The sequence below is a fragment of the Nothobranchius furzeri genome, chromosome 15 (genome assembly GCF_043380555.1).
Source record: "Nothobranchius furzeri strain GRZ-AD chromosome 15, NfurGRZ-RIMD1, whole genome shotgun sequence".
In the NCBI taxonomy this organism is placed as follows: Eukaryota; Metazoa; Chordata; class Actinopteri; order Cyprinodontiformes; family Nothobranchiidae; genus Nothobranchius; species Nothobranchius furzeri.
In genome coordinates, this window is record NC_091755.1 from 13,558,938 (window position 1) to 13,628,867 (window position 69,930).

The window sequence follows — 69,930 nt, forward strand, 5'->3', positions numbered from 1 at the left end:
GGGTCTGTCTGAGCGCCTCCAGGAGAGAAGCCCAAGCAAGACGCGCCCCGAGGAGCGTCTTGCCTCATGTCAACAATGGGTCTGACTGAGGGCCTCCAGGAAAGAGGCCCAAGCAAGACGCGCCCCGAGGAGCGTCAGGCCACATGTCACTACTCAGTCTGACTGAGCGCCTCCAGGAGAGAGGCCCAAGCAGGACGCGCCCCGAGGAGCGTCTTGCCACATGTCAGCACTGGGTCTGACTGAGCGCCTCCAGGAGAGAGGCCCCAGCAAGACGCCCCCCGAGGAGCGTCTTGCCTTATGTCAGCACTCGGTCTGACTGAGCGCCTCCAGGAGAGAGGCCCAAGCAAGACGCGCCCCGAGGAGCGTCTTGCGACATGTCAACAATGGGTCTGACTGAGGGCCTCCAGGAGAGAAGCCCAAGCAAGACGCGCCCCGAGGAGCGTCTTGACACATGTCAACACTGGGTCTGACAGAGGGCCTCCAGGAGAGAGGCCCAAGCAAGACGCGCCCCGAGGAGTGTCTTGCCACATGTCACCACTTGGTCTGACTGAGCGCCTCAAGGAGAGAGGCCCAAGCAACACGCGCCCCGAGGAGCGTCAGGCCACATGTCACTACTCAGTCTGACTGAGCGCCTCCAGGAGAGAGGCCCAAGCAAATCGCGCCCCGAGGAGCGTCTTGCCACATTTCAACAATGGGTCTTACTGAGGGCCTCCAGGAGAGAAGCCCAAGCAAGACGCGCCCCGAGGAGCTTCTTGCCACATGTCAGCACTCGGTCTGACTGAGCGCCTCCAGGAGAGAGGCCAAAGCAAGACGCGCCCCGAGGAGCGTCTTGACACATGTCAACACTGGGTCTGACAGAGGGCCTCCATGAGAGAGGCCCAAGCAAGACGCGCCCCGAGGATTGTCTTGCCACATGTCAACACTGGGTCTGACAGAGGGCCTCCAGGAGAGAGGCCCAAGCAAGACGCGCCCCGAGGAGTGTCTTGCCACATGTCACCACTTGGTCTGACTGAGCGCCTCCAGGAGAGAGGCCCAAGCAACACGCGCCCCGTGGAGCGTCAGGCCACATGTCACTACTCAGTCTGACTGAGCTTCTCCAGGAGAGAGGCCCAAGCAAGACACGCCCCGAGGAGCGTCTTGCCACGTGTCAACAATGGTTCTTACTGAGGGCCTCCGGGAGAGAAGCCCAAGCAAGACGCGCCCCGAGGAGCTTCTTGCCACATGCCAGCACTCGGTCTGACTGAGCGCCTCCAGGAGAGAGGCCAAAGCAAGACGCCCCCCGAGGAGCGTCTTGACACATGTCAACACTGGGTTTGACAGAGGGCCTCCATGAGAGAGGCCCAAGCAAGACGCGCCCCGAGGAGTTTCTTGCCAAATGTCAACACTGGGTCTGACTGAGCGCCTCAGGGAGAGAGGTCCAAGCAAGACGCGCCCCGAGGAGCGTCTTGCCACATGTCACTACTCGGTCTGACTGAGTGCCTCAGGGAGAGAGGTCCAAGCAAGACGCGCCCCGAGGAGCGTCTTGCCACATGTCACTACTCGGTCTGTTTGAGCGCCTCCAGGAGAGAGGCCCAAGCAAGACGTGCCCCGAGGAGCGTCTTGCCACATGTCAACACTGGGTCTGACTGAGCGCCTCCAGGAGAGAGGCCCAAGCAAGACACGCCCCGAGGAGCGTCTTGACACATGTCAACACTGGGTCTGACTGAGGGCCTCCATTAGAGAAGCCCAAGCAAGACGCGCCCCGAGGAGAGTCTTGCCACATGTCAACACTCTGTCTGACAGAGGGCATCCAGGAGAGAGGCCTAAGCAATACGCGCCCCGAGGAGCGTCTTGCCACATGTCACCACTGGGTCTGACTGAGCGCCTCCAGGAGAGAGACCCAACCAAGACGCGCCCTGAGGAGCGTCTTGCCACATGCCAACACTGGGTCTGACAGAGGGCCTCCAGGAGAGAGGCCCAAGCAAGATGCGCCCCGAGGAGTGTCTTGCCACATGTCACCACTGTGTCTGACTGAGCGCCTCCAGGAGAGAGGCCCAAGCAAGACGCGCCCCGAGGACCGTCTTGCCACATGTCAGCACTCGGTCTGACTGAGCGCCTCCAGGAGAGAGGCCCAAGCAAGACGCGCCCCGAGGAGCGTCTTGCCACATGTCTACACTGGGTCTGACTGAGCGCCTCCAGGAGAGAGGCCCAAGCAAGACGCGCCCCGAGGAGCGTCTTGCCACATGTGAACACTGGGTCTGACTGAGCGCCTCCAGGAGAGAGGCCCAAGCAAGACGCGCCCGGAGGAGCGTCTTGCCACATGTCAGCACTCGGTCTGACTGAGCGCATCCAGGAGAGAGGCCCAAGCAAGACGCGCCCCGAGGAGCGTCTTGCCACATGTCACCTCTGGTTCTGACTGAGCGCCTCCAGGAGAGAGGCCCAAGCAAGACGCGCCCCGAGGAGCGTCTTGCCTCATGTCAACAATGGGTCTGACTGAGGGCCTCCAGGAGAGAGGCCCAAGCAAGACGCGCCCCGAGGAGCGTCAGGCCACATGTAACTACTCAGTCTGACTGAGCGCCTCCAGGAGAGAGGCCCAAGCAGGAAGCGCCCCGAGGAGCGTCTTGCCACATGTCAGCACTGGGTCTGACTGAGCGCCTCCAGGAGAGAGGCCCCAGCAAGACGCGCCCCGAGGAGCGTCTTGCCTTATGTCAGCACTCGGTCTGACTGAGCGCCTCCAGGAGAGAGGCCCAAGCAAGATGCGCCCCGAGGAGCGTCAGGCCACATGTCAACAATGGGTCTGACTGAGGGCCTCCAGGAGAGAGGCCCAAGCAAGACGCGCCCTGAGGGGCGTCTTGCCACGTGTCAACAATGGTTCTTACTGAGGGCCTCCGGGAGAGAAGCCCAAGCAAGACGCGCCCCGAGGAGCTTCTTGCCACATGTCAGCACTCGGTCTGACTGAGCGCCTCCAGGAGAGAGGCCAAAGCAAGACGCCCCCTGAGGAGCGTCTTGACACATGTCAACACTGGGTTTGACAGAGGGCCTCCATGAGAGAGGCCCAAGCAAGACGCGCCCCGAGGAGTGTCTTGCCAAATGTCAACACTGGGTCTGACTGAGCGCCTCAGGGAGAGAGGTCCAAGCAAGACGTGCCCCAAGGAGCGTCTTGCCACATGTCACTACTCGGTCTGTTTGAGCGCCTCCAGGAGAGAGGCCCAAGCAAGACGTGCCCCGAGGAGTGTCTTGCCACATGTCAACAATGGGTCTGACTGAGGGCCTTCAGGAGAGAAGCCCAAGCAAGACGCGCCCCAGGAGCGTCTTGCCACATGTCAACACTGGGTCTGACTGAGCGCCTCCAGGAGAGAGGCCCAAGCAAGACACGCCCCGAGGAGCGTCTTGACACATGTCAACACTGGGTCTGACAGAGGGCATCCAGGAGAGAGGCCCAAGCAATACGCGCCCCGAGGAGCGTCTTGCCACATGTCACCACTGGGTCTGACTGAGCGCCTCCAGGAGAGAGACCCAACCAAGACGCGCCCTGAGGAGCGTCTTGCCACATGCCAACACTGGGTCTGACAGAGGGCCTCCAGGAGAGAGGCCCAAGCAAGATGCGCCCCGAGGAGTGTCTTGCCACATGACACCACTGGGTCTGACTGAGCGCCTCCAGGAGAGAGGCCCAAGCAAGACGCGCCCCGAGGAGCGTCTTGCCACATGTCAGCACTCGGTCTGCATGAGCGCCTCCAGGAGAGAGACCCAACCAAGACGCGCCCTGAGGAGCGTCTTGCCACATGCCAACACTGGGTCTGACAGAGGGCCTCCAGGAGAGAGGCCCAAGCAAGATGCGCCCCGAGGAGTGTCTTGCCACATGACACCACTGGGTCTGACTGAGCGCCTCCAGGAGAGAGGCCCAAGCAAGACGCGCCCCGAGGAGCGTCTTGCCACATGTCAGCACTCGGTCTGCATGAGCGCCTCCAGGAGAGAGGCCCAAGCAAGACGCGCCCCGAGGAGCGTCTTGCCACATGTCTACACTGGGTCTGACTGAGCGCCTCCAGGAGAGAGGCCCAAGCAAGACGCGCCCCGAGGAGCGTCTTGCCACATGTGAACACTGGGTCTGACTGAGCGCCTCCAGGAGAGAGGCCCAAGCAAGACGCGCCCGGAGGAGCGTCTTGCCACATGTCAGCACTCGGTCTGACTGAGCGCCTCCATGAGAGAGGCCCAAGCAAGACGCACCCCGAGTAGCGTCTTGACACATGTCTCCTCTGGGTCTGACTGAGCGCCTCCAGGAGAGAGGCCCAAGCAAGACGTGCCCCGAGGAGCATCTTGCCACATGTCAACACTGGGTCTGACTGAGTGCCTCCATGAGAGAAGCCCCAGCAAGACGCGCCCCGAGGAGCGTATTGCCACATGTCAACACTGGGTCTGACTGAGCACCTCCAGGAGAGAGGCCCAAGCAAGACGCGCCCCGAGAAGCGTCTTGCCACATGTCAACACTGGGTCTGACTGAGCGCCTCCAGGAGAGAGGCCCGAGGAGCGTCTTGCCACATGTCACCTCTGGGTCTGACTGAGCGCCTCCAGGAGAGAGGCGCAAGCAAGAAACGCCCGAGGAGCGTCTTGAAACATGTCAACACAGGGTCTGACTGAGCGCCTCCAGGAGAGAGGCCCAAGCAAGAAGCGCCCCGAGGAGCGTCTTGCCACATGTCAACACTGGGTCTAATTGAGCGCCTCCAGGAGAGAGGCCCAAGCAAGACGCGCCCCGAGGAGCGTCTTGCCACATGTCACTACTCGGTCTGACTGAGCGCCTCCAGGAGAGAGGTCCAAGCAACACGCGCCCCGAGGAGCGTTTTGCCACATGTCAACACTGGGTCTGACTGAGTGCCTCCATGAGAGAAGCCCCAGCAAGACGCGCCCCGAGGAGCGTCTTGCCACATGTCACCTCTGGTTCTGACTGAGCGCCTCCAGGAGAGAGGCCCAAGCAAGACGCGCCCCGAGGAGCATCTTGTCACATGTCAACACTAGGTCTGTCTGAGCACCTCCAGGAGAGAAGCCCAAGCAAGACGCGCCCCGAGGAGCGTCTTGCCTCATGTCAACAATGGGTCTGACTGAGGGCCTCCAGGAGAGAGGCCCAAGCAAGACGCGCCCCGAGGAGCGTCAGGCCACATGTAACTACTCAGTCTGACTGAGCGCCTCCAGGAGAGAGGCCCAAGCAGGAAGCGCCCCGAGGAGCGTCTTGCCACATGTCAGCACTGGGTCTGACTGAGCGCCTCCAGGAGAGAGGCCCCAGCAAGACGCGCCCCGAGGAGCGTCTTGCCTTATGTCAGCACTCGGTCTGACTGAGCGCCTCCAGGAGAGAGGCCCAAGCAAGATGCGCCCCGAGGAGCGTCAGGCCACATGTCAACAATGGGTCTGACTGAGGGCCTCCAGGAGAGAGGCCCAAGCAAGACGCGCCCTGAGGGGCGTCTTGCCACGTGTCAACAATGGTTCTTACTGAGGGCCTCCGGGAGAGAAGCCCAAGCAAGACGCGCCCGGAGGAGCGTCTTGCCACATGTCAGCACTCGGTCTGACTGAGCGCTTCCATGAGAGAGGCCCAAGCAAGACGCATCCCGAGTAGCGTCTTGACACATGTCTCCTCTGGGTCTGACTGAGCGCCTCCAGGAGAGAGGCCCAAGCAAGACGTGCCCCGAGGAGCATCTTGCCACATGTCAACACTGGGTCTGACTGAGTGCCTCCATGAGAGAAGCCCCAGCAAGACGCGCCCCGAGGAGCGTATTGCCACATGTCAACACTGGGTCTGACTGAGCACCTCCAGGAGAGAGGCCCAAGCAAGACGCGCCCCGAGAAGCGTCTTGCCACATGTCAACACTGGGTCTGACTGAGCGCCTCCAGGAGAGAGGCCCGAGGAGCGTCTTGCCACATGTCAACACTGGGTCTGACTGAGTGCCTCCATGAGAGAAGCCCCAGCAAGACGCGCCCCGAGGAGCGTCTTGCCACATGTGAACACTGGGTCTGACTGAGCGCCTCCAGGAGAGAGGTCCAAGCAACACGCGCCCCGAGGAGCGTTTTGCCACATGTCAACACTGGGTCTGACTGAGTGCCTCCATGAGAGAAGCCCCAGCAAGACGCGCCCCGAGGAGCGTCTTGCCACATGTGAACACTGGGTCTGACTGAGCGCCTCCAGGAGAGAGGCCCAAGCAAGACGCGCCCGGAGGAGCGTCTTGCCACATGTCAGCACTCGGTCTGACTGAGCGCCTCCAGGAGAGAGACCCAACCAAGACGCGCCCTGAGGAGCGTCTTGCCACATGCCAACACTGGGTCTGACAGAGGGCCTCCAGGAGAGAGGCCCAAGCAAGATGCGCCCCGAGGAGTGTCTTGCCACATGACACCACTGGGTCTGACTGAGCGCCTCCAGGAGAGAGGCCCAAGCAAGACGCGCCCCGAGGAGCGTCTTGCCACATGTCAGCACTCGGTCTGCATGAGCGCCTCCAGGAGAGAGGCCCAAGCAAGACGCGCCCCGAGGAGCGTCTTGCCACATGTCTACACTGGGTCTGACTGAGCGCCTCCAGGAGAGAGGCCCAAGCAAGACGCGCCCCGAGGAGCGTCTTGCCACATGTGAACACTGGGTCTGACTGAGCGCCTCCAGGAGAGAGGCCCAAGCAAGACGCGCCCGGAGGAGCGTCTTGCCACATGTCAGCACTCGGTCTGACTGAGCGCCTCCATGAGAGAGGCCCAAGCAAGACGCACCCCGAGTAGCGTCTTGACACATGTCTCCTCTGGGTCTGACTGAGCGCCTCCAGGAGAGAGGCCCAAGCAAGACGTGCCCCGAGGAGCATCTTGCCACATGTCAACACTGGGTCTGACTGAGTGCCTCCATGAGAGAAGCCCCAGCAAGACGCGCCCCGAGGAGCGTATTGCCACATGTCAACACTGGGTCTGACTGAGCACCTCCAGGAGAGAGGCCCAAGCAAGACGCGCCCCGAGAAGCGTCTTGCCACATGTCAACACTGGGTCTGACTGAGCGCCTCCAGGAGAGAGGCCCGAGGAGCGTCTTGCCACATGTCACCTCTGGGTCTGACTGAGCGCCTCCAGGAGAGAGGCGCAAGCAAGAAACGCCCGAGGAGCGTCTTGAAACATGTCAACACAGGGTCTGACTGAGCGCCTCCAGGAGAGAGGCCCAAGCAAGAAGCGCCCCGAGGAGCGTCTTGCCACATGTCAACACTGGGTCTAATTGAGCGCCTCCAGGAGAGAGGCCCAAGCAAGACGCGCCCCGAGGAGCGTCTTGCCACATGTCACTACTCGGTCTGACTGAGCGCCTCCAGGAGAGAGGTCCAAGCAACACGCGCCCCGAGGAGCGTTTTGCCACATGTCAACACTGGGTCTGACTGAGTGCCTCCATGAGAGAAGCCCCAGCAAGACGCGCCCCGAGGAGCGTCTTGCCACATGTCACCTCTGGTTCTGACTGAGCGCCTCCAGGAGAGAGGCCCAAGCAAGACGCGCCCCGAGGAGCATCTTGTCACATGTCAACACTAGGTCTGTCTGAGCACCTCCAGGAGAGAAGCCCAAGCAAGACGCGCCCCGAGGAGCGTCTTGCCTCATGTCAACAATGGGTCTGACTGAGGGCCTCCAGGAGAGAGGCCCAAGCAAGACGCGCCCCGAGGAGCGTCAGGCCACATGTAACTACTCAGTCTGACTGAGCGCCTCCAGGAGAGAGGCCCAAGCAGGAAGCGCCCCGAGGAGCGTCTTGCCACATGTCAGCACTGGGTCTGACTGAGCGCCTCCAGGAGAGAGGCCCCAGCAAGACGCGCCCCGAGGAGCGTCTTGCCTTATGTCAGCACTCGGTCTGACTGAGCGCCTCCAGGAGAGAGGCCCAAGCAAGATGCGCCCCGAGGAGCGTCAGGCCACATGTCAACAATGGGTCTGACTGAGGGCCTCCAGGAGAGAGGCCCAAGCAAGACGCGCCCTGAGGGGCGTCTTGCCACGTGTCAACAATGGTTCTTACTGAGGGCCTCCGGGAGAGAAGCCCAAGCAAGACGCGCCCCGAGGAGCTTCTTGCCACATGTCAGCACTCGGTCTGACTGAGCGCCTCCAGGAGAGAGGCCAAAGCAAGACGCCCCCTGAGGAGCGTCTTGACACATGTCAACACTGGGTTTGACAGAGGGCCTCCATGAGAGAGGCCCAAGCAAGACGCGCCCCGAGGAGTGTCTTGCCAAATGTCAACACTGGGTCTGACTGAGCGCCTCAGGGAGAGAGGTCCAAGCAAGACGTGCCCCAAGGAGCGTCTTGCCACATGTCACTACTCGGTCTGTTTGAGCGCCTCCAGGAGAGAGGCCCAAGCAAGACGTGCCCCGAGGAGTGTCTTGCCACATGTCAACAATGGGTCTGACTGAGGGCCTTCAGGAGAGAAGCCCAAGCAAGACGCGCCCCGAGGAGCGTCTTGCCACATGTCAACACTGGGTCTGACTGAGCCCCTCCAGGAGAGAGGCCCAAGCAAGACACGCCCCGAGGAGCGTCTTGACACATGTCAACACTGGGTCTGACAGAGGGCATCCAGGAGAGAGGCCCAAGCAATACGCGCCCCGAGGAGCGTCTTGCCACATGTCACCACTGGGTCTGACTGAGCGCCTCCAGGAGAGAGACCCAACCAAGACGCGCCCTGAGGAGCGTCTTGCCACATGCCAACACTGGGTCTGACAGAGGGCCTCCAGGAGAGAGGCCCAAGCAAGATGCGCCCCGAGGAGTGTCTTGCCACATGACACCACTGGGTCTGACTGAGCGCCTCCAGGAGAGAGGCCCAAGCAAGACGCGCCCCGAGGAGCGTCTTGCCACATGTCAGCACTCGGTCTGCATGAGCGCCTCCAGGAGAGAGACCCAACCAAGACGCGCCCTGAGGAGCGTCTTGCCACATGCCAACACTGGGTCTGACAGAGGGCCTCCAGGAGAGAGGCCCAAGCAAGATGCGCCCCGAGGAGTGTCTTGCCACATGACACCACTGGGTCTGACTGAGCGCCTCCAGGAGAGAGGCCCAAGCAAGACGCGCCCCGAGGAGCGTCTTGCCACATGTCAGCACTCGGTCTGCATGAGCGCCTCCAGGAGAGAGGCCCAAGCAAGACGCGCCCCGAGGAGCGTCTTGCCACATGTCTACACTGGGTCTGACTGAGCGCCTCCAGGAGAGAGGCCCAAGCAAGACGCGCCCCGAGGAGCGTCTTGCCACATGTGAACACTGGGTCTGACTGAGCGCCTCCAGGAGAGAGGCCCAAGCAAGACGCGCCCGGAGGAGCGTCTTGCCACATGTCAGCACTCGGTCTGACTGAGCGCCTCCATGAGAGAGGCCCAAGCAAGACGCACCCCGAGTAGCGTCTTGACACATGTCTCCTCTGGGTCTGACTGAGCGCCTCCAGGAGAGAGGCCCAAGCAAGACGTGCCCCGAGGAGCATCTTGCCACATGTCAACACTGGGTCTGACTGAGTGCCTCCATGAGAGAAGCCCCAGCAAGACGCGCCCCGAGGAGCGTATTGCCACATGTCAACACTGGGTCTGACTGAGCACCTCCAGGAGAGAGGCCCAAGCAAGACGCGCCCCGAGAAGCGTCTTGCCACATGTCAACACTGGGTCTGACTGAGCGCCTCCAGGAGAGAGGCCCGAGGAGCGTCTTGCCACATGTCACCTCTGGGTCTGACTGAGCGCCTCCAGGAGAGAGGCGCAAGCAAGAAACGCCCGAGGAGCGTCTTGAAACATGTCAACACAGGGTCTGACTGAGCGCCTCCAGGAGAGAGGCCCAAGCAAGAAGCGCCCCGAGGAGCGTCTTGCCACATGTCAACACTGGGTCTAATTGAGCGCCTCCAGGAGAGAGGCCCAAGCAAGACGCGCCCCGAGGAGCGTCTTGCCACATGTCACTACTCGGTCTGACTGAGCGCCTCCAGGAGAGAGGTCCAAGCAACACGCGCCCCGAGGAGCGTTTTGCCACATGTCAACACTGGGTCTGACTGAGTGCCTCCATGAGAGAAGCCCCAGCAAGACGCGCCCCGAGGAGCGTCTTGCCACATGTGAACACTGGGTCTGACTGAGCGCCTCCAGGAGAGAGGCCCAAGCAAGACGCGCCCGGAGGAGCGTCTTGCCACATGTCAGCACTCGGTCTGACTGAGCGCCTCCAGGAGAGAGGCCCAAGCAAGACGCGCCCCGAGGAGCGTCTTGTCACATGTCAACACTGGGTCTGTCTGAGCGCCTCCAGGAGAGAAGCCCAAGCAAGACGCGCCCCGAGGAGCGTCTTGCCTCATGTCAACAATGGGTCTGACTGAGGGCCTCCAGGAGAGAGGCCCAAGCAAGACGCGCCCCGAGGAGCGTCAGGCCACATGTCACTACTCAGTCTGACTGAGCGCCTCCAGGAGAGAGGCCCAAGCAGGACGCGCCCCGAGGAGCGTCTTGCCACATGTCAGCACTAGGGTCTGACTGAGCGCCTCCAGGAGAGAGGCCCCAGCAAAACGCGCCCCGAGGAGCGTCTTGCCTTATGTCAGCACTCGGTCTGACTGAGCGCCTCCAGGAGAGAGGCCCAAGCAAGACGCGCCCCGAGGAGCGTCTTGCCACATGTCAACAATGGGTCTGACTGAGGGCCTCCAGGAGAGAAGCCCAAGCAAGACGCGCCCCGAGGAGCGTCTTGACACATGTCAACACTGGGTCTGACAGAGGGCCTCCAGGAGAGAGGCCCAAGCAAGACGCGCCCCGAGGAGTGTCTTGCCACATGTCACCACTTGGTCTGACTGAGTGCCTCAAGGAGAGAGGCCCAAGCAACACGCGCCCCGAGGAGCGTCAGGCCACATGTCACTACTCAGTCTGACTGAGCGCCTCCAGGAGAGAGGCCCAAGCAAATCGCGCCCCGAGGAGCGTCTTGCCACATGTCAACAATGGGTCTTACTGAGGGCCTCCAGGAGAGAAGCCCAAGCAAGACGCGCCCCGAGGAGCTTCTTGCCACATGTCAGCACTCGGTCTGACTGAGCGCCTCCAGGAGAGAGGCCAAAGCAAGACGCGCCCCGAGGAGCGTCTTGACACATGTCAACACTGGGTCTGACAGAGGGCCTCCATGAGAGAGGCCCAAGCAAGACGCGCCCCGAGGAGTGTCTTGCCACATGTCAACACTGGGTCTGACAGAGGGCCTCCAGGAGAGAGGCCCAAGCAAGACGCGCCCCGAGGAGTGTCTTGCCACATGTCACCACTTGGTCTGACTGAGCGCCTCCAGGAGAGAGGCCCAAGCAACACGCGCCCCGAGGAGCGTCAGGCCACATGTCACTACTCAGTCTGACTGAGCGCCTCCAGTAGAGAGGCCCAAGCAAGACGCGCCCCGAGGAGCGTCTTGCCACGTGTCAACAATGGTTTTTACTGAGGGCCTCCGGGAGAGAAGCCCAAGCAAGACGCGCCCAGAGGAGCTTCTTGCCACATGTCAGCACTCGGTCTGACTGAGCGCCTCCAGGAGAGAGGCCAAAGCAAGATGCCCCCCGAGGAGCGTCTTGACACATGTCAACACTGGGTTTGACAGAGGGCCTCCATGAGAGAGGCCCAAGCAAGACGCGCCCCGAGGAGTGTCTTGCCACATGTCACCACTGGGTCTGACTGAGCGCCTCCAGGAGAGAGGCCCAAGCAAGACGCGCCCCGAGGAGCGTCTTGCCACATGTCTACACTGGGTCTGACTGAGCGCCTCCAGGAGAGAGGCCCAAGCAAGACGCGCCCCGAGGAGCGTCTTGCCACATGTGAACACTGGGTCTGACTGAGCGCCTCCTGGAGAGAGGCCCCAGCAAGACGCGCCCGGAGGAGTGTCTTGCCACATGTCAGCACTCGGTCTGACTGAGTGCCTCCAGGAGAGAGGCCCAAGCAAGACGTGCCCCGAGGAGCATCTTGCCACATGTCAACACTGGGTCTGACTGAGTGCCTCCATGAGAGAAGCCCCAGCAAGACGCGCCCCGATGAGCGTCTTGCCACATGTCAACACTGGGTCTGACTGAGCACCTCCAGGAGAGAGGTCCAAGCAAGACGCGCCCCGAGGAACGTCTTGCCACATGTCAACACTGGGTCTGACTGAGCGCCTCCAGGAGAGAGGCCCGAGGAGCGTCTTGCCACATGTCACCTCTGGGTCTGACTGAGCGCCTCCAGGAGAGAGGCGCAAGCAACAAACGCCCGAGGAGCGTCTTGACACATGTCAACACTGGGTCTGACTGAGCGCCTCCAGGAGAGAGGCCCAAGCAAGAAGCGCCCCGAGGAGCGTCTTGCCACATGTCAACAATGGGTCTGACTGAGGGCCTCCAGGAGAGAGGCCCAACCAAGACGCGCCCTGAGGAGCGTCTTGCCACATGCCAACACTGGGTCTGACAGAGGGCCTCCAGGAGAGAGGCCCAAGCAAGATGCGCCCCGAGGAGCGTCTTGCCACATGTCAGCACTCGGTCTGCATGAGCGCCTCCAGGAGAGAGGCCCAAGCAAGACGCGCCCCGAGGAGCGTCTTGCCACATGTCTACACTGGGTCTGACTGAGCGCCTCCAGGAGAGAGGCCCAAGCAAGACGCGCCCCGAGGAGCGTCTTGCCACATGTGAACACTGGGTCTGACTGAGCGCCTCCAGGAGAGAGGCCCAAGCAAGACGCGCCCGGAGGAGCGTCTTGCCACATGTCAGCACTCGGTCTGACTGAGCGCTTCCATGAGAGAGGCCCAAGCAAGACGCACCCCGAGTAGCGTCTTGACACATGTCTCCTCTGGGTCTGACTGAGCGCCTCCAGGAGAGAGGCCCAAGCAAGACGTGCCCCGAGGAGCATCTTGCCACATGTCAACACTGGGTCTGACTGAGTGCCTCCATGAGAGAAGCCCCAGCAAGACGCGCCCCGAGGAGCGTATTGCCACATGTCAACACTGGGTCTGACTGAGCACCTCCAGGAGAGAGGCCCAAGCAAGACGCGCCCCGAGAAGCGTCTTGCCACATGTCAACACTGGGTCTGACTGAGCGCCTCCAGGAGAGAGGCCCGAGGAGCGTCTTGCCACATGTCAACACTGGGTCTGACTGAGTGCCTCCATGAGAGAAGCCCCAGCAAGACGCGCCCCGAGGAGCGTCTTGCCACATGTGAACACTGGGTCTGACTGAGCGCCTCCAGGAGAGAGGTCCAAGCAACACGCGCCCCGAGGAGCGTTTTGCCACATGTCAACACTGGGTCTGACTGAGTGCCTCCATGAGAGAAGCCCCAGCAAGACGCGCCCCGAGGAGCGTCTTGCCACATGTGAACACTGGGTCTGACTGAGCGCCTCCAGGAGAGAGGCCCAAGCAAGACGCGCCCGGAGGAGCGTCTTGCCACATGTCAGCACTCGGTCTGACTGAGCGCCTCCAGGAGAGAGGCCCAAGCAAGACGCGCCCCGAGGAGCGTCTTGCCACATGTCACCTCTGGTTCTGACTGAGCGCCTCCGGGAGAGAGGCCCAAGCAAGACGCTCCCCGAGGAGCGTCTTGTCACATGTCAACACTGGGTCTGTCTGAGCGCCTCCAGGAGAGAAGCCCAAGCAAGACGCGCCCCGAGGAGCGTCTTGCCTCATGTCAACAATGGGTCTGACTGAGGGCCTCCAGGAGAGAGGCCCAAGCAAGACGCGCCCCGAGGAGCGTCAGGCCACATGTCACTACTCAGTCTGACTGAGCGCCTCCAGGAGAGAGGCCCAAGCAGGACGCGCCCCGAGGAGCGTCTTGCCACATGTCAGCACTAGGGTCTGACTGAGCGCCTCCAGGAGAGAGGCCCCAGCAAAACGCGCCCCGAGGAGCGTCTTGCCTTATGTCAGCACTCGGTCTGACTGAGCGCCTCCAGGAGAGAGGCCCAAGCAAGACGCGCCCCGAGGAGCGTCTTGCCACATGTCAACAATGGGTCTGACTGAGGGCCTCCAGGAGAGAAGCCCAAGCAAGACGCGCCCCGAGGAGCGTCTTGACACATGTCAACACTGGGTCTGACAGAGGGCCTCCAGGAGAGAGGCCCAAGCAAGACGCGCCCCGAGGAGTGTCTTGCCACATGTCACCACTTGGTCTGACTGAGTGCCTCAAGGAGAGAGGCCCAAGCAACACGCGCCCCGAGGAGCGTCAGGCCACATGTCACTACTCAGTCTGACTGAGCGCCTCCAGGAGAGAGGCCCAAGCAAATCGCGCCCCGAGGAGCGTCTTGCCACATGTCAACAATGGGTCTTACTGAGGGCCTCCAGGAGAGAAGCCCAAGCAAGACGCGCCCCGAGGAGCTTCTTGCCACATGTCAGCACTCGGTCTGACTGAGCGCCTCCAGGAGAGAGGCCAAAGCAAGACGCGCCCCGAGGAGCGTCTTGACACATGTCAACACTGGGTCTGACAGAGGGCCTCCATGAGAGAGGCCCAAGCAAGACGCGCCCCGAGGAGTGTCTTGCCACATGTCAACACTGGGTCTGACAGAGGGCCTCCAGGAGAGAGGCCCAAGCAAGACGCGCCCCGAGGAGTGTCTTGCCACATGTCACCACTTGGTCTGACTGAGCGCCTCCAGGAGAGAGGCCCAAGCAACACGCGCCCCGAGGAGCGTCAGGCCACATGTCACTACTCAGTCTGACTGAGCGCCTCCAGTAGAGAGGCCCAAGCAAGACGCGCCCCGAGGAGCGTCTTGCCACGTGTCAACAATGGTTCTTACTGAGGGCCTCCGGGAGAGAAGCCCAAGCAAGACGCGCCCCGAGGAGCTTCTTGCCACATGTCAGCACTCGGTCTGACTGAGCGCCTCCAGGAGAGAGGCCAAAGCAAGATGCCCCCCGAGGAGCGTCTTGACACATGTCAACACTGGGTTTGACAGAGGGCCTCCATGAGAGAGGCCCAAGCAAGACGCGCCCCGAGGAGTGTCTTGCCACATGTCACCACTGGGTCTGACTGAGCGCCTCCAGGAGAGAGGCCCAAGCAAGACGCGCCCCGAGGAGCGTCTTGCCACATGTCAGCACTCGGTCTGACTGAGCGCCTCCAGGAGAGAGGCCCAAGCAAGACGTGCCCCGAGGAGCGTCTTGCCACATGTCTACACTGGGTCTGACTGAGCGCCTCCAGGAGAGAGGCCCAAGCAAGACGCGCCCCGAGGAGCGTCTTGCCACATGTGAACACTGGGTCTGACTGAGCGCCTCCTGGAGAGAGGCCCCAGCAAGACGCGCCCGGAGGAGTGTCTTGCCACATGTCAGCACTCGGTCTGACTGAGTGCCTCCAGGAGAGAGGCCCAAGCAAGACGTGCCCCGAGGAGCATCTTGCCACATGTCAACACTGGGTCTGACTGAGTGCCTCCATGAGAGAAGCCCCAGCAAGACGCGCCCCGATGAGCGTCTTGCCACATGTCAACACTGGGTCTGACTGAGCACCTCCAGGAGAGAGGTCCAAGCAAGACGCGCCCCGAGGAACGTCTTGCCACATGTCAACACTGGGTCTGACTGAGCGCCTCCAGGAGAGAGGCCCGAGGAGCGTCTTGCCACATGTCACCTCTGGGTCTGACTGAGCGCCTCCAGGAGAGAGGCGCAAGCAACAAACGCCCGAGGAGCGTCTTGACACATGTCAACACTGGGTCTGACTGAGCGCCTCCAGGAGAGAGGCCCAAGCAAGAAGCGCCCCGAGGAGCGTCTTGCCACATGTCAACAATGGGTCTGACTGAGGGCCTCCAGGAGAGAAGCCCAAGCAAGACGCGCCCCGAGGAGCGTCTTGCCACATGTCAACACTGGGTCTAATTGAGCGCCTCCAGGAGAGAAGCCCAAGCAAGACGCGCCCCGAGGAGCGTCTTGCCACATGTCACTACTCGGTCTGACTGAGCGCCTCCAGGAGAGAGGTCCAAGCAACACGCGCCCCGAGGAGCGTCTTGCCACATGTCAACACTGGGTCTGACTAAGTGCCTCCAGGAGAGAGGCCCAAGCAAGACGTGCCCCGAGGAGCGTCTTGCCACATGTCAACAATGGGTCTGACTGAGGGCCTCCAGGAGAGAAGCCCAAGCAAGAAGCTCCCCGAGGAGCGTCTTGCCACATGTCAACACTGGGTCTGACTGAGCGCCTCCAGGAGAGAGGCCCAAGCAAGACACGCCCCGAGGAGCGTCTTGACACATGTCAACACTGGGTCTGACTGAGGGCCTCCATGAGAGATGCCCAAGCAAGACGCGCCCCGAGGAGCGTCTTGCCACATGTCACTACTCGGTCTGACTGAGCGCCTCCAGGAGAGAGGCCCAAGCAAGACGTGCCCCGAGGAGCGTCTTGCCACATGTCAACAATGGGTCTTACTGAGGGCCTCCAGGAGAGAAGCCCAAGCAAGACGCGCCCCGAGGAGCTTCTTGCCACATGTCAGCACTCGGTCTGACTGAGCGCCTCCAGGAGAGAGGCCAAAGCAAGACGCGCCCCGAGGAGCGTCTTGACACATGTCAACACTGGGTCTGACAGAGGGCCTCCATGAGAGAGGCCCAAGCAAGACGCGCCCCGAGGAGTGTCTTGCCACATGTCAACACTGGGTCTGACAGAGGGCCTCCAGGAGAGAGGCCCAAGCAAGACGCGCCCCGAGGAGTGTCTTGCCACATGTCACCACTTGGTCTGACTGAGCGCCTCCAGGAGAGAGGCCCAAGCAACACGCGCCCCGAGGAGCGTCAGGCCACATGTCACTACTCAGTCTGACTGAGCGCCTCCAGTAGAGAGGCCCAAGCAAGACGCGCCCCGAGGAGCGTCTTGCCACGTGTCAACAATGGTTCTTACTGAGGGCCTCCGGGAGAGAAGCCCAAGCAAGACGCGCCCCGAGGAGCTTCTTGCCACATGTCAGCACTCGGTCTGACTGAGCGCCTCCAGGAGAGAGGCCAAAGCAAGATGCCCCCCGAGGAGCGTCTTGACACATGTCAACACTGGGTTTGACAGAGGGCCTCCATGAGAGAGGCCCAAGCAAGACGCGCCCCGAGGAGTGTCTTGCCACATGTCACCACTGGGTCTGACTGAGCGCCTCCAGGAGAGAGGCCCAAGCAAGACGCGCCCCGAGGAGCGTCTTGCCACATGTCAGCACTCGGTCTGACTGAGCGCCTCCAGGAGAGAGGCCCAAGCAAGACGTGCCCCGAGGAGCGTCTTGCCACATGTCTACACTGGGTCTGACTGAGCGCCTCCAGGAGAGAGGCCCAAGCAAGACGCGCCCCGAGGAGCGTCTTGCCACATGTGAACACTGGGTCTGACTGAGCGCCTCCTGGAGAGAGGCCCCAGCAAGACGCGCCCGGAGGAGTGTCTTGCCACATGTCAGCACTCGGTCTGACTGAGTGCCTCCAGGAGAGAGGCCCAAGCAAGACGTGCCCCGAGGAGCATCTTGCCACATGTCAACACTGGGTCTGACTGAGTGCCTCCATGAGAGAAGCCCCAGCAAGACGCGCCCCGATGAGCGTCTTGCCACATGTCAACACTGGGTCTGACTGAGCACCTCCAGGAGAGAGGTCCAAGCAAGACGCGCCCCGAGGAACGTCTTGCCACATGTCAACACTGGGTCTGACTGAGCGCCTCCAGGAGAGAGGCCCGAGGAGCGTCTTGCCACATGTCACCTCTGGGTCTGACTGAGCGCCTCCAGGAGAGAGGCGCAAGCAACAAACGCCCGAGGAGCGTCTTGACACATGTCAACACTGGGTCTGACTGAGCGCCTCCAGGAGAGAGGCCCAAGCAAGAAGCGCCCCGAGGAGCGTCTTGCCACATGTCAACAATGGGTCTGACTGAGGGCCTCCAGGAGAGAAGCCCAAGCAAGACGCGCCCCGAGGAGCGTCTTGCCACATGTCAACACTGGGTCTAATTGAGCGCCTCCAGGAGAGAAGCCCAAGCAAGACGCGCACCCGAGGAGCGTCTTGCCACATGTCACTACTCGGTCTGACTGAGCGCCTCCAGGAGAGAGGTCCAAGCAACACGCGCCCCGAGGAGCGTCTTGCCACATGTCAACACTGGGTCTGACTAAGTGCCTCCAGGAGAGAGGCCCAAGCAAGACGTGCCCCGAGGAGCGTCTTGCCACATGTCAACAATGGGTCTGACTGAGGGCCTCCAGGAGAGAAGCCCAAGCAAGAAGCTCCCCGAGGAGCGTCTTGCCACATGTCAACACTGGGTCTGACTGAGCGCCTCCAGGAGAGAGGCCCAAGCAAGACACGCCCCGAGGAGCGTCTTGACACATGTCAACACTGGGTCTGACTGAGGGCCTCCATGAGAGATGCCCAAGCAAGACGCGCCCCGAGGAGCGTCTTGCCACATGTCACTACTCGGTCTGACTGAGCGCCTCCAGGAGAGAGGCCCAAGCAAGACGTGCCCCGAGGAGCGTCTTGCCACATGTCAACAATGGGTCTGACTGAGGGCCTCCAGGAGAGAAGCCCAAGCAAGAAGCTCCCCGAGGAGCGTCTTGCCACATGTCAACACTGGGTCTGACTGAGCGCTTCCAGGAGAGAGGCCCAAGCAAGACACGCCCCGAGGAGCGTCTTGACACATGTCAACACTGGGTCTGACTGAGGGCCTCCATGAGAGATGCCCAAGCAAGACGCGCCCCGAGGAGAGTCTTGCCACATGTCAACACTGGGTCTGACAGAGGGCATCCAGGAGAGAGGCCCAAGCAATAAGCGCCCCGAGGAGCGTCTTGCCACATGTGAACAATGGGTCTGACTGAGGGCCTCCAGGAGAGAAGCCACAGCAAGACGCTCCCCGAGGAGCTTCTTTCCACATGTCAACAATGGGTCGTACTGAGGGCCTCCATGAGAGAAGCCCAAGCAAGACGCGCCCCGAGGAGTGTCTTGCCACATGTCAACACTGTGTCTGACTGAGCGCCTCCAGGAGAGAGGCCCAAGCAAGACGCGCCCAGAGGAGCGTCTTGCCACGTGTCACCACTGGGTCTGATTGAGCACCTCCAGGAGAGAGGCCCCAGCAAGACGCGCCCCGAGGAGCGTCTTGCCTTATGTCAGCACTCGGTCTGACTGAGCGCCTCCAGGAGAGAGGCCCAAGCAAGACGCGCCCTGAGGACCGTCTTGCCACATGTCACTACTCGGTCTAACTGAGCGCCTCCAGGAGAGAGGTCCAAGCAAGACGCGCCCCGAGGAGCGTCTTGCCAAATGTCACTACTCGGTCTGACTGAGCGCCTCCAGGAGGGAGGTCCAAGCAAGACGCACCCCGAGGAGCGTCTTGCCACATGTCACTACTCGGTCTGACTGAGCGCCTCGAGGAGAGAGGCCCAAGCAAGACGTGCCCCGAGGAGCGTCTTGCCACATGTCAACAATGGGTCTGACTGAGGGCCTCCAGGAGAGAAGCCCAAGCAAGACGCGCCCAGAGGAGCGTCTTGCCACATGTCAACACTGGGTCTGACTGAGCGCCTCCAGGAGAGAGTCCCAAGCAAGACACGCCCAGAGGAGCGTCTTGACACATGTCAACACTGGGTCGGACTGAGGGCCTCCATGAGAGAAGCCCAAGCAAGATGCGCCCCGAGGAGAGTCTTGCCACATGTCAACACTCGGTCTGACATAGGGCATTCAGGAGAGAGGCCCAAGCAATACGCGCCCCGAGGAGCGTCTTGCCACATGTCACCACTGGGTCTGAATGAGCGCCTCCAGGAGAGAGGCCCAAGCAAGACGCGCCCCGAGGAGCGTCTTGCCACATGTCAGCACTGGGTCTGACTGAGCGCCTCCAGGAGACAGACCCCAGCACGACGCGCCCCGAGGAGCGTCTTGCCTTATGTCAGCACTCGGTCTGACTGAGCGCCTCCAGGAGAGAGGCCCAAGCAAGACGCGCCCCGAGGAGCGTCTTGCCACATGTCAACAATGGGTCTGACTGAGGGCCTCCAGGAGAGAGGCCCAAGCAAGATGCGCCCGGAGGAGCGTCTTGCCACATGTCAACACTGGGTCTGACAGAGGGCCTCCAGGAGAGAGGCCCAAGCAAGACGCGCCCCGAGGAGCGTCTTGCCACATGTCACCTCTGGTTCTGACTGAGCGCCTCCAGGAGAGAGGCCCAAGCAAGACGCGCCCCGAGGAGCATCTTGTCACATGTCAACACTGGGTCTGTCTGAGCGCCTCCAGGAGAGAAGCCCAAGCAAGACGCGCCCCGAGGAGCGTCTTGCCACATGTCAACAATGGGTCTGACTGAGCGCCTCCAGGAGAGAGGCCCAAGCAAGACACGCCCCGAGGAGCGTCTTGACACATGTCAACACTGGGTCTGACTGAGGGCCTCCATGAGAGAGGCCCAAGCAAGACGTGCCCCGAGGAGCGTCTTGCCACATGTCAACAATGGGTCTGACTGAGGGCCTCCAGGAGAGAAGCCCAAGCAAGAAGCTCCCCGAGGAGCGTCTTGCCACATGTCAACACTGGGTCTGACTGAGCGCTTCCAGGAGAGAGGCCCAAGCAAGACACGCCCCGAGGAGCGTCTTGACACATGTCAACACTGGGTCTGACTGAGGGCCTCCATGAGAGATGCCCAAGCAAGACGCGCCCCGAGGAGAGTCTTGCCACATGTCAACACTGGGTCTGACAGAGGGCATCCAGGAGAGAGGCCCAAGCAATAAGCGCCCCGAGGAGCGTCTTGCCACATGTGAACAATGGGTCTGACTGAGGGCCTCCAGGAGAGAAGCCAAAGCAAGACGCTCCCCGAGGAGCTTCTTTCCACATGTCAACAATGGGTCTTACTGAGGGCCTCCATGAGAGAAGCCCAAGCAAGACGCGCCCCGAGGAGTGTCTTGCCACATGTCAACACTGTGTCTGACTGAGCGCCTCCAGGAGAGAGGCCCAAGCAAGACGCGCCCAGAGGAGCGTCTTGCCACGTGTCACCACTGGGTCTGATTGAGCACCTCCAGGAGAGAGGCCCCAGCAAGACGCGCCCCGAGGAGCGTCTTGCCTTATGTCAGCACTCGGTCTGACTGAGCGCCTCCAGGAGAGAGGCCCAAGCAAGACGCGCCCTGAGGACCGTCTTGCCACATGTCACTACTCGGTCTAACTGAGCGCCTCCAGGAGAGAGGTCCAAGCAAGACGCGCCCCGAGGAGCGTCTTGCCAAATGTCACTACTCGGTCTGACTGAGCGCCTCCAGGAGGGAGGTCCAAGCAAGACGCACCCCGAGGAGCGTCTTGCCACATGTCACTACTCGGTCTGACTGAGCGCCTCGAGGAGAGAGGCCCAAGCAAGACGTGCCCCGAGGAGCGTCTTGCCACATGTCAACAATGGGTCTGACTGAGGGCCTCCAGGAGAGAAGCCCAAGCAAGACGCGCCCAGAGGAGCGTCTTGCCACATGTCAACACTGGGTCTGACTGAGCGCCTCCAGGAGAGAGTCCCAAGCAAGACACGCCCAGAGGAGCGTCTTGACACATGTCAACACTGGGTCGGACTGAGGGCCTCCATGAGAGAAGCCCAAGCAAGATGCGCCCCGAGGAGAGTCTTGCCACATGTCAACACTCGGTCTGACATAGGGCATTCAGGAGAGAGGCCCAAGCAATACGCGCCCCGAGGAGCGTCTTGCCACATGTCACCACTGGGTCTGAATGAGCGCCTCCAGGAGAGAGGCCCAAGCAAGACGCGCCCCAAGGAGCGTCTTGCCACATGTCAGCACTGGGTCCGACTGAGCGCCTCCAGGAGACAGACCCCAGCACGACGCGCCCCGAGGAGCGTCTTGCCTTATGTCAGCACTCGGTCTGACTGAGCGCCTCCAGGAGAGAGGCCCAAGCAAGACGCGCCCCGAGGAGCGTCTTGCCACATGTCAACACTGGGTCTGACAGAGGGCCTCCAGGAGAGAGGCCCAAGCAAGACGCGCCCCGAGGAGCGTCTTGCCACATGTCACCTCTGGTTCTGACTGAGCGCCTCCAGGAGAGAGGCCCAAGCAAGACGCGCCCCGAGGAGCATCTTGTCACATGTCAACACTGGGTCTGTCTGAGCGCCTCCAGGAGAGAAGCCCAAGCAAGACGCGCCCCGAGGAGCGTCTTGCCACATGTCAACAATGGGTCTGACTGAGGGCCTCCAGGAGAGAAGCCCAAGCAAGACGCGCCCCGAGGAGCGTCTTGACACATGTCAACACTGGGTCTGACAGAGGGCCTCCAGGAGAGAGGCCCAAGCAAGACTCGCCCCGAGGAGTGTCTTGCCACATGTCACCACTGGGTCTGACTGAGCGCCTCCAGGAGAGAGGCCCAAGCAAGACGCGCCCCGAGGAGCGTCAGGCCACATGTCACTACTCAGTCTGACTGAGCGCCTCCAGGAGAGAGGCCCAAGCAAGACGCGCCCCGAGGAGCATCTTGCCACATGTCAGCACTGGGTCTGACTGAGCGCCTCCAGGAGAGAGTCCCCAGCAAGACGCGCCCTGAGGAGCTTCTTGCCTTATGTCAGCACTCGGTCTGACTGAGCGCCTCCAGGAGAGAGGCCCAAGCAAGACGCGCCCCGAGGAGCGTCTTGCCACATGTCAACAATGGGTCTGACTGAGGGCCTCCAGGTGAGAAGCCCAAGCAACACGCGGCCCAAGGAGCGTCTTGCCACATGTCAACAATGGGTCTGACTGAGGGCCTCCAGGAGAGAGGCCAAAGCAAGACGCCCCCCGAGGAGCGTCTTGACACATGTCAACACTGGGTTTGACAGAGGGCCTCCATGAGAGAGGCCCAAGCAAGACGCGCCCCGAGGAGTGTCTTGCCAAATGTAAACACTGGGTCTGACTGAGCGCCTCAGGGAGAGAGGTCCAAGCAAGACGCGCCCCGAGGAGCGTCTTGCCACATGTCACTACTCGGTCTGACTGAGTGCCTCAGGGAGAGAGGTCCAAGCAAGACGCGCCCCGAGGAGCGTCTTGCCACATGTCACTACTCGGTCTGTTTGAGCGCCTCCAGGAGAGAGGCCCAAGCAAGACGTGCCCCGAGGAGCGTCTTGCCACATGTCAACAATGGGTCTGACTGAGGGCCTCCAGGAGAGAAGCCCAAGCAAGACGCACCCCGAGGAGCGTCTTGCCACATGTCAACACTGGGTCTGACTGAGCGCCTCCAGGAGAGAGGCCCAAGCAAGACACGCCCCGAGGAGCGTCTTGACACATGTCAACACTGGGTCTGACTGAGGGCCTCCATGAGAGAAGCCCAAGCAAGACGCGCCCCGAGGAGAGTCTTGCCACATGTCAACACTCTGTCTGACAGAGGGCATCCAGGAGGGAGGCCCAAGCAATACGCGCCCCGAGGAGCGTCTTGCCACATGTCACCACTGGGTCTGACTGAGCGCCTCCAGGAGAGAGACCCAACCAAGACGCGCCCCGAGGAGCGTCTTGACACATGTCAACACTGGGTCTGACAGAGGGCCTCCATGAGAGAGGCCCAAGCAAGACGCGCCCCGAGGAGTGTCTTGCCACATGTCAACACTGGGTCTGACAGAGGGCCTCCAGGAGAGAGGCCCAAGCAAGACGCGCCCCGAGGAGTGTCTTGCCACATGTCACCACTTGGTCTGACTGAGCGCCTCCAGGAGAGAGGCCCAAGCAACACGCGCCCCGAGGAGCGTCAGGCCACATGTCACTACTCAGTCTGACTGAGCGCCTCCAGTAGAGAGGCCCAAGCAAGACGCGCCCCGAGGAGCGTCTTGCCACGTGTCAACAATGGTTCTTACTGAGGGCCTCCGGGAGAGAAGCCCAAGCAAGACGCGCCCCGAGGAGCTTCTTGCCACATGTCAGCACTCGGTCTGACTGAGCGCCTCCAGGAGAGAGGCCAAAGCAAGATGCCCCCCGAGGAGCGTCTTGACACATGTCAACACTGGGTTTGACAGAGGGCCTCCATGAGAGAGGCCCAAGCAAGACGCGCCCCGAGGAGTGTCTTGCCACATGTCACCACTGGGTCTGACTGAGCGCCTCCAGGAGAGAGGCCCAAGCAAGACGCGCCCCGAGGAGCGTCTTGCCACATGTCAGCACTCGGTCTGACTGAGCGCCTCCAGGAGAGAGGCCCAAGCAAGACGTGCCCCGAGGAGCGTCTTGCCACATGTCTACACTGGGTCTGACTGAGCGCCTCCAGGAGAGAGGCCCAAGCAAGACGCGCCCCGAGGAGCGTCTTGCCACATGTGAACACTGGGTCTGACTGAGCGCCTCCTGGAGAGAGGCCCCAGCAAGACGCGCCCGGAGGAGTGTCTTGCCACATGTCAGCACTCGGTCTGACTGAGTGCCTCCAGGAGAGAGGCCCAAGCAAGACGTGCCCCGAGGAGCATCTTGCCACATGTCAACACTGGGTCTGACTGAGTGCCTCCATGAGAGAAGCCCCAGCAAGACGCGCCCCGATGAGCGTCTTGCCACATGTCAACACTGGGTCTGACTGAGCACCTCCAGGAGAGAGGTCCAAGCAAGACGCGCCCCGATGAACGTCTTGCCACATGTCAACACTGGGTCTGACTGAGCGCCTCCAGGAGAGAGGCCCGAGGAGCGTCTTGCCACATGTCACCTCTGGGTCTGACTGAGCGCCTCCAGGAGAGAGGCGCAAGCAACAAACGCCCGAGGAGCGTCTTGACACATGTCAACACTGGGTCTGACTGAGCGCCTCCAGGAGAGAGGCCCAAGCAAGAAGCGCCCCGAGGAGCGTCTTGCCACATGTCAACAATGGGTCTGACTGAGGGCCTCCAGGAGAGAAGCCCAAGCAAGACGCGCCCCGAGGAGCGTCTTGCCACATGTCAACACTGGGTCTAATTGAGCGCCTCCAGGAGAGAAGCCCAAGCAAGACGCGCCCCGAGGAGCGTCTTGCCACATGTCACTACTCGGTCTGACTGAGCGCCTCCAGGAGAGAGGTCCAAGCAACACACGCCCCGAGGAGCGTCTTGCCACATGTCAACACTGGGTCTGACTAAGTGCCTCCAGGAGAGAGGCCCAAGCAAGACGTGCCCCGAGGAGCGTCTTGCCACATGTCAACAATGGGTCTGACTGAGGGCCTCCAGGAGAGAAGCCCAAGCAAGAAGCTCCCCGAGGAGCGTCTTGCCACATGTCAACACTGGGTCTGACTGAGCGCCTCCAGGAGAGAGGCCCAAGCAAGACACGCCCCGAGGAGCGTCTTGACACATGTCAACACTGGGTATGACTGAGGGCCTCCATGAGAGATGCCCAAGCAAGACGCGCCCCGAGGAGCGTCTTGCCACATGTCACTACTCGGTCTGACTGAGCGCCTCCAGGAGAGAGGCCCAAGCAAGACGTGCCCCGAGGAGCGTCTTGCCACATGTCAACAATGGGTCTGACTGAGGGCCTCCAGGAGAGAAGCCCAAGCAAGAAGCTCCCCGAGGAGCGTCTTGCCACATGTCAACACTGGGTCTGACTGAGCTCTTCCAGGAGAGAGGCCCAAGCAAGACACGCCCCGAGGAGCGTCTTGACACATGTCAACACTGGGTCTGACTGAGGGCCTCCATGAGAGATGCCCAAGCAAGACGCGCCCCGAGGAGAGTCTTGCCACATGTCAACACTGGGTCTGACAGAGGGCATCCAGGAGAGAGGCCCAAGCAATAAGCGCCCCGAGGAGCGTCTTGCCACATGTGAACAATGGGTCTGACTGAGGGCCTCCAGGAGAGAAGCCAAAGCAAGACGCTCCCCGAGGAGCTTCTTTCCACATGTCAACAATGGGTCTTACTGAGGGCCTCCATGAGAGAAGCCCAAGCAAGACGCGCCCCGAGGAGTGTCTTGCCACATGTCAACACTGTGTCTGACTGAGCGCCTCCAGGAGAGAGGCCCAAGCAAGACGCGCCCAGAGGAGCGTCTTGCCACGTGTCACCACTGGGTCTGATTGAGCACCTCCAGGAGAGAGGCCCCAGCAAGACGCGCCCCGAGGAGCGTCTTGCCTTATGTCAGCACTCGGTCTGACTGAGCGCCTCCAGGAGAGAGGCCCAAGCAAGACGCGCCCTGAGGACCGTCTTGCCACATGTCACTACTCGGTCTAACTGAGCGCCTCCAGGAGAGAGTTCCAAGCAAGACGCGCCCCGAGGAGCGTCTTGCCAAATGTCACTACTCGGTCTGACTGAGCGCCTCCAGGAGGGAGGTCCAAGCAAGACGCACCCCGAGGAGCGTCTTGCCACATGTCACTACTCGGTCTGACTGAGCGCCTCGAGGAGAGAGGCCCAAGCAAGACGTGCCCCGAGGAGCGTCTTGCCACATGTCAACAATGGGTCTGACTGAGGGCCTCCAGGAGAGAAGCCCAAGCAAGACGCGCCCAGAGGAGCGTCTTGCCACATGTCAACACTGGGTCTGACTGAGCGCCTCCAGGAGAGAGTCCCAAGCAAGACACGCCCAGAGGAGCGTCTTGACACATGTCAACACTGGGTCGGACTGAGGGCCTCCATGAGAGAAGCCCAAGCAAGATGCGCCCCGAGGAGAGTCTTGCCACATGTCAACACTCGGTCTGACATAGGGCATTCAGGAGAGAGGCCCAAGCAATACGCGCCCCGAGGAGCGTCTTGCCACATGTCACCACTGGGTCTGAATGAGCGCCTCCAGGAGAGAGGCCCAAGCAAGACGCGCCCCGAGGAGCGTCTTGCCACATGTCAGCACTGGGTCTGACTGAGCGCCTCCAGGAGACAGACCCCAGCACGACGCGCCCCGAGGAGCGTCTTGCCTTATGTCAGCACTCGGTCTGACTGAGCGCCTCCAGGAGAGAGGCCCAAGCAAGACGCGCCCCGAGGAGCGTCTTGCCACATGTCAACAATGGGTCTGACTGAGGGCCTCCAGGAGAGAGGCCCAAGCAAGATGCGCCCGGAGGAGCGTCTTGCCACATGTCAACACTGGGTCTGACAGAGGGCCTCCAGGAGAGAGGCCCAAGCAAGACGCGCCCCGAGGAGCGTCTTGCCACATGTCACCTCTGGTTCTGACTGAGCGCCTCCAGGAGAGAGGCCCAAGCAAGACGCGCCCCGAGGAGCATCTTGTCACATGTCAACACTGGGTCTGTCTGAGCGCCTCCAGGAGAGAAGCCCAAGCAAGACGCGCCCCGAGGAGCGTCTTGCCACATGTCAACAATGGGTCTGACTGAGCGCCTCCAGGAGAGAGGCCCAAGCAAGACACGCCCCGAGGAGCGTCTTGACACATGTCAACACTGGGTCTGACTGAGGGCCTCCATGAGAGAGGCCCAAGCAAGACGTGCCCCGAGGAGCGTCTTGCCACATGTCAACAATGGGTCTGACTGAGGGCCTCCAGGAGAGAAGCCCAAGCAAGAAGCTCCCCGAGGAGCGTCTTGCCACATGTCAACACTGGGTCTGACTGAGCGCTTCCAGGAGAGAGGCCCAAGCAAGACACGCCCCGAGGAGCGTCTTGACACATGTCAACACTGGGTCTGACTGAGCGCCTCCAGGAGAGAGTCCCCAGCAAGACGCGCCCCGAGGAGCTTCTTGCCTTATGTCAGCACTCGGTCTGACTGAGCGCCTCCAGGAGAGAGGCCCAAGCAAGACGCGCCCCGAGGAGCGTCTTGCCACATGTCAACAATGGGTCTGACTGAGGGCCTCCAGGTGAGAAGCCCAAGCAACACGCGGCCCAAGGAGCGTCTTGCCACATGTCAACAATGGGTCTGACTGAGGGCCTCCAGGAGAGAGGCCAAAGCAAGACGCCCACCGAGGAGCGTCTTGACACATGTCAACACTGGGTTTGACAGAGGGCCTCCATGAGAGAGGCCCAAGCAAGACGCGCCCCGAGGAGTGTCTTGCCAAATGTAAACACTGGGTCTGACTGAGCGCCTCAGGGAGAGAGGTCCAAGCAAGACGCGCCCCGAGGAGCGTCTTGCCACATGTCACTACTCGGTCTGACTGAGTGCCTCAGGGAGAGAGGTCCAAGCAAGACGCGCCCCGAGGAGCGTCTTGCCACATGTCACTACTCGGTCTGTTTGAGCGCCTCCAGGAGAGAGGCCCAAGCAAGACGTGCCCCGAGGAGCGTCTTGCCACATGTCAACAATGGGTCTGACTGAGGGCCTCCAGGAGAGAAGCCCAAGCAAGACGCACCCCGAGGAGCGTCTTGACACATGTCAACACTGGGTCTGACTGAGGGCCTCCATGAGAGAAGCCCAAGCAAGACGCGCCCCGAGGAGAGTCTTGCCACATGTCAACACTCTGTCTGACAGAGGGCATCCAGGAGAGAGGCCCAAGCAATACGCGCCCCGAGGAGCGTCTTGCCACATGTCACCACTGGGTCTGACTGAGCGCCTCCAGGAGAGAGGCCCAAGCAAGATGCGCCCCGAGGAGTGTCTTGCCACATGTCACCACTGGGTCTGACTGAGCGCCTCCAGGAGAGAGGCCCAAGCAAGACGCGCCCCGAGGAGCGTCTTGCCACATGTCAGCACTCGGTCTGACTGAGCGCCACCAGGAGAGAGGCCCAAGCAAGACGCACCCCGAGGAGCGTCTTGACACATGTCTCCTCTTGGTCTGACTGAGCGCCTCCAGGAGAGAGGCCCAAGCAAGACGTGCCCCGAGGAGCATCTTGCCACATGTCAAAACTGGGTCTGACTGAGTGCCTCCATGAGAGAAGCCCCAGCAAGACGCGCCCCGATGAGCGTCTTGCCACATGTCAACACTGGGTCTGACTGAGCACCTCCAGGAGAGAGGTCCAAGCAGCACGCGCCCCGAGGAACGTCTTGCCACATGTCAACACTGGGTCTGACTGAGCGCCTCCAGGAGAGAGGCCCGAGGAGCGTCTTGCCACATGTCACCTCTGGGTCTGACTGAGCGCCTCCAGGAGAGAGGCGCAAGCAACAAACGCCCGAGGAGCGTCTTGACACATGACAACACTGGGTCTGACTGAGCGCCTCCAGGAGAGAGGCCCAAGCAAGAAGCGCCCCGAGGAGCGTCTTGCCACATGTCAACAATGGGTCTGACTGAGGGCCTCCAGGAGAGAAGCCCAAGCAAGACGCGCCCCGAGGAGCGTCTTGCCACATGTCAACACTGGGTCTAATTGAGCGCCTCCAGGAGAGAGGCCCAAGCAAGACGAGCCCCGAGGAGCGTCTTGCCACATGTCACTACTCGGTCTGACTGAGCGCCTCCAGGAGAGAGGTCCAAGCAACACGCGCCCCGAGGAGCGTCTTGCCACATGTCAACACTGGGTCTGACTGAGTGCCTCCATGAGAGAAGCCCCAGCAAGACGCGCCCCGAGGAGCGTCTTGCCACATGTCACTACTCGGTCTGACTGAGCGCCTCCAGGAGAGAGGCCCAAGCAAGACGTGCCCCGAGGAGCGTCTTGCCACTTGTCAACAATGGGTCTGACTGAGGGCCTCCAGGAGAGAAGCCCAAGCAAGAAGCTCCCCGAGGAGCGTCTTGCCACATGTCAACACTGGGTCTGACTGAGCGCCTCCAGGAGAGAGGCCCAAGCAAGACACGCCCCGAGGAGCGTCTTGACACATGTCAACACTGGGTCTGACTGAGGGCCTCCATGAGAGATGCCCAAGCAAGACGCGCCCCGAGGAGAGTCTTGCCACATGTCAACACTGGGTCTGACAGAGGGCATCCAGGAGAGAGGCCCAAGCAATAAGCACCCCGAGGAGCATCTTGCCACATGTGAACAATGGGTCTGACTGAGGGCCTCCAGGAGAGAAGCCAAAGCAAGACGCTCCCCGAGGAGCTTCTTTCCACATGTCAACAATGGGTCTTACTGAGGGCCTCCATGAGAGAAGCCCAAGCAAGACGCGCCCCGACGAGTGTCTTGCCACATGTCAACACTGTGTCTGACTGAGCGCCTCCAGGAGAGAGGCCCAAGCAAGACGCGCCCCGAGGAGCGTCTTGCCACGTGTCAACACTGGGTCTGACTTAGCGCCTCCAGGAGAGAGGCCCAAGCAAGATGCGCCCCGAGGAGCGTCTTGCCACGTGTCACCACTGGGTCTGATTGAGCACCTCCAGGAGAGAGGCCCCAGCAAGACGCGCCCCGAGGAGCGTCTTGCCTTATGTCAGCACTCGGTCTGACTGAGCGCCTCCAGGAGAGAGGCCCAAGCAAGACGCGCCCCGAGGAGCGTCTTGCCACATGTCAACAATGGGTCTGACTGAGGGCCTCCAGGAGAGAGCCCCAAGCAAGATGCGCCGGGAGGAGCGTCTTGCCACATGTCAACACTGGGTCTGACAGAGCGCCTCCAGGAGAGAGGCCCAAGCAAGAAGCGCCCTGAGGAGCGTCTTGCCACATGTCACTACTCGGTCTAACTGAGCGCCTCCAGGAGAGGTCCAAGCAAGACGAGCCCCGAGGAGCGTCTTGCCAAATGTCACTACTCGGTCTGACTGAGCGCCTCTAGGAGGGAGGTCCAAGCAAGACGCGCCCCGAGGAGTGTCTTGCCACATGTCACTACTCGGTCTGACTGAGCACCTCCAGGAGAGAGGCCCAAGCAAGACGTGCCCCGAGGAGCGTCTTGCCACATGTCAACAATGGGTCTGACTGAGGGCCTCCAGGAGAGAAGCCCAAGCAAGACACGCCCAGAGGAGCGTCTTGCCACATGTCAACACTGGGTCTGACTGAGCGCCTCCAGGAGAGAGGCCCAAGCAAGACACGCCCCGAGGAGCGTCTTGACACATGTCAACACTGGGTCGGACTGAGGGCCTCCATGAGAGAAGCCCAAGCAAGATGCGCCCCGAGGAGAGTCTTGCCACATGTCAACACTCGGTCTGACATAGGGCATTCAGGAGAGAGGCCCAAGCAATACGCGCCCCGAGGAGCGTCTTGCCACATGTCACCACTGAGTCTGAATGAGCGCCTCCAGGAGAGAGGCCCAAGCAAGACGCGCCCCGAGGAGCGTCTTGCCACATGTCAGCTCTGGGTCTGACTGAGCGCCTCCAGGAGAGAGGCCCCAGCACGACGCGCCCCGAGGAGCGTCATGCCTTATGTCAGCACTCGGTCTGACTGAGCGCCTCCAGGAGAGAGGCCCAAGCAAGACGCGCCCCGAGGAGCGTCTTGCCACATGTCAACAATGGGTCTGACTGAGGGCCTCCAGGAGAGAAGCCCAAGCAAGACGCGCCCCGAGGAGCGTCTTGCCACATGTCAACACTGGGTCTAATTGAGCGCCTCCAGGAGAGAGGCCCAAGCAAGACGCACCCCGAGGAGCGTCTTGCCACATGTCACTACTCGGTCTGACTGAGCGCCTCCAGGAGAGAGGTCCAAGCAACACGCGCCCCGAGGAGCGTCTTGCCACATGTCAACACTGGGTCTGACTGAGTGCCTCCATGAGAGAAGCCCCAGCAAGACGCGCCCCGAGGAGAGTCTTGCCACATGTCACTACTCGGTCTGACTGAGCGCCTCCAGGAGAGAGGCCCAAGCAAGACGTGCCCCGAGGTGCGTCTTGCCACTTGTCAACAATGGGTCTGACTGAGGGCCTCCAGGAGAGAAGCCCAAGCAAGAAGCTCCCCGAGGAGCGTCTTGCCACATGTCAACACTGGGTCTGACTGAGCGCCTCCAGGAGAGAGGCCCAAGCAAGACACGCCCCGAGGAGCGTCTTGACACATGTCAACACTGGGTCTGACTGAGGGCCTCCATGAGAGATGCCCAAGCAAGACGCGCCCCGAGGAGAGTCTTGCCACATGTCAACACTGGGTCTGACAGAGGGCATCCAGGAGAGAGGCCCAAGCAATAAGCACCCCGAGAAGCATCTTGCCACATGTGAACAATGGGTCTGACTGAGGGCCTCCAGGAGAGAAGCCAAAGCAAGACGCTCCCCGAGGAGCTTCTTTCCACATGTCAACAATGGGTCTTACTGAGGGCCTCCATGAGAGAAGCCCAAGCAAGACGCGCCCCGAGGAGCGTCTTGCCACGTGTCAACACTGGGTCTGACTTAGCGCCTCCAGGAGAGAGGCCCAAGCAAGATGCGCCCCGAGGAGCGTCTTGCCACGTGTCACCACTGGGTCTGACTGAGCTCCTCCAGGAGAGAGGCCCAAGCAAGACGCGCCCAGAGGAGCGTCTTGCCACGTGTCACCACTGGGTCTGATTGAGCACCTCCAGGAGAGAGGCCCCAGCAAGACGCGCCCCGAGGAGCGTCTTGCCTTATGTCAGCACTCGGTCTGACTGAGCACCTCCAGGAGAGAGGCCCAAGCAAGAAGCGCCCTGAGGAGCGTCTTGCCACATGTCACTACTCGGTCTAACTGAGCGTCTCCAGGAGAGAGGTCCAAGCAAGACGAGCCCCGAGGAGCGTCTTGCCAAATGTCACTACTCGGTCTGACTGAGCGCCTCTAGGAGGGAGGTCCAAGCAAGACGCGCCCCGAGGAGTGTCTTGCCACATGTCACTACTCGGTCTGACTGAGCACCTCCAGGAGAGAGGCCCAAGCAAGACGTGCCCCGAGGAGCGTCTTGCCACATGTCAACAATGGGTCTGACTGAGGGCCTCCAGGAGAGAAGCCCAAGCAAGACACGCCCAGAGGAGCGTCTTGCCACATGTCAACACTGGGTCTGACTGAGCGCCTCCAGGAGAGAGGCCCAAGCAAGACACGCCCCGAGGAGCGTCTTGACACATGTCAACACTGGGTCGGACTGAGGGCCTCCATGAGAGAAGCCCAAGCAAGATGCGCCCCGAGGAGAGTCTTGCCACATGTCAACACTCGGTCTGACATAGGGCATTCAGGAGAGAGGCCCAAGCAATACGCGCCCCGAGGAGCGTCTTGCCACATGTCACCACTGGGTCTGAATGAGCGCCTCCAGGAGAGAGGCCCAAGCAAGACGCGCCCCGAGGAGCGTCTTGCCACATGTCAGCTCTGGGTCTGACTGAGCGCCTCCAGGAGAGAGGCCCCAGCACGACGCGCCCCGAGGAGCGTCTTGCCTTATGTCAGCACTCGGTCTGACTGAGCGCCTCCAGGAGAGAGGCCCAAGCAAGACGCGCCCCGAGGAGCGTCTTGCCACATGTCAACACTGTGTCTGACAGAGGGCCTTCAGGAGAGAGGCCCAAGCAAGACGCGCCCGGAGGAGCGTCTTGCCACATGTCACCTCTGGTTCTGACTGAGCGCCTCTAGGAGAGAGGCCCAAGCAAGACGCGCCCCGAGGAGCATCTTGTCACATGTCAACACTGGGTCTGTCTGAGCGCCTCCAGGAGAGAAGCCCAAGCAAGACGCGCCCCGAGGAACGTCTTGCCACATGTCAACAATGGGTCTGACTGAGCGCCTCCAGGAGAGAGTCCCCAGCAAGACGCGCCCCGAGGAGCTTCTTGCCTTATGTCAGCACTCGGTCAGACTGAGCGCCTCCAGGAGAGAGGCCCAAGCAAGACGCGCCCCGAGGAGCGTCTTGCCACATGTCAACAATGGGTCTGACTGAGGGCCTCCAGGAGAGAAGCCCAAGCAACACGCGGCCCGAGGAGCGTCTTGCCACATGTCAGCACTCGGTCTGACTGAGCGCCTCCAGGAGAGAGGCCCAAGCAAGACGCGCCCCGAGGAGCGTCTTGCCACATGTCAACAATGGGTCTGACTGAGGGCCTCCAGGAGAGAAGCCCAAGCAAGACGCGCCCCGAGGAGCGTCTTGACACATGTCAACACTGGGTCTGACAGAGGGCCTCCAGGAGAGAGGCCCAAGCAAGACGCGCCCCGAGGAGTGTCTTGCCACATGTCACCACTGGGTCTGACTGAGCGCCTCCAGGAGAGAGGCCCAAGCAAGACGCGCCCCGAGGAGCATCTTGCCACATGTCAGCACTGGGTCTGACTGAGCGCCTCCAGGAGAGAGTCCCCAGCAAGACGCGCCCCGAGGAGCTTCTTGCCTTATGTCAGCACTCGGTCTTACTGAGCGCCTCCAGGAGAGAGGCCCAAGCAAGACGCGCCCCGAGGAGCGTCTTGCCACATGTCAACAATGGGTCTGACTGAGGGCCTCCAGGAGAGAAGCCCAAGCAACACGCGGCCCGAGGAGCGTCTTGCCACATGTCAGCACTCGGTCTGACTGAGCGCCTCCAGGAGAGAGGCCCAAGCAAGACGCGCCCCGAGGAGCGTCTTGCCACATGTCAACAATGGGTCTGACTGAGGGCCTCCAGGAGAGAAGCCCAAGCAAGACGCGCCCCGAGGAGCGTCTTGACACATGTCAACACTGGGTCTGACAGAGGGCCTCCAGGAGAGAGGCCCAAGCAAGACGCGCCCCGAGGAGTGTCTTGCCACATGTCACCACTTGGTCTGACTGAGCGCCTCCAGGAGGGAGGCCCAAGCAACACGCACCCCGAGGAGCGTCAGGCCACATGTCACTACTCAGTGTGACTGAGCGCCTCCAGGAGAGAGGCCCAAGCAAGACGCGCCCCGAGGAGCGTCTTGCCACATGTCAACAATGGGTCTTACTGAGGGCCTCCAGGAGAGAAGCCCAAGCAAGACGCGCCCCGAGGAGCTTCTTGCCACATGTCAGCACTCGGTCTGATTGAGGGCCTTCTGGAGAGAGGCCCAAGCAAGACGCGCCCCGAGGAGCGTCTTGACACATGTCAACACTGGGTCAGACAGAGGGCCTCCATGAGAGAGGCCCAAGCAAGACGCGCCCCGAGGAGTATCTTGCCACATGTCACCACTTGGTCTGACTGAGCGCCTCCAGGAGAGAGGCCCAAGCAACACGCGCCCCGAGGAGCGTCAGGCCACATGTCACTACTCAGTCTGACTGAGCGCCTCCAGGAGAGAGCCCCAAGTAAGACGCGCCCCGAGGAGCGTCTTGCCACGTGTTTACACTGGGTCTGATTGAGGGCCTTCTGGAGAGAGGCCCAAGCAAGACGCGCCCCGAGGAGCGTCTTGCCACATGTCACTACTCGGTCTGACTGAGCGCCTCCAGGAGAGAGGCCCAAGCAAGACGTGCCCCGAGGAGCGTCTTGCCACATGTCAACAATGGGTCTGACTGAGGGCCTCCAGGAGAGAAGCCCAAGCAAGACGCGCCCCGAGGAGCGTCTTGCCACATGTCAACACTGGGTCTGACTGAGGGCCTCCAGGAGAGAAGCCCAAGCAAGATGCGCCCCGAGGAGAGTCTTGCCACATGTCAACACTGGGTCTGACTGAGCGCCTCCAGGAGAGAGGCCCAAGGAGCGTCTTGCCACATGTCACCTCTGGGTCTGACTGAGCGCCTCCAGGAGAGAGGCCCCAGCAAGACGCGCCCCGAGGAGCGTCTTGCCTCATGTCAGCACTCGGTCTGACTGAGCGCCTCCAGGAGAGAGGCCCAAGCAATACGCGCCCCGAGGAGCGTCTTGCCACATGTCAACAATGGGTCTGACTGAGGGCCTCCAGGAGAGAAGCCAAAGCAAGACGCGCCCCGAGGAGCTTCTTTCCACATGTCAACAATGGGTCTCACTGAGGGCCTCCATGAGAGAAGCCCAAGCAAGACGCGCCCCGAGGAGTGTCTTGCCACCTGTCAACACTGTGTCTGACTGAGCGCCTCCAGGAGAGAGGCCCAAGCAAGACCCGCCCCGAGGAGCGTCTTGCCACGTGTCAACACTGGGTCTGACTTAGCGCCTCCAGGAGAGAGGCCCAAGCAAGATGCGCCCCGAGGAGTGTCTTGCCACATGTCAGCACTCGGTCTGACTGAGCGCCTCCAGGAGAGAGGCCCAAGCAAGAAGAGCCCCGAGGAGTGTCTTGCCACATGTCAACACTGTGTCTGACTGAGCGCCTCCAGGAGAGAGGCCCAAGCAAGATGCGCCCCGAGGAGCGTCTTGCCACGTGTCAACACTGGGTCTGACTGAGCTCCTCCAGGAGAGAGGCCCAAACAAGACGCGCCCAGAGGAGCGTCTTGCCACGTGTCACCACTGGGTCTGAATGAGCACCTCCAGGAGAGAGGCCCAAGCAAGACGCGCCCCGAGGAGCGTCTTGCCACATGTCACTACTCGGTCTGACTGAGCGCCTCCAGGAGAGAGGCCCCAGCAAGACGCGCCCCGAGGAGCGTCTTGCCTCATGTCAGCACTCGGTCTGACTGAGTGCCTCCATGAGAGAAGCCCAAGCAAGACGCGCCCCGAGGAGCGTCTTGCCACATGTCAACACTGGGTCTAATTGAGCGCCTCCAGGAGAGAGGCCCAAGCAAGACGCGCCCCGAGGAGCGTCTTGCCACATGTTACTACTCGGTCTGACTGAGCGCCTCCAGGAGAGAGGTCCAAGCAACACGCGCCCCGAGGAGCATCTTGCCACATGTCAACACTGGGTCTGACTGAGTGCCTCCATGAGAGAAGCCCCAGCAAGACGGGCCCCGAGGAGCGTCTTGCCACATGTCATCAATGGGTCTTACTGAGGGCCTCCATGAGAGAAGCCCAAGCAAGACGCGCCCCGAGGAGTGTCTTTCCACATGTCAACACTGTGTCTGACTGAGCGCCTCCAGGAGAGAGGCCCAAGCAAGACGCGCCCCGAGGAGCGTCTTGCCACGTGTCAACACTGGGTCTGACTTAGCGCCTCCAGGAGAGAGGCCCAAGCAAGATGCGCCCCGAGGAGCGTCTTGCCACGTGTCACCACTGGGTCTGACTGAGCTCCTCCAGGGGAGAGGCCCAAGCAAGACGCGCCCAGAGGAGCGTCTTGCCACGTGTCACCACTGGGTCTGATTGAGCACCTCCAGGAGAGAGGCCCCAGCAAGATGCGCCCCGAGGAGCGTCTTGCCACATGTCACTACTCGGTCTAACTGAGCGCCTCCAGGAGAGAGGTCCAAGCAAGACGCGCCCCGAGGAGCGTCTTGCCAAATGTCACTACTCGGTCTGACTGAGCGCCTCCAGGAGGGAGGTCCAAGCAAGACACGCCCCGAGGAGCGTCAGGCCAAATGTCACTACTCAGTCTGACTGAGCGCCTCCAGGAGAGAGGCCCAAGCAAGACGCGCCCCGAGGAGCGTCTTGCCACATGTCAGCACTGGGTCTGACTGAGCGCCTCCATGAGAGAAGCCCAAGCAAGACGCGCCCCGAGGAGAGTCTTGCCACATGTCAACACTCGGTCTGACAGAGGGCATTCAGGAGAGAGGCCCAAGCAATACGCGCCCCGAGGAGCGTCTTGCCACATGTCACCACTGGGTCTGACTGAGCGCCTCCAGGAGAGAGGCCCAAGCAAGACGCGCCCCGAGGAGCGTCTTTCCACGTGTCACCACTGGGTCTGACTGAGCGCCTCAAGGAGAGAGGCCCAAGCAAGTCGCGCCCACAGGAGCCTCTTGCCACATGTCAACACTGGGTCTGACTGAGCGCCTCCAGGAGAGAGGCCCAAGCAAGACGCGCCCCGAGGAGCGTCTTGACACATGTCAACACTGGGTCTGACTGAGCGCCTCCAGGAGAGAGGCCCAAGCAAGACGCGCCCCGAGGATCGTCTTGCCACATGTCAGCACTGGGTCTGACTGAGCGCCTCCAGGAGAGAGGCCCCAGCAAGACGCGCCCCGAGGAGCGTCTTGCCTTATGTCAGCACTCGGTCTGACTGAGCGCCTCCAGGAGAGAGGCCCAAGCAAGACGTGCCCCGAGGAGCGTCTTGCCACATGTCAACAATGGGTCTGACTGAGGGCCTCCAGGAGAGAGGCCCAAGCAAGATGCGCCCGGAGGAGCGTCTTGCCACATGTGAACACTGGGTCTGACAGAGGGCCTCCAGGAGAGAGGCCCAAGCAAGACGCGCCCCGAGGAGCGTCTTGCCACATGTCACCTCTGGTTCTGACTGAGAGCCTCCAGGAGAGAGGCCCAAGCAAGACGCGCCCCGAGGAGCGTCTTGTCACATGTCAACACTGGGTCTGTCTGAGCGCCTTCAGGAGAGAAGCCCAAGCAAGACGCGCCCCGAGGAGCGTCTTGCCACATGTCAACAATGGGTCTGACTGAGGGCCTCCAGGAGAGAAGCCCAAGCAAGACGCGCCCCGAGGAGCGTCTTGCCACATGTCAACACTGGGTCTGACAGAGGGCCTCCAGGAGAGAGGCCCAAGCAAGATGCGCCCCGAGGAGTCTCTTGCCACATGTCACCACTGGGTCTGACTGAGCGCCTCCAGGAGAGAGGCCCCAGCAAGACGCGCCCCAAGGAGCGTCTTGTCACATGTCAACACTGGGTCTTTCTGAGCGCCTCCAGGAGAGAAGCCCAAGCAAGACGCGCCCCGAGGAGCGTCTTGCCACATGTCAGCACTCGGTCTGACTGAGCGCCTCCAGGAGAGAGGCCCAAGCAAGACGCGCCCCGAGGAGCGTCTTGCCACATGTCAACAATGGGTCTTACTGACGGCCTCCAGGAGAGAAGCCCAAGCAACACGCGGCCCGAGGAGCGTCTTGCCACATGTCAGCACTCGGTCTGACTGAGCGCCTCCAGGAGAGAGGCCCAAGCAAGACGCGCCCCGAGGAGCGTCTTGCCACATGTCAACAATGGGTCTGACTGAGGGCCTCCTTGAGAGAGGCCCAAGCAAGACGCGCCCCGAGGAGTGTCTTGCCAAATGTCAACACTGGGTCTGACTGAGCGCCTCAGGGAGAGAGGTCCAAGCAAGATGCGCCCCGAGGAGCGTCTTGCCACATGTCACTACTCGGTCTGACTGAGTGCCTCAGGGAGAGAGGTCCAAGCAAGACGCGCCCCGAGGAGCGTCTTGCCACATGTCACTACTCGGTCTGTTTGAGCGCCTCCAGGAGAGAGGCCCAAGCAAGACATGCCCCGAGGAGCGTCTTGCCACATGTCAACAATGGGTCTGACTGAGGGCGTCCAGGAGAGAAGCCCAAGCAAGACGCGCCCCGAGGAGCGTCTTGCCACATGTCAACACTGGGTCTGACTGAGCGCCTCCAGGAGAGAGGCCCAAGCAAGACACGCCGGGAGGAGCGTCTTGACACATGTCAACACTGGGTCTGACTGAGGGCCTCCATGAGAGAAGCCCAAGCAAGACGCGCCCCGAGGAGAGTCTTGTCACATGTCAACACTCTGTCTGACAGAGGGCATCCAGGAGAGAGGCCCAAGCAATACGCGCCCCGAGGAGCGTCTTGCCACATGTCACCACTGGGTCTGACTGAGCGCCTCCAGGAGAGAGACCCAACCAAGATGCGCCCTGAGGAGCGTCTTGCCACATGCCAACACTGGGTCTGACAGAGGGCCTCCAGGAGAGAGGCCCAAGCAAGATGCGCCCCGAGGAGTGTCTTGCCACATGTCACCACTGGGTCTGACTGAGCGCCTCCAGGAGAGAGGCCCAAGCAAGACGCGCCCCGAGGAGCGTCTTGCCACATGTCAGCACTCGGTCTGACTGAGCGCCTCCAGGAGAGAGGCCCAAGCAAGACGTGCCCCGAGGAGCGTCTTGCCACATGTCAGCACTGGGTCTGACTGATCGCCTCCAGGAGAGAGGCCCCAGCAAAACGCGCCCCGAGGAGCGTCTTGCCACATGTCTACACTGGGTCTGACTGAGCGCCTCCAGGAGAGAGGCCCAATTAAGACGCGCCCCGAGGAGCGTCTTGCCACATGTGAACACTGGGTCTGACTGAGCGCCTCCTGGAGAGAGGCCCAAGCGAGACGCGCCCGGAGGAGCGTCTTGACACATGTCTCCTCTGGGTCTGACTGAGCGCCTCCAGGAGAGAGTCCCAAGCAAGACGTGCCCCGAGGAGCATCTTGCCACATGTCAACACTGGGTCTGACTGAGTGCCTCCATGAGAGAAGCCCCAGCAAGACGCGCCCCGATGAGCGTCTTGCAACATGTCAACACTGGGTCTGACTGAGCACCTCCAGGAGAGAGGTCCAAGCAAGACGCGCCCCGAGGAACGTCTTGCCACATGTCAACACTGGGTCTGACTGAGCGCCTCCAGGAGAGAGGCCCAAGGAGCGTCTTGCCACATGTCACCTCTGGGTCTGACTGAGCGCCTCCAGGAGAGAGGCGCAAGCAACAAATGCCCGAGGAGCGTCTTGACACATGTCAACACTGGGTCTGACTGAGCGCCTCCAGGAGAGAGGCCCAAGCAAGAAGCGCCCCGAGGAGCGTCTTGCCACATGTCAACAATGGGTCTGACTGAGGGCCTCCAGGAGAGAAGCCCAAGCAAGACGCGCCCCGAGGAGCGTCTTGCCACATGTCAACACTGGGTCTAATTGAGCGCCTCCAGGAGAGAGGCCCAAGCAAGACGCGCCCCGAGGAGCGTGTTGCCACATGTCACTACTCGGTCTCACTGAGCGCCTCCAGGAGAGAGGTCCAAGCAACACGCGCCCCGAGGAGCGTCTTGCCACATGTCAACACTGGGTCTGACTGAGTGCCTCCATGAGAGAAGCCCCAGCAAGACGCGCCCCGAGGAGCGTCTTGCCACATGTCACTACTCGGTCTGACTGAGCGCCTCCAGGAGAGAGGCCCAAGCAAGACGTGCCCCGAGGAGCGTCTTGCCACATGTCAACAATGGGTCTGACTGAGGGCCTCCAGGAGAGAAGCACAAGCAAGAAGCTCCCCGAGGAGCGTCTTGACACATGTCAACACTGGGTCTGACTGAGGGCCTCCATGAGAGATGCCCAAGCAAGACGCGCCCCGAGGAGAGTCTTGCCACATGTCAACACTGGGTCTGACAGAGGGCATCCAGGAGAGAGGCCCAAGCAATAAGCGCCCCGAGGAGCGTCTTGCCACATGTGAACAATGGGTCTGACTGAGGGCCTCCAGGAGAGAAGCCAAAGCAAGACGCTCCCCGAGGAGCTTCTTTCCACATGTCAACAATGGGTCTTACTGAGGGCCTCCATGAGAGAAGCCCAAGCAAGACGCGCCCCGAGGAGTGTCTTGCCACATGTCAACACTGTGTCTGACTGAGCGCCTCCAGGAGAGAGGCCCAAGCAAGACGCGCCCCGAGGAGCGTCTTGCCACGTGTCAACACTGGGTCTGACTTAGCGCCTCCAGGAGAGAGGCCCAAGCAAGATGCGCCCCGAGGAGCATCTTGCCACGTGTCACCACTGGGTCTGACTGAGCTCCTCCAGGAGAGAGGCCCAAGCAAGACGCGCCCAGAGGAGCGTCTTGCCACGTGTCACCACTGGGTCTGATTGAGCACCTCCAGGAGAGAGGCCCCAGCAAGACGCGCCCCGAGGAGCGTCTTGCCTTATGTCAGCACTCGGTCTGACTGAGCGCCTCCAGGAGAGAGGCCCAAGCAAGACGCGCCCTGAGGAGCGTCTTGCCACATGTCACTACTCGGTCTAACTGAGCGCCTCCAGGAGAGAGGTCCAAGCAAGACGCGCCCCGAGTAGCGTCTTCCCAAATGTCACTACTCGGTCTGACTGAGCGCCTCCAGGAGGGAGGTCCAAGCAAGACGCGCCCCGAGGAGCGTCTTGCCACATGTCACTACTCGGTCTGACTGAGCGCCTCCAGGAGAGAGGCCCAAGCAAGACGTGCCCCGAGGAGCGTCTTGGCACATGTCAACAATGGGTCTTACTGAGGGCCTCCAGGAGAGAAGCCCAAGCAAGACACGCCCAGAGGAGCGTCTTGCCACATGTCAACACTGGGTCTGACTGAGCGCCTCCAGGAGAGAGGCCCAAGCAAGACACGCCCCGAGGAGCGTCTTGACACATGTCAACACTGGGTCGGACTGAGGGCCTCCATGAGAGAAGCCCAAGCAAGACGCGCCCCGGGGAGAGTCTTGCCACATGTCAACACTCGGTCGGACATAGGGCATTCAGGAGAGATGCCCAAGCAATACGCGCCCCGAGGAGCGTCTTGCCACATGTCACCACTGGGTCTGAATGAGCGCCTCCAGGAGAGAGGCCCAAGCAAGACGCGCCCCGAGGAGCGTCTTGCCACATGTCAGCATTGGGTCTGACTGAGCGCCTCCAGGAGAGAGGCCCCAGCACGACGCGCCCCGAGGAGCGTCTTGCCTTATGTCAGCACTCGGTCTGACTGAGCTCCTCCAGGAGAGAGGCCCAAGCAAGACGCGCCCCGAGGAGCGTCTTGCCACATGTCAACAATGGGTCTGACAGAGGGCCTCCAGGAGAGAGGCCCAAGCAAGATGCGCCCGGAGGAGCGTCTTGCCACATGTCAACACTGGGTCTGACAGAGGGCCTCCAGGAGAGAGGCCCAAGCAAGACACGCCCCGAGGAGTGTCTTGCCACATATCACCACTGGGTCTGACTGAGCGCCTCCAGGAGAGAGGCCCAAGCAAGACGCGCCCCGAGGAGCGTCAGGCCACATGTCACTACTCAGGCTGACTGAGCGCCTCCAGGAGAGAGGCCCAAGCAAGACGCGCCCCGAGGAGCATCTTGCCACATGTCAGCACTGGGTCTGACTGAGCGCCTCCAGGAGAGAGGCCCCAGCAAGACGCGCCCCGAGGAGCTTCTTGCCTTATGTCAGCACTCGGTCTGACTGAGCGCCTCCAGGAGAGAGGCCCAAGCAAGACGCGCCCCGAGGAGCGTCTTGCCACATGTCAACAATGGGTCTGACTGAGGGCCTCAAGGAGAGAAGCCCAAGCAAGACGCGCCCCGAGGAGCGTCTTGACACATGTCAACACTGGGTCTGACAGAGGGCCTCCAGGAGAGAGGCCCAAGCAAGACGCGCCCCGAGGAGTGTCTTGCCACATGTCACCACTTGGTCTGACTGAGCGCCTCCAGGAGGGAGGCCCAAGCAACACGCGCCCCGAGGAGCGTCAGGCCACATGTCACTACTCAGTCTGACTGAGCGCCTCCAGGAGAGAGGCCCAAGCAAGACGTGCCCCGAGGAGCGTCTTGCCACATGTCAACAATGGGTCTTACTGAGGGCCTCCAGGAGAGAAGCCCAAGCAAGACGCGCCCCGAGGAGCTTCTTGCCACATGTCACTACTCGGTCTGACTGAGCGCCTCCAGGAGAGAGGCCCAAGCAAGACGTGCCCCGAGGAGCGTCTTGCCACATGTCAACAATGGGTCTGACTGAGGGCCTCCAGGAGAGAAGCACAAGCAAGAAGCTCCCCGAGGAGCGTCTTGACACATGTCAACACTGGGTCTGACTGAGGGCCTCAATGAGAGATGCCCAAGCAAGACGCGCCCCGAGGAGAGTCTTGCCACATGTCAACACTGGGTCTGACAGAGGGCATCCAGGAGAGAGGCCCAAGCAATAAGCGCCCCGAGGAGCGTCTTGCCACATGTGAACAATGGGTCTGACTGAGGGCCTCCAGGAGAGAAGCCAAAGCAAGACGCTCCCCGAGGAGCTTCTTTCCACATGTCAACAATGGGTCTTACTGAGGGCCTCCATGAGAGAAGCCCAAGCAAGACGCGCCCCGAGGAGTGTCTTGCCACATGTCAACACTGTGTCTGACTGAGCGCCTCCAGGAGAGAGGCCCAAGCAAGACGCGCCCCGAGGAGCGTCTTGCCACGTGTCAACACTGGGTCTGACTTAGCGCCTCCAGGAGAGAGGCCCAAGCAAGATGCGCCCCGAGGAGCGTCTTGCCACGTGTCACCACTGGGTCTGACTGAGCTCCTCCAGGAGAGAGGCCCAAGCAAGACGCGCCCAGAGGAGCGTCTTGCCACGTGTCACCACTGGGTCTGATTGAGCACCTCCAGGAGAGAGGCCCCAGCAAGACACGCCCCGAGGAGCGTCTTGCCTTATGTCAGCACTCGGTCTGACTGAGCGCCTCCAGGAGAGAGGCCCAAGCAAGACGCGCCCTGAGGAGCGTCTTGCCACATGTCACTACTCGGTCTAACTGAGCGCCTCCAGGAGAGAGGTCCAAGCAAGACGCGCCCCGAGTAGCGTCTTGCCAAATGTCACTACTCGGTCTGACTGAGCGCCTCCAGGAGGGAGGTCCAAGCAAGACGTGCCCCGAGGAGCGTCTTGCCAAATGTCACTACTCGGTCTGACTGAGCGCCTCCAGGAGAGAGGCCCAAGCAAGACCTGCCCCGAGGAGCGTCTTGCCACATGTCAACAATGGGTCTGACTGAGGGCCTCCAGGAGAGAAGCCAAAGCAAGACACGCCCAGAGGAGCGTCTTGCCACATGTCAACACTCGGTCTGACATAGGGCATTCAGGAGAGAGGCCCAAGCAATACGCGCCCCGAGGAGCGTCTTGCCACATGTCACCACTGGGTCTGAATGAGCGCCTCCAGGAGAGAGGCCCAAGCAAGACGCGCCCCGAGGAGCGTCTTGCCACATGTCAGCATTGGGTCTGACTGAGCGCCTCCAGGAGAGAGGCCCCAGCACGACGCGCCCCGAGGAGCGTCTTGCCTTATGTCAGCACTCGGTCTGACTGAGCGCCTCCAGGAGAGAGGCCCAAGCAAGACGCGCCCCGAGGAGCGTCTTGCCACATGTCAACAATGGGTCTGACTGAGGGCCTCCAGGAGAGAGGCCCAAGCAAGATGCGCCCGGAGGAGCGTCTCGCCACATTTCAACACTGGGTCTGACAGAGGGCCTCCAGGAGAGAGGCCCAAGCAAGACGCGCCCCGAGGAGTGTCTTGCCACATGTCACCACTGGGTCTGACTGAGCGCCTCCAGGAGAGAGGCCCAAGCAAGACGCGCCCCGAGGAGCGTCAGGCCACATGTCACTACTCAGTCTGACTGAGCGCCTCCAGGAGAGAGGCCCAAGCAAGACGCGCCCCGAGGAGCATCTTGCCACATGTCAGCACTGGGTCTGACTGAGCGCCTCCAGGAGAGAGGCCCCAGCAAGACGCGCCCCGAGGAGCTTCTTGCCTTATGTCAGCACTCGGTCTGACTGAGCGCCTCCAGGAGAGAGGCCCAAGCAAGACGCGCCCCGAGGAGCGTCTTGCCACATGTCAACAATGGGTTTGACTGAGGGCCTCCAGGAGAGAAGCCCAAGCAACACGCGGCCCGAGGAGCGTCTTGCCACATGTCAGCACTCGGTCTGACTGAGCGCCTCCAGGAGAGAGGCCCAAGCAAGACGCGCCCCGAGGAGCGTCTTGCCACATGTCAACAATGGGTCTGACTGAGGGCCTCAAGGAGAGAAGCCCAAGCAAGACGCGCCCCGAGGAGCGTCTTGACACATGTCAACACTGGGTCTGACAGAGGGCCTCCAGGAGAGAGGCCCAAGCAAGACGCGCCCCGAGGAGTGTCTTGCCACATGTCACCACTTGGTCTGACTGAGCGCCTCCAGGAGGGAGGCCCAAGCAACACGCGCCCCGAGGAGCGTCAGGCCACATGTCACTACTCAGTCTGACTGAGCGCCTCCAGGAGAGAGGCCCAAGCAAGACGCGCCCCGAGGAGCGTCTTGCCACATGTCAACAATGGGTCTTACTGAGGGCCTCCAGGAGAGAAGCCCAAGCAAGACGCGCCCCGAGGAGCTTCTTGCCACATGTCAGCACTCGGTCTGATTGAGGGCCTTCTGGAGAGAGGCCCAAGCAAGACGCGCCCCGAGGAGCGTCTTGACACATGTAAACACTGGGTCTGACAGAGGGCTTCCATTAGAGAGGCCTAAGCAAGACGCGCCCCGAGGAGTGTCTTGCCACATGTCAACACTGGGTCTGACAGAGGGCCTCCAGGAGAGAGGCCCAAGCAAGACGCGCCCCGAGGAGTATCTTGCCACATGTCACCACTTGGTCTGACTGAGCGCCTCCAGGAGAGAGCCCCAAGTAAGACGCGCCCCGAGGAGCGTCTTGCCACGTGTTTACACTGGGTCTGATTGAGGGCCTTCTGGAGAGAGGCCCAAGCAAGACACGCCCCGAGGAGCGTCTTGCCACATGTCACTACTCGGTCTGACTGAGCACCGAGTGCTGACATAAGGCAAGACGCTCCTCGGGGCGTGTCTTGCTGGGGCCTCTCTCCTGGAGGCGCTCAATCAGACCCAGTGGTGACACGTGGCAAGACGCTCCTCGGGGCGCGTCTTGCTTGGGCCTCTCTCCTGGTGGCGCTCAGTCAGAGCCAGTGGTGACACGTGGCAAGACGCTCCTCGGGGCGCATCTTGCTTGGGCCTCTCTCCTGGAGGCACTCAGTCAGACCCAGTGTTGACACGTGGCAAGACATTCCTCGGGGCGCGTGTTGCTTGGGCCTCTCTCCTGGAGGCGCTCAGTCAGACCCAGTGTTGACATGTGGCAAGACACTCCACGGGGCGCGTCTTGCTTGGGCCTCTCTCATGGAGGCCCTCTGTCAGACCCAGTGTTGACATGTGTCAAGACGCTCCTCGGGGCACGTCTTGCTTTGGCCTCTCTCCTGGAGGCCCTCTGTCAGACCCAGTGTTGACATGTGTCAAGACGCTCCTCGGGGCGCGTCTTGCTTGGGCTTCTCTCCTGGACGCCCTCAGTCATACCCATTGTTGACATGTGGCAAGACACTCCTCGGGGCGAGTCTTGCTTTGGCCTCTCTCCTGGAGGCGCTCAGTCAGACCGAGTGCTGTCATGTGGCCAGACGCTCCTCGGGCCGCGTGTTGCTTGGGCTTCTCTCCTGGAGGCCCTCAGTCAGACCCATTGTTGACATGTTGCAAGACGCTCCTCGGGGCGCGTCTTGCTTGGGCCTCTCTCCTGCAGGCGCTCAGTCAGACCGAGTGCTGACATGTGGAAAGACGCTCCTCGGGGCGCGTCTTTCTTGGGCTTCTCTCCTGGAGGCGCTCAGAAAGACTCAGTGTTGACTTGTGACAAGACGCTCCTCGGGGCGCGTCTTGCCTGGGCCTCTCTCCTGGAGGCGCTCAGTCAGACCCAGTGGTGACATGTGGCAAGACACTCCTCGGGGCGCATCTTGCTTGGGCCTCTCTCCTGGAGGCCCTCTGTCAGACCCAGTGTTGGCATGTGGCAAGACATTCCTCAGGGCGCGTCTTGGTTGGGCTTCTCTCATGGAGGCCCTCAGTCAGACCCAGTGTTGACATGTGTCAAGACGCTCCTCGGGGCGTGTCTTGCTTGGGCCTCTCTCCTGGAGGCGCTCAGTCAGACCCAGTGTTGGCATGTGGCAAGACGCTCCTCGGGGCGCGTCTTGCTTGGGCTACTCTCCTGGAGGCCCTCAGGTAGACCCATTGTTGACATGTGGCAAGACGCTCCTCGGGGCACGTCTTGCTTGGGCTTCTCTCCTGGAGGCGCTCAAACAGACCGAGTAGTGACATGTGGCAAGATGCTCCTCGGGGCGCGTCTTGCTGGGGCTTCTCTCATGGAGGCACTCAGTCAGACCCAGTGTTGACATGTGGCAAGACGCTCCTCGGGGCACGTCTTGCTTGGACCTCTCTCCCTGAGGCGCTCTGTCAGACCCAGTGTTGACATTTGGCAAGACACTCCTCGGGGCGCGTCTTGCTTGGGCCTCTCTCATGGAGGCCCTCTGTCAGACCCAGTGTTGACATGTGTCAAGACGCTCCTCGGGGGAAGTCTTGCTTTGGCCTCTCTCCTGGAGGCGCTCAGTCATACCCATTGTTGACATGTGGCAAGAAGCTCCTCGGGGCGCGTCTTGCTTGGGCTTCTCTCCTGGAGGCCCTCAGTAAGAACCATTGTTGACATGTGGCAAGACGCTCCTCGGGACGCGTCTTGCTTGGGCCTCTCTCCAGAAGGCCCTCAATCAGACCCAGTGTTGACACGTGGCAAGACGCTCCTCGGGGCGTGTCTTGCTTGGGCCTCTCTCCTGGAGGCGCTCAGTCAGACCCAGTGGTGACACGTGGCAAGACGCTCCTCGGGGCGCATCTTGCGTGGGCCTCTCTCCTGGAGGCGCTCAGTCAGACCCAGTGTTGACACGTGGCAAGACGCTCCTCGGGGCGCGTCTTGCTTGGGCCTCTCTCCTGGAGGCGCTCAGTCAGACCGAGTGCTGACATGTGGCAAGAAGCTCCTCGGGGCGCGTCTTGCTTGGGCTTCTCTCCTGGAGGCCCTCAGTCAGACCCATTGTTGACATGTGGCAAGACGCTCCTCGGGGCGCGTCTTGCTTGGGCTTCTCTCCTGGAGGCGCTCAGAAAGACCCAGTGTTGACATGTGACAAGACGCTCCTCGGGGCGCGTCTTGCTTGGGCCTCTCTCCTGGAGGCGCTCAGTCAGAACCAGAGGTGACATGTGGCAAGACGCTCCTCGGGACACGTCTTGCTTGGGCCTCTCTCCTGGATTCGCTCAGTCAGACCGAGTAGTGACATGTGGCAAGACGCTCCTCGGGGCGTGTCTTGCTTGGGCCTCTCTCCTGGAGGTGCTCAGTCAGACCGAGTGCTGACATAAGGCAAGACGCTCCTCGGGGCGCGTCTTGCTGGGGCCTCTCTCCTGGAGGTGCTCTATCAGACCCAGTGGTGACACGTGGCAAGACGCTCCTCGGGGCGCGTCTTGCTTGGGCCTCTCTCCTGGAGGAGCTCAGTCAGACCCATTGTTGACATGTGGCAAGACGCTCCTCGGGGCGCGTCTTGCTTGGGTCTCTCTCCAGAAGGCCCTCAATCAGACCCAGTGTTGACACGTGGCAAGACGCTCCTCGTGGCGCGTCTTGCTTGGGCTTCTCTCCTGGAGTCCCTCAGTCAGACCCAGTGTTGACATGTGGCAAGACGCTCCTCGGGGCGCGTCTTGCTTGGGCTTCTCTCCTGGAGGCCCTCAGTCAGACCCATTGTTGACATGTGGCAAGACGCTCCTCGGGGCACGTCTTGCTTGGGCCTCTCTCCTGGAGGCGCTCAGTCAAACCGAGTAGTGACATGTGGCAAGACGCTCCTCGGGGCGCGTCTTGCTTGGACCTTTCTCCTGGAGGCGCTCAGTTAGACCGAGTAGTGACATGTGTCAAGACGCTCCTCGGGGCGCGTCTTGCTTGGGCCTCTCTCCTGGAGGCGCTCAGTCAGACCGAGTGCTGACATGTGGCAAGAAGCTCCTCGGGGCGCATCTTGCTTGGGCTTCTCTCCTGGAGGCCCTCAGTCAGACCCATTGTTGACATGTGGCAAGACGCTCCTCGGGGCACTTCTTGCTTGGGCTTCTCTCCTGGAGGCCCTCAGTCAGACCCATTGTTGACATGTGGCAAGACGCTCCTCGGGGCACGTCTTGCTTGGGCCTCTCTCCTGGAGGCGCTCAGTCAGACCGAGTAGTGACATGTGACAAGACGCTCCTCGGGGCGCGTCTTGCTTGGGCCTCTCTCCTGGAGGCGCTCAGTCAGACCCAGTGTTGACATGTGGCAAGACGCTCCTCGGGGCGCGTCTTGCTTGGGCCTCTCTCCTGGAGGTTCTCAGTCAGATCCAGTGTTGACATGTGGCAAGATGCTCCTCGGGGCGCGTCTTGCTGGGGCTTCTCTCATGGAGGCACTCAGTCAGACCCAGTGTTGACATGTGGCAAGACGCTCCTCGGGGCACGTCTTGCTTGGGCCTCTCTCCTGGAGGCGCTCAGTCAGACCCAGAGGAGACATGTGTCAAGATGCTCCTCGGGGCGCGTCTTGCTTGGGCCTCTCTCCTGGAGGCGCTCAGTCAGACCGAGTGCTGACATGTGGCAAGACGCTCCTCCGGGCGCGTCTTGCTTGGGCCTCTCTCCTGGAGGCACTCAGTCAGACCCAGTGTTCACATGTGGCAAGACGCTCCTCGGGGTGCGTCTTGCTTGGGCCTCTCTCCTGGAGGCGCTCAGTCAGACCGAGTGCTGACATGTTGCAAGACGCTCCTCGGGGCGGGTCTTGCTTGGGCTTCTCTCCTGGAGGCCCTCAGTCAGACCCATTGTTGACATGTGGCAAGACGCTCCTCGGGGCGCGTCTCATTTGGGCCTCTCTCCTGGAGGCTCTCAGTCAGACCCAGTGTTGACATGTGGCAAGACGCTCCTCGGGGCGCGTCTTGCTTGGGCTTCTCTCCTGTAGGCCCTCAGTCAGACCCATTGTTGACATGTGGCAAGACGCTCCTCGGGGCACGTCTTGCTTGGCCTTCTCTCCTGGAGGCGCTCAAACAGACCGAGTAGTGACATGTGGCAAGACTCTCCTCGGGGCGCGTCTTGCTGGGGCTTCTCTCATGGAGGCACTCAGTCAGACCCAGTGTTGACATGTGGCAAGACGCTCCTCGGGGCGCGTCTTGCTTGGACCTCTCTCCCTGAGGCGCTCAGTCAGACCGAGTAGTGACATGTGGCAAGACGCTCCTCGGGGCACGTCTTGCTTGGACCTCTCTCCCAGAGGCGCTCTGTCAGACCCAGTGTTGACATTTGGCAAGACACTCCTCGGGGCGCGTCTTGCTTGGGCCTCTCTCATGGAGGCCCTCTGTCAGACCCAGTGTTGACATGTGTCAAGACGCTCCTCGGGGGAAGTCTTGCTTTGGCCTCTCTCCTGGAGGCGCTCAGTCATACCCATTGTTGACATGTGGCAAGAAGCTCCTCGGGGCGCGTCTTGCTTGGGCTTCTCTCCTGGAGGCCCTCAGTCAGACCCATTGTTGACATGTGGCAAGACGCTCCTCGGGGCGCGTCTTGCTTGGGCCTCTCTCCAGAAGGCCCTCAATCAGACCCAGTGTTGACACGTGGCAAGACGCTCCTCGGGGCGCGTCTTGCTTGGGCCTCTCTCCTGGAGGTGCTCAGTCAGACCCAGTGGTGACATGTGGCAAGACGCTCCTCGGGGCGCGTATTGCTTGGGCCTCTCTCCTGGATGCCCTCTGTCAGACCCAGTGTTGACATGTGGCAAGACTCTCCTCGGGGCGCGTCTTGCTTGGGCTTCTCTCATGGAGGCCCTCAGTCAGACCCAGTGTTGACATGTGTCAAGAAGCTCCTCGGGGCGTGTCTTGCTTGGGCCTCTCTCCTGGAGGCGCTCAGTCAGACCCAGTGTTGACATGTGGCAAGACGCTCCTCGGGGCACTTCTTGCTTGGGCTTCTCTCCTGGAGGCCCTCAGTCAGACCCATTGTTGACATGTGGCAAGACGCTCCTCGGGGCACGTCTTGCTTGGGCCTCTCTCCTGGAGGCGCTCAGTCAGACCGAGTAGTGACATGTGACAAGACGCTCCTCGGGGCGCGTCTTGCTTGGGCCTCTCTCCTGGAGGCGCTCAGTCAGACCCAGTGTTGACATGTGGCAAGACGCTCCTCGGGGCGCGTCTTGCTTGGGCCTCTCTCCTGGAGGTTCTCAGTCAGATCCAGTGTTGACATGTGGCAAGATGCTCCTCGGGGCGCGTCTTGCTGGGGCTTCTCTCATGGAGGCACTCAGTCAGACCCAGTGTTGACATGTGGCAAGACGCTCCTCGGGGCACGTCTTGGTTGGGCCTCTCTCCTGGAGGCACTCAGTCAGACCCAGAGGAGACATGTGTCAAGATGCTCCTCGGGGCGCGTCTTGCTTGGGCCTCTCTCCTGGAGGCGCTCAGTCAGACCGAGTGCTGACATGTGGAAAGACGCTCCTCCGGGCGCGTCTTGCTTGGGCCTCTCTCCTGGAGGCGCTCAGTCAGACCCAGTGTTCACATGTGGCAAGACGCTCCTCGGGGTGCGTCTTGCTTGGGCCTCTCTCCTGGAGGCGCTCCGTCAGACCCAGTGTTGACATGTGGCAAGACGCTCCTCGGGGCACGTCTTGCTTGGGCCTCTCTCCTGGAGGCGCTCAGTCAGACCGAGTGCTGACATGTTGCAAGACGCTCCTCGGGGCGGGTCTTGCTTGGACTTCTCTCCTGGAGGCCCTCAGTCAGACCCATTGTTGACATGTGGCAAGACGCTCCTCGGGGCGCGTCTCATTTGGGCCTCTCTCCTGGAGGCTCTCAGTCAGACCCAGTGTTGACATGTGGCAAGACGCTCCTCGGGGCGCGTCTTGCTTGGGCTTCTCTCCTGTAGGCCCTCAGTCAGACCCATTGTTGACATGTGGCAAGACGCTCCTCGGGGCACGTCTTGCTTGGCCTTCTCTCCTGGAGGCGCTCAAACAGACCGAGTAGTGACATGTGGCAAGACTCTCCTCGGGGCGCATCTTGCTGGGGCTTCTCTCATGGAGGCACTCAGTCAGACCCAGTGTTGACATGTGGCAAGACGCTCCTCGGGGCGCGTCTTGCTTGGACCTCTCTCCCTGAGGCGCTCAGTCAGACCGAGTAGTGACATGTGGCAAGACGCTCCTCGGGGCACGTCTTGCTTGGACCTCTCTCCCTGAGGCGCTCTGTCAGACCCAGTGTTGACATTTGGCAAGACACTCCTCGGGGCGCGTCTTGCTTGGGCCTCTCTCATGGAGGCCCTCTGTCAGACCCAGTGTTGACATGTGTCAAGACGCTCCTCGGGGGAAGTCTTGCTTTGGCCTCTCTCCTGGAGGCGCTCAGTCATACCCATTGTTGACATGTGGCAAGAAGCTCCTCGGGGCGCGTCTTGCTTGGGCTTCTCTCCTGGAGGCCCTCAGTAAGAACCATTGTTGACATGTGGCAAGACGCTCCTCGGGACGCGTCTTGCTTGGGCCTCTCTCCAGAAGGCCCTCAATCAGACCCAGTGTTGACACGTGGCAAGACGCTCCTTGGGGCGTGTCTTGCTTGGGCCTCTCTCCTGGAGGCGCTCAGTCAGACCCAGTGGTGACACTAGCAAGACGCTCCTCGGGGCGCATCTTGCTTGGGCCTCTCTCCTGGAGGCGCTCAGTCAGACCCAGTGTTGACACGTGGCAAGACGCTCCTCAGGCCGCGTCTTGCTTGGGCCTCTCTCCTGGAGGCGCTCAGTCAGACCCAGTGTTGACATGTGGCAAGATACTCCTCCGGGCGCATCTTGCTTGGGCCTCTCTCATGGACGCCCTCTGTCAGACCCAGTATTGACATGTGTCAAGACGCTCCTCAGGGCGCGTCTTGCTTTGGCCTCTCTCCTGGAGGCCCTCAGTCATACCCATTGTTGACATGTGGCAAGACGCTCCTCGGTGCGCGTCTTGCTTTGGCCTCTCTCCTGGAGGCGCTCAGTCAGACCGAGTGCTGACATGTGGCAAGACGCTCCTCGGGCCGCGTGTTGCTTGGGCTTCTCTCCTGGAGGCCCTCAGTCAGACCCATTGTTGACATGTTGCAAGACGCTCCTTTGGGCGCGTCTTGCTTGGGCCTCTCTCCTGGAGGCGCTCAGTAAGACCCAGTGTTGACATGTGACAAGATGCTCCTCGGGGCGCGTCTTGCTTGGGCCTCTCTCCTGGAGGCGCTCAGTCAGACCCAGTGGTGACATGTGGCAAGACACTCCTCGGGGCGCGTCTTGGTTGGGCCTCTCTCCTGGAGGCCCTCTGTCAGACCCAGTGTTGGCATGTGGCAAGACGCTCCTCAGGGCGCGTCTTGGTTGGGCCTCTCTCCTGGAGGTGCTCAGTCAGACCCAGTGGTTACATGTGGCAAGACGCTCCTCGGGGCGCGTATTGCTTGGGCCTCTCTCCTGGATGCCCTCTGTAAGAACGAGTGTTGACATGTGGCAAGACACTCCTCGGGGCGCGTCTTGCTTGGGCTTCTCTCATGGAGGCCCTCAGTCAGACCCAGTGTTGACATGTGTCAAGACGCTCCTCGGGGCGCGTCTTGCTGGTGCTTCTCTCATGGAGGCACTCAGTCAGACCCAGTGTCGACATGTGGCAAGACGCTCCTCGGGGCACGTCTTGCTTGGGCCTCTCTCCTGGAGGCGCTCAGTCAGACCCAGTGTTGACATGTGGCAAGACGCTCCTCGGGGCGCGTCTTGCTTGGGCCTCTCTCCTGGAGGTTCTCAGTCAGATCCAGTGTTGACATGTGGCAAGATGCTCCTCGGGGCGCGTCTTGCTGGGGCTTCTCTCATGGAGGCACTCAGTCAGACCCAGTGTTGACATGTGGCAAGACGCTCCTCGGGGCACGTCTTGCTTGGGCCTCTCTCCTGGAGGCGCTCAGTCAGACCCAGAGGAGACATGTGTCAAGATGCTCCTCGGGGCGCGTCTTGCTTGGGCCTCTCTCCTGGAGGCGCTCAATCAGACCGAGTGCTGACATGTGGCAAGACGCTCCTCCGGGCGCGTCTTGCTTGGGCCTCTCTCCTGGAGGCGCTCAGTCAGACCCAGTGTTCACATGTGGCAAGACGCTCCTCGGGGTGCGTCTTGCTTGGGCCTCTCTCCTGGAGGCGCTCCGTCAGACACAGTGTTGACATGTGGCAAGACGCTCCTCGGGGCACGTCTTGCTTGGGCCTCTCTCCTGGAGGCGCTCAGTCAGACCGAGTGCTGACATGTTGCAAGACGCTCCTCGGGGCGGGTCTTGCTTGGGCTTCTCTCCTGGAGGCCCTCAGTCAGACCCATTGTTGACATGTGGCAAGACGCTCCTCGGGGCGCGTCTCATTTGGGCCTCTCTCCTGGAGGCTCTCAGTCAGACCCAGTGTTGACCATTGGCAAGACGCTCCTCGGGGCGCGTCTTGCTTGGGCTTCTCTCCTGTAGGCCCTCAGTCAGACCCATTGTTGACATGTGGCAAGACGCTCCTCGGGGCACGTCTTGCTTGGGCTTCTCTCCTGGAGGCGCTCAAACAGACCGAGTAGTGACATGTGGCAAGACTCTCCTCGGGGCGCGTCTTGCTGGGGCTTCTCTCATGGAGGCACTCAGTCAGACCCAGTGTTGACATGTGGCAAGACGCTTCTCGGGGCGCGTCTTGCTTGGACCTCTCTCCCTGAGGCGCTCAGTCAGACCGAGTAGTGACATGTGGCAAGACACTCCTCGGGGCACGTCTTGCTTGGACCTCTCTCCCTGAAGCGCTCTGTCAGACCCAGTGTTGACATTTGGCAAGACACTCCTCGGGGCGCGTCTTGCTTTGGCCTCTCTCCTGGAGGCGCTCAGTCATACCCATTGTTGACATGTGGCAAGAAGCTCCTCGGGGCGCGTCTTGCTTGGGCTTCTCTCCTGGAGGCCCTCAGTAAGAACCATTGTTGACATGTGGCAAGACGCTCCTCGGGGCGCGTCTTGCTTGGACCTCTCTCCTGGAGGCGCTCAGTTAGACCGAGTAGTGACATGTGGCAAGACGCTCCTCGGGGCGCGTCTTGCTTGGGCCTCTCTCCTGGAGGCGCTCAGTCAGACCGAGTGCTGACATAAGGCAAGACGCTCCTCGGGGCGCGTCTTGCTGGGGCCTCTCTCCTGGAGGTGCTCAATCAGACCCAGTGATGACAAGTGGCAAGACGCTCCTCTGGGCGCGTCTTGCTTGGTTCTCTCTCCTAAAGGAGCTCAGTCAGACCCAGTGGTGACACGTGGCAAGACGCTCCTCGGGGCGCATCTTGCTTGGGCCTCTCTCCTGGAGGCGCTAAGTCAGACCCAGAGTTGACACGTGGCAAGACGCTCCTCGGGGCACGTCTTGCTTGGGCCTCTCTCCTGGAGGCGCTCAGTCAGACACAGTGTTGACATGTGGCAAGACACTCCTCAGGGCGCGTCTTGCTTGGGCTTCTCTCATGGAGGCCCTCAGTAAGACCCATTGTTGACTTGTGGAAAGAAGCTCCTCGGGGCGAGTCTTGCTTTGTCTTCTCTCCTGGAGGCCCTCAGTCAGACCCATTGTTGACATGTGGCAAGATGCTCCACGGGGCGCGTATTGCTTGGGCCTCTCTCCTGGATGCCCTCTGTCAGACCCATTGTTGACATGTGGCAAGACACTCCTCGGGGCGTGTCTTGCTTGGGCTTCTCTCATGGAGGCCCTCAGTCAGACCCAGTGTTGACATGTGTCAAGAAGCTCCTCGGGGCGTGTCTTGCTTGGGCCTCTCTCCTGGAGGCGCTCAGTCAGACCCAGTGTTGATATGTGGCAAGACGCTCCTCGGGGCACATCTTGCCTGGGCCTCTCTCCTGGAGGCGCTCAGTCAGACCGAGTAGTGCCATGTGGCAAGACGCTCCTCGGGGCCCGTCTTGCTGGGGCTTCTCTCATGGAGGCACTCAGTCAGACCCAGTGTTGACATGTGGCAAGACGCTCCTCGGGGCGCGTGTTGCTTGGACCTCTCTCCTGGAGGCGCTCAGTCAGACCGAGTAGTGACATGTGGCAAGACGCTCCTCGGGGCGCGTCTTGCTTGGGCTTCTCCCCTGGAGGCCCTCAGTCAGACCCATTGTTGACATGTGGCAAGACGCTCCTCGGGGCGCTTCTTGCTTGGGCCTCTCTCCTGGAGGCGCTCAGTCAGACCGAGTGCTGACATGAGGCAAGACGCTACTCGGGGCGCGTCTTGCTGGGGCCTCTCTCCTGGAGGCGCTCAGTCAGACCCAGTGTTTACATGTGTCAAGACGCTCCTCGGGCGTTTCTTGCTTGCGCCTCTCTCCTGGAGGCGCTCAGTCAGACCCAGAGGTGACATGTGGCAAGACGCTTCTCGGGGCGCATCTTGCTTGGGCTTCTCTCCTGGAGGCCCTCAGTCAGACTCAGTGTTGACATGTGGCAAGACGCTCCTCGGGGCGCGTCTTATTTGGGCCTCTCTCCTGGAGGCCCTCAGTCAGACCCAGTGTTGACATGGGTCAAGACGCTCCTCGGGGCGCGTCTTGCTTGGGCTTCTCTCCTGGAGGCCCTCAGTCAGACACATTGTTGACATGTGGCAAGACGCTCCTCGGGGCACGTCTTGCTTGGGCCTCTCTCCTGGAGGCGCTCAGTCAGACCAAGTAGTGACATGTGGCAAGACGCTCCTCGGGGCGCTTCTTGCTTGGGCCTCTCTCCTGGAGGCGCTCAGTCAGACCGAGTGCTGACATAAGGCAAGACGCTCCTCGGGGCGCGTCTTGCTGGGGCCTCTCTCCTGGAGGTGCTCAATCAGACCCAGTGGTGACACGTGGCAAGACGCTCCTCTGGGCGCGTCTTGCTTGGGCCTCTCTCCGGGAGGCGCTCAGTCAGACCGAGTAGTGACATGTGGCAAGACGCTCCTCGGGGCGCGTGTTGCTTGGACCTCTCTCCTGGAGGCGCTCAGTCAGACCCAGAGGTGACATGTGGCAAGACGCTCCTCGGGCCTCTCTCCTGGAGGCCCTCAGTCAGACCCATTGTTGACATGTGGCAAGACGCTCCTCGGGGCACGTCTTGCTTGGGCCTCTCTCCTGGAGGCGCTCAGTCAGACCGAGTAGTGACATGTGACAAGACGCTCCTCGGGGCGCGTCTTGCTTGGGCCTCTCTCCTGGAGGCGCTCAGTCAGACACAGTGTTGACATGTGGCAAGATGCTCCTCGGGGCGCGTCTTGCTTGGGCCTCTCTCCTGGAGGTTCTCAGTCAGACCCAGTGTTGACATGTGGCAAGATGCTCCTCGGGGCGCGTCTTGCTTGGGCTTCTCTCATGGAGGCACTCAGTCAGACCCAGTGTTGACATGTGGCAAGACGCTCCTCAGGGCACGTCTTGCTTGGGCCTCTCTCCTGGAGGCGCTCAGTCAGACCCAGAGGAGACATGTGTCAAGATGCTCCTCGGGGTGCGTCTTGCTTGGGCCTCTCTCCTGGAGGCGCTCAGTCAGACCTAGTGCTGACATGTGGCAAGACGCTCCTCCGGGCGCGTCTTGCTTGGGCCTCTCTCCTGGAGGCGCTCAGTAAGACCCAGTGTTCACATGTGGCAAGACGCTACTCGGGGCGCGTCTTGCTTGGGCCTCTCTCCTGCAGGCGCTCAGTCAGACCCAGTGTTGACATGTGGCAAGACGCTCCTCGGGGCACGTCTTGCTTGGGCCTCTCTCCTGGAGGCGCTCAGTCAGACCGAGTGCTGACATGTGGCAAGACGATCCTCGGGGCGCGTCTTGCTTGGGCTTCTCTCCTGGAGGCCCTCAGTCAGACCCATTGTTGACATGTGGCAAGACGCTCCTCGGGGCGCGTCTTGCTTGGGCCTCTCTCCAGAAGGCCCTCAATCAGACCCAGTGTTGACACGTGGCAAGACGCTCCTCGGGGCGCTTCTTGCTTGGGCCTTTCTCCTGGAGGCGCTCAGTCAGACCCAGTGGTGACATGTGGCAAGACGCTCCTCGGGGCGTCTATTGCTTGGGCCTCTCTTCTGGATGCCCTCTGTCAGACCCAGTGTTGACATGTGGCAAGACTCTCCTCGGGGCGCGTCTTGCTTGGGCTTATGTCAGCACTCGGTCTGACTGAGCGCCTCCAGGAGAGAGGCCCAAGCAAGACGCGCCCCGAGGAGCGTCTTGCCACATGTCACTACTCGGTCTAACTGAGCGCCTCCAGGAGAGAGGTCCAAGCAAGACGCGCCCCGAGGAGCGTCTTGCCAAATGTCACTACTCGGTCTGACTGAGCGCCTCCAGGAGGGAGGTCCAAGCAAGACGCGCCCCGAGGAGCGTCAGGCCACATGTCACTACTCAGTCTGACTGAGCTCCTCCAGGAGAGAGGCCCAAGTAAGACGCACCCCGAGGAGCGTCTTGCCACATGTCAGCACTGGGTCTGACTGAGCGCCTCCAGGAGAGAGGCCCAAGCAAGACACGCCCCGAGGAGCGTCTTGACACATGTCAACACTGGGTCGGACTGAGGGCCTCCATGAGAGAAGCCCAAGCAAGACGCGCCCCGAGGAGAGTCTTGCCACATGTCTACACTCGGTCTGACAGAGGGCATTCAGGAGAGCGGCCCAAGCAATACGCGCCCCGAGGAGCGTCTTGCCACATGTCACCACTGGGTCTGAATGAGCGCCTCCAGGAAAGAGGCCCAACCAAGACGCGCCCCGAGGAGTGTCTTGCCACATGCCAACACTGGGTCTGACTGAAAGCCTCCAGGAGAGAGGCCCAAGCAAGACGCGCCCCGAGGAGCGTCTTTCCACGTGTCACCACTGGGGATGACTGAGCGCCTCCAGGAGAGAGGCCCAAGCAAGACGCGCCCAGAGGAGCGTCTTGACACATGTCAACACTGGGTCTGACTGAGCGCCTCCAGGAGAGAGGCCCAAGCAAGACGCGCCCCGAGGAGCGTCTTGCCACATGTCAACACTGGGTCTGACTGAGCGCCTCCAGGAGAGAGGCCCAAGCAAGACGCGCCCCGAGGATCGTCTTGCCACATGTCAGCACTGGGTCTGACTGAGCGCCTCCAGGAGAGAGGCCCCAGCAAGACGCGCCCCGAGGAGCGTCTTGCCTTATGTCAGCACTCGGTCTGACTGAGCGCCTCCAGGAGAGAGGCCCAAGCAAGACGCTCCCCGAGGAGCGTCTTGCCACATGTCACCTCTGGTTCCTACTGAGAGCCTCCAGGAGAGAGGCCCAAGCAAGACGCGCCCCGAGGAGCGTCTTGTCACATGTCAACACTGGGTCTGACTGAGGGCCTCCAGGAGAGAGGCCCAAGCAAGACGTGCCCCGAGGAGCGTCTTGCCTTATGTCAGCACTCGGTCTGACTGAGCGCCTCCCGGAGAGAGGCCCAAGCAAGACGCGCCTCGAGGAGCGTCTTGCCACATGTCAACAATGGGTCTGACTGAGGGCCTCCAGGAGAGAGGCCCAAGCAAGACCCGCCCGGAGGAGCGTCTTGCCACATGTCAACACTGGGTCTGACAGAGGGCCTCCAGGAGAGAGGCCCAAGCAAGACGCGCCCCGAGGAGCGTCTTGACACATGTCACCACTTGGTCTGACTGAGCGCCTCCAGGAGAGAGGCCCAAGCAACACGCGCCCCTAGGAGCGTCAGGCCACATGTCACTACTCAGTCTGACTGAGCGCCTCCAGGAGAGAGGCCCAAGCAAGACGCGCCCCGAGGAGCGTCTTGCCACGTGTCAACACTGGGTCTGATTGAGGGCCTTCTGGAGAGAGGCCCAAGCAAGACGCGCCCCGAGGAGCGTCTTGCCACATGTCACCACTTGGTCTTACTGAGCGCCTCCAGGAGAGAGGCCCAAGCAACACGCGCCCCGAGGAGCGTCAGGCCACATGTCACTACTCAGTCTGACTGAGCGCCTCCAGGAGAGAGGCCCAAGCAAGAAGCGCCCCAAGGAGCGTCTTGCCACATGTCAACAATGGGTCTTACTGAGGGCCTCCAGGAGAGAAGCCCAAGCAAGACGCGCCCCGAGGAGCTTCTTGCCACAGTACTCAGCACTCGGTCTGACTGAGCGCCTCCAGGAGAGAGGCCAAAGCAAGACGCGCCCCGAGGAGCATCTTGACACATGTCAACACTGGGTCTGACAGAGGGCCTCCATGAGAGAGGCCCAAGCAAGATGCGCCCCGAGGAGTGTCTTGCCACATGTCAACACTGGGTCTAACAGAGGGCCTCCAGGAGAGAGGCCCAAGCAAGACGCGCCCCGAGGAGTGTCTTGCCACATGTCACCACTTGGTCTGACTGAGCGCCTCCAGGAGAGAGGCCCAAGCAACACGCGCCCCGAGGAGCGTCAGGCCACATGTCACTACTCAGTCTGACTAAGCGCCTCCAGGAGAGAGGCCCAAGCAAGTCGCGCCCCGAGGAGCGTCTTGCCACGTGTCAACACTGGGTCTGATTGAGGGCCTTCTGGAGAGAGGCCCAAGCAAGACGCGCCCCGAGGAGCGTCTTGCCACATGTCAACAATGGTTCTTACTGAGGGACTCCAGGAGAGAAGCCCAAGCAAGACGCGCCCCGAGGAGCTTCTTGCCACATGTCAGCACTCGGTCTGACTGAGCGCCTCCAGGAGAGAGGCCAAAGAAGGACGCCCCCGAGGAGCGTCTTGCCACAAGTCAACACTGGGTCTGACTGAGTTCCTCCATGAGAGAAGCCCCAGCAAGACGCGCCCCGAGGAGCGTCTTGCCACATGTCACTACTCGGTCTGTTTGAGCGCCTCTAGGAGAGTAGCCCAAGCAAGACGTGCCCCGAGGAGCATCTTGCCACATGTCAACAATGGGTCTGACTGAGGGCCTCCAGGAGAGAAGCCCAAGCAAGACGCGCCCCCAGGAGCGTCTTGCCACATGTCAACACTGGGTCTGACTGAGCGCCTCCAGGAGAGAGGCCCAAGCAAGACATGCCCCGAGGAGCGTCTTGACACATGTCAACACTGGGTCTGACTGAGGGCCTCCATGAGAGAAGCCCAAGCAAGACGCGCCCCGAGGAGAGTCTTGCCACATGTCAACACTCGGTCTGACAGAGGGCATCCAGGAGAGAGGCCCAAGCAATACGCGCCCCGAGGAGCGTCTTGCCACATGTCACCACTGGGTCTGACTGAGCACCTCCAGGAGAGAGGCCAACCCAAGACGCGCCCTGAGGAGCGTCTTGCCACATGCCAACACTGGGTCTGACAGAGGGCCTCCAGGAGAGAGGCCCAACCAAGACGCGCCCCGAGGAGTGTCTTGCCACATGTCACCACTGGGTCTGACTGAGCGCCTCCTGGAGAGAGGCCGAAGCAAGACGCGCCCCGAGGAGCGTCTTGTCACATGTCAACACTGGGTCTTACTGAGCGCCTCCAGGAGAGAGGCCCAAGCAAGACGCGCCCAAAGGAGCGTCTTGCAACATGTCAAAAATGGGTCTGACTGAGGGCCTCCAGGAGAGAAGCCCAAGCAACACGCGGCCCGAGGAGGGTCTTGCCACATGTCAGCACTCGGTCTGACTGAGCGCCTCCAGGAGAGAGGCCAAAGCAAGACGCGCCCCGAGGAGCGTCTTGCCACATGTCAACAATGGGTATGACTGAGGGCCTCCAGGAGAGAAGCCCAAGCAAGATGCGCCCCGAGGAGCGTCTTGACACATGTCAACACTGGGTCTGACAGAGGGCCTCCAGGAGAGAGGCCAAAGCAAGACGCGCCCTGAGGAGCGTCTTGACACATGTCAACACTTGGTCTGACAGAGGGCGTCCATGAGAGAGGCCCAAGCAAGACGCGCCCCGAGGAGCGTCTTGCCACGTGTCACCACTGGGTCTGACTGAGCGCCTCCAGGAGAGAGGCCCAAGCAAGACACGCCCCGAGGAGCGTCTTGCCACGTGTCAACACTGGGTCTGATTGAGGGCCTTCTGGAGAGAGGCCCAAGCAAGACGCGTCCCGAGGAGTGTCTTGCCACATGTCAACAATGGTTCTTACTGAGGGCCTCCAGGAGAGAAGCCCAAGCAAGACGCGCCCCGAGGAGCTTCTTGCCACATGTCAACAATGGGTATGACTGAGCGCCTCCAGGAGAGAGGCCAAAGCAAGACTTCCCCCGAGGAGCGTCTTGACACATGTCAACACTGGGTCTGACAGAGGGCCTCCATGAGAGAGGCCCAAGCAAGACGCGCCCCGAGGAGTGTCTTGCCAAATGTCAACACTGGGTCTGACAGAGCGCCTCAGGGAGAGAGGTCCAAGCAAGACGCGCCTCGAGGAGCGTCTTGCCACATGTCACTACTCGGTCTGACTGAGCGCCTCAGGGAGAGAGGTCCAAGCAAGACGCGCCCCGAGGAGCGTCTTGCCACATGTCAACACTGGGTCTGACTGAGTGCCTCCATGAGAGAAGCCCCAGCAAGACGCGCCCCGAGGAGCGTCTTGCCACATGTCACTACTCGGTCTGTTTGAGCGCCTCCAGGTGAGAAGCCCAAGCAAGACGTGCCCCGAGGAAAGTCTTGCCACATGTCAACAATGGGTCTGACTGAGGGCCTCCAGGAGAGTAGCCCAAGCAAGACGCACCCCGAGGAGCGTCTTGCCACATGTCAACACTGGGTCTGACTGAGGGCCTCCATGAGAGAAGCCCAACCAAGACGCGCCCTGAGGAATGTCTTGCCACATGCCAACACTGGGTCTGACAGAGGGCCTCCAGGAGAGAGGCCCAAGCAAGATGCGCCCCGAGGAGTGTCTTGCCACATGTCACCACTGGGTCTGACTGAGCGCCTCCAGGAGACAGGCCCAGGCAAGACGCGCCCCGAGGAGCGTCTTGTCACATGTCAACACTGGGTCTTTCTGAGCGCCTCCAGGAGAGAAGCCCAAGCAAGACGCGCCCCGAGGAGCGTCTTTCCACATGTCAGCACTCGGTCTGACTGAGCGCCTGCAGGAGAGAGGCCCAAGCAAGACGCGCCCCGAGGAGCGTCTTGCAACATGTCAACAATGGGTCTGACTGAGGGCCTCCAGGAGAGAAGCCCAAGCAACACGCGGCCCGAGGAGCGTCTTGCCACATGACAGCACTCGGTCTGACTGAGCGCCTCCAGGAGAGAGGCCAAAGCAAGACGCGCCCCGAGGAGTGTCTTGCCACATGTCAACAATGGGTATGACTGAGGGCGTCCAGGAGAGAAGCCCAAGCAAGACGCGCCCCGAGGAGCGTCTTGACACATGTCAACACTGGGTCTGACAGAGGGCCTCCAGGAGAGAGGCCAAAGCAAGACGTGCCCCGAGGAGCGTCTTGACACATGTCAACACTGGGTCTGACAGAGGGCCTCCATGAGAGAGGCCCAAGCAAGACGCGCCCCGAGGAGTGTCTTGCCACATGTCAACACTGGGTCTGACTGAGCGCCTCCAGGAGAGAGGCCCAAGCAAGACGCGCCCCGAGGAATGTCTTGCCACGTGTCAACACTGGGTCTGACTGAGTGCCTCCAGGAGAGAGGCCCAAGCAAGATGCGCCCCGAGGAGCGTCTTGCCACGTGTCACCACTGGCTCTGACTGAGCGCCTCCAGGAGAGAGGCCCAAGCAAGACGCGTCCCGAGGAGCGTCTTGCCACGTGTCACCACTGGGTCTGATTGAGCGCCTCCAGGAGAGAGGCCCCAGCAAGACACGCCCCAAGGAGCGTCTTGCCTTATGTCAGCACTCGGTCTGACTGAGCGCCTCCAGGAGAGAGGCCCAAGCAAGACGCGCCCCGAGGAGCGTCTTTCGACATGTCACTACTCGGTCTAACTGAGCGCCTCCAGGAGAGAGGTCCAAGCAAGACGCGCCCCGAGGAGCGTCTTGCCACATGTCACTACTCGGTCTGACTGAGCGCCTCCAGGAGAGAGGCCCAAGCAAGACGTGCCCCGAGGAGCGTCTTGCCACATGTCAACACTGGGTCTGACTGAGCGCCTCCAGGAGAGAGGCCCAAGCAAGACGCGCCCCGAGGAGCGTCAGGCCACATGTCACTACTCAGTCTGACTGAGCGCCTCCAGGAGAGAGGCCCAAGCAAGATGCGCCCCGAGGAGCGTCTTGCCACATGTCAACACTGGGTCTGATTGAGGGCCTTCTGGAGAAAGGCACAAGCAAGAGGCGCCCCGAGGAGCGTCTTGCCACATGTCAACAATGGGTCTTACTGAGGGTCTGCAGGAGAGAGGTCAAAGCAAGATGCGCCCGGAGGAAAGTCTTGCCACATGTCAACACTGGGTCTGACAGAGGACCTCCAGGAGAGAGGCCGAAGCAAGACGCGCCCCGAGGAGCGTCTTGCCACATGTCACCTCTGGTTCTGACTGAGCGCCTCCAGGAGAGAGGTCCAAGCAAGACGCGCCCCGAGGAGAGTCTTGCCACATGTCACTACTCGGTCTGACTGAGCGCCTCAGGGAGAGAGGTCCAAGCAAGACGCGCCCCGAGGAGCGTCTTGCCACATGTCAACACTGGGTCTGACTGAGTGCCTCCATGAGAGAAGCCCCAGCAAGACGCGCCCCGAGGCGCGTCTTGCCACATGTCACTACTTGGTCTGTTTGAGCGCCTCCAGGAGAGAAGCCCAAGCAAGACGTGCCCCGAGGAGCGTCTTGCCACATGTCAACAATGGGTCTGACTGAGGGCCTCCAGGAGAGTAGCCCAAGCAAGACGCGCCCCGAGGAGCGTCTTGCCACATGTCAACACTGGGTCTGACTGAGCGCCACCAGGAGAGAGGCCCAAGCAAGACACGCCCCGAGGAGCGTCTTGACACATGTCAACACTGGGTCTGACTGAGGGCCTCCATGAGAGAAGCCCAACCAAGACGCGCCCTGAGGAATGTCTTGCCACATGCCAACACTGGGTCTGACAGAGGGCCTCCAGGAGAGAGGCCCAAGCAAGATGCGCCCCGAGAAATGTCTTGCCACATGTCACCACTGGGTCTGACTGATCGCCTCCAGGAGAGAGGCCCAAGCAAGACGCGCCCCGAGGAGCGTCTTGTCACATGTCAACACTGGGTCTTTCTGAGCGCCTCCAGGAGAGAAGCCCAAGCAAGACGCGCCCCGAGGAGCGTCTTTCCACATGTCAGCACTCGGTCTGACTGAGCGCCTGCAGGAGAGAGGCCCAAGCAAGACGCGCCCCGAGGAGCGTCTTGCAACATGTCAACAATGGGTCTGACTGAGGGCCTCCAGGAGAGAAGCCCAAGCAACACGCGGCCCGAGGAGCGTCTTGCCACATGTCAGCACTCGGTCTGACTGAGCGCCTCCAGGAGAGAGGCCAAAGCAAGACGCGCCCCGAGGAGTGTCTTGCCACATGTGAACAATGGGTATGACTGAGGGCGTCCAGGAGAGAAGCCCAAGCAAGACGCGCCCCGAGGAGCGTCTTGACACATGTCAACACTGGGTCTGACAGAGGGCCTCCAGGAGAGAGGCCAAAGCAAGACGTGCCCCGAGGAGCGTCTTGACACATGTCAACACTGGGTCTGACAGAGGGCCTCCATGAGAGAGGACCAAGCAAGACGCACCCCGAGGAGTGTCTTGCCACATGTCAACACTGGGTCTGACTGAGCGCCTCCAGGAGAGAGGCCCAAGCAAGACGCGCCCCGAGGAATGTCTTGCCACGTGTCAACACTGGGTCTGACTGAGTGCCTCCAGGAGAGAGGCCCAAGCAAGATGCGCCCCGAGGAGCGTCTTGCCACGTGTCACCACTGGCTCTGACTGAGCGCCTCCAGGAGAGAGGCCCAAGCAAGACGCGCCCCGAGGAGCGTCTTGCCACGTGTCACCACTGGGTCTGATTGAGCGCCTCCAGGAGAGAGGCCCCAGCAAGACACGCCCCGAGGAGCGCCTTGCCTTATGTCAGCACTCGGTCTGACTGAGCGCCTCCAGGAGAGAGGCCCAAGCAAGACGCGCCCCGAGGAGCGTCTTGCGACATGTCACTACTCGGTCTAACTGAGCGCCTCCAGGAGAGAGGTCCAAGCAAGACGCGCCCCGAGGAGCGTCTTGCCACATGTCACTACTCGGTCTGACTGAGCGCCTCCAGGAGAGAGGCCCAAGCAAGACGTGCCCCGAGGAGCGTCTTGCCACATGTCAACACTGGGTCTGACTGAGCGCCTCCAGGAGAGAGGCCCAAGCAAGACGCGCCCCGAGGAGCGTCAGGCCACATGTCACTACTCAGTCTGACTGAGCGCCTCCAGGAGAGAGGCCCAAGCAAGATGCGCCCCGAGGAGCGTCTTGCCACATGTCAACACTGGGTCTGATTGAGGGCCTTCTGGAGAAAGGCACAAGCAAGACGCGCCCCGAGGAGCGTCTTGCCACATGTCAACAATGGGTCTTACTGAGGGTCTGCAGGAGAGAGGCCAAAGCAAGATGCGCCCGGAGGAAAGTCTTGCCACATGTCAACACTGGGTCTGACAGAGGACCTCCAGGAGAGAGGCCGAAGCAAGACGCGCCCCGAGGAGCGTCTTGCCACATGTCACCTCTGGTTCTGACTGAGCGCCTCCAGGAGAGAGGCCCAAGCAAGACGCGCCCCGAGGAGCGTCTTGCCACATGTCAACAATGGGTCTGACTGAGGGCCTCCAGGAAAGAAGCCCAAGCAACACGCGGCCCGAGGTGCGTCTTGCCACATGTCAGCACTCGGTCTGACTGATCCCCTCCAGGAGAGAGGCCCAAGCAAGACGCGCCCCGAGGAGCGTCTTGCCACATGTCAACAATGGGTTTGACTGAGGGCCTCCAGGAGAGAAGGCCAAGCAAGACGCGCCCCGTGGAGCGTCTTGACACATGTCAACACTGGGTCTGACAGAGGGCCTCCAGGAGAGAGGCCCAAGCAAGACGCGCCCCGAGGAGTGTCTTGCCACATGTCACCACTGGGTCTGACTGAGCGCCTCCAGGAGAGAGGCCCAAGCAAGACACGCCCCGAGGAGCGTCAGACCACATGTCACTTCTCAGTCTGTCTGAGCGCCTCCAGGAGAGAGGCCCAAGCAAGACGCGCCCCGAGGAGCGTCTTGCCACGTGTCAACACTGGGTATGATTGAGGGCCTTCTGGAGAGAGGCCCAAGCAAGACGCGCCCCGAGGAGCGTCTTGCCACATGTCAACAATGGGTCTGACTGAGGGCCTCCAGGAGAGAAGCCAAAGCAAGACGCGCCCCGAGGAGCGTCTTGCCACATGTCAACACTGGGTCTGACTTAGCGCCTCCAGGAGAGCGGCCCAAGCAAGATGCGCCCCGAGGAGCGTCTTGCCACGTGTCACCACTGGGTCTGACTGAGCTCCTCCAGGAGAGAGGCCCAAGCAAGACGCGCCCCGAGGAGCGTCTTGCCACGTGTCACCACTGGGTCTGATAGAGCACCTCCAGGAGAGAGGCCCCAGCAAGACGCGCCCCGAGGAGCGTCTTGCCTTATGTCAGCACTCGGTCTGACTGAGCGCCTCCAGGAGAGAGGCCCAAGCATGACACGCACTGAGGAGCGTCTTGCCACATGTCACTACTCGGTCTGACTGAGCGCCTCCAGGAGAGAGGCCCAAGCAAGACGTGCCCCGAGGAGCGTCTTGCCACATGTCAACAATGGGTCTGACTGAGGGCCTACAGGAGAAAAGCCCAAGCAAGACGCGCCCCGAGGAGCGTCTTGCCACATGTCAACACTGGGTCTGACTGAGAGCCTCCAGGAGAGAGGCCCAAATGAGACGCGCCCCGAGGAGCGTCTTGCCACATGTCAACAATGGGTCTGACTGAGGGCCTCCAGGAGAGAAGCCCAAGCAAGACGCGCCCCGAGGAGCGTCTTGCCACATGTCAGCACTCGGTCTGACTGAGCGCCTCCAGGAGAGAGGCCCAAGCAAGACGTGCCCCGTGGAGCGTCTTGCCACATGTCAACACTGGGTCTGACGGAGCGCCTCCAGGAGAGAGGCCCAAGCAAGACGCACCCCGAGGAGCGTCTTGCCACATGTGAACACTGGGTCTGACTGAGCGCCTCCAGGAGAGAGGCCCAAGCAAGACGCGCCCGGAGGAGCGTCTTGCCAAATGTCAGCACTCGGTCTGACTGAGCGCCTCCAGGAGAGAGGCCCAAGCAAGACGCGCCCCGAGGAGCATCTTGACACATGTCTCCTCTGGGTCTGACTGAGCGCCTCCAGGAGAGAGGCCCAAGCAAGACGTGCCCCGAGGAGCGTCTTGCCACATGTCAACACTGGGTCAGACTGAGTGCCTCCATGAGAGAAGCCCCAGCAAGACGCGCCCCGAGGAGCGTCTTGCCACATGTCAACACTGGGTCTGACTGAGCGCCTCCAGGAGAGAGGCCCAAGCAAGACGCGCCCCGAGGAGCGTCTTGTCACATGTCACTACTCGGTCTGACTGAGCGCCTCCAGGAGAGAGGCCCAAGCAAGACGTGCCCCGAGGAGCGTCTTGCCACATGTCAACAATGGGTCTGACTGAGGGCCTCCAGGAGAGAAGCCCAAGCAAGAAGTGCCCCGAGGAGAGTCTTGCCACATGTCAACACTGGGTCTGACTGAGCGCCTCCAGGAGAGAGGCCCAAGCAAGACACGCCCCGAGGAGCTTCTTGACACATGTCAACACTGGGTCTGACTGAGGGCCTCCATGAGAGAAGCCCAAGCAAGACGCGCCCCGAGGAGCGTCTTGACACATGTCAACACTGGGTCTGACAGAGGGCCTCCATGAGAGAGGACCAAGCAAGACGCGCCCCGAGGAGTGTCTTGCCACATGTCAACACTGGGTCTGACTGAGCGCCTCCAGGAGAGAGGCCCAAGCAAGACGCGCCCCGAGGAATGTCTTGCCACGTGTCAACACTGGGTCTGACTGAGTGCCTCCAGGAGAGAGGCCCAAGCAAGATGCGCCCCGAGGAGCGTCTTGCCACGTGTCACCACTGGCTCTGACTGAGCGCCTCCAGGAGAGAGGCCCAAGCAAGACGCGCCCCGAGGAGCGTCTTGCCACGTGTCACCACTGGGTCTGATTGAGCGCCTCCAGGAGAGAGGCCCCAGCAAGACACGCCCCGAGGAGCGCCTTGCCTTATGTCAGCACTCGGTCTGACTGAGCGCCTCCAGGAGAGAGGCCCAAGCAAGACGCGCCCCGAGGAGCGTCTTGCGACATGTCACTACTCGGTCTAACTGAGCGCCTCCAGGAGAGAGGTCCAAGCAAGACGCGCCCCGAGGAGCGTCTTGCCACATGTCACTACTCGGTCTGACTGAGCGCCTCCAGGAGAGAGGCCCAAGCAAGACGTGCCCCGAGGAGCGTCTTGCCACATGTCAACACTGGGTCTGACTGAGCGCCTCCAGGAGAGAGGCCCAAGCAAGACGCGCCCCGAGGAGCGTCAGGCCACATGTCACTACTCAGTCTGACTGAGCACCTCCAGGAGAGAGGCCCAAGCAAGATGCGCCCCGAGGAGCGTCTTGCCACATGTCAACACTGGGTCTGATTGAGGGCCTTCTGGAGAAAGGCACAAGCAAGACGCGCCCCGAGGAGCGTCTTGCCACATGTCAACAATGGGTCTTACTGAGGGTCTGCAGGAGAGAGGCCAAAGCAAGATGCGCCCGGAGGAAAGTCTTGCCACATGTCAACACTGGGTCTGACAGAGGACCTCCAGGAGAGACGCCGAAGCAAGACGCGCCCCGAGGAGCGTCTTGCCACATGTCACCTCTGGTTCTGACTGAGCGCCTCCAGGAGAGAGGCCCAAGCAAGACGCGCCCCGAGGAGCGTCTTGCCACATGTCAACAATGGGTCTGACTGAGGGCCTCCAGGAAAGAAGCCCAAGCAACACGCGGCCCGAGGTGCGTCTTGCCACATGTCAGCACTCGGTCTGACTGATCCCCTCCAGGAGAGAGGCCCAAGCAAGACGCGCCCCGAGGAGCGTCTTGCCACATGTCAACAATGGGTTTGACTGAGGGCCTCCAGGAGAGAAGGCCAAGCAAGACGCGCCCCGTGGAGCGTCTTGACACATGTCAACACTGGGTCTGACAGAGGGCCTCCAGGAGAGAGGCCCAAGCAAGACGCGCCCCGAGGAGTGTCTTGCCACATGTCACCACTGGGTCTGACTGAGCGCCTCCAGGAGAGAGGCCCAAGCAAGACGCGCCCCGAGGAGCGTCAGACCACATGTCACTTCTCAGTCTGTCTGAGCGCCTCCAGGAGAGAGGCCCAAGCAAGACGCGCCCCGAGGAGCGTCTTGCCACGTGTCAACACTGGGTATGATTGAGGGCCTTCTGGAGAGAGGCCCAAGCAAGACGCGCCCCGAGGAGCGTCTTGCCACATGTCAACAATGGGTCTGACTGAGGGCCTCCAGGAGAGAAGCCAAAGCAAGACGCGCCCCGAGGAGCGTCTTGCCACATGTCAACACTGGGTCTGACTTAGCGCCTCCAGGAGAGCGGCCCAAGCAAGATGCGCCCCGAGGAGCGTCTTGCCACGTGTCACCACTGGGTCTGACTGAGCTCCTCCAGGAGAGAGGCCCAAGCAAGACGCGCCCCGAGGAGCGTCTTGCCACGTGTCACCATTGGGTCTGATAGAGCACCTCCAGGAGAGAGGCCCCAGCAAGACGCGCCCCGAGGAGCGTCTTGCCTTATGTCAGCACTCGGTCTGACTGAGCGCCTCCAGGAGAGAGGCCCAAGCATGACACGCACTGAGGAGCGTCTTGCCACATGTCACTACTCGGTCTGACTGAGCGCCTCCAGGAGAGAGGCCCAAGCAAGACGTGCCCCGAGGAGCGTCTTGCCACATGTCAACAA